Source organism: Accipiter gentilis, chromosome 26 (genome assembly GCF_929443795.1).
Source record: "Accipiter gentilis chromosome 26, bAccGen1.1, whole genome shotgun sequence".
In the NCBI taxonomy this organism is placed as follows: Eukaryota; Metazoa; Chordata; class Aves; order Accipitriformes; family Accipitridae; genus Astur; species Astur gentilis.
In genome coordinates, this window is record NC_064905.1 from 22,521,038 (window position 1) to 22,581,985 (window position 60,948).

General features: G+C 46.8%; 2 protein-coding genes across 9 annotated transcripts; both read right to left on the reverse strand.

The window, feature by feature from the left end:
* Window positions 1-26,485: 26,485 nt before the first annotated feature.
* On the reverse strand, window positions 26,486-49,811 carry PRELID2 (PRELI domain containing 2). Of its 8 annotated transcripts, XM_049830047.1 has the most exons (8): window positions 49,506-49,640; window positions 48,684-48,812; window positions 46,472-46,667; window positions 41,753-41,810; window positions 39,570-39,643; window positions 37,820-37,980; window positions 33,428-33,533; window positions 28,510-32,170 (listed from the first exon to the last, which is right to left on the reverse strand). In XM_049830047.1, the coding sequence occupies exons 3-8, from the start codon at window positions 46,595-46,597 to the stop codon at window positions 31,943-31,945; spliced, it is 753 nt and encodes a 250-aa protein (XP_049686004.1). In that variant the 5' UTR covers window positions 46,598-46,667; window positions 48,684-48,812; window positions 49,506-49,640; the 3' UTR covers window positions 28,510-31,942. The 8 variants fall into 8 exon arrangements, with proteins under 8 accessions (XP_049686010.1, XP_049686003.1, XP_049686004.1 ...); XM_049830053.1 differs by lacking the exons at window positions 28,510-32,170; window positions 46,472-46,667; window positions 48,684-48,812; window positions 49,506-49,640 and adding exons at window positions 26,486-27,361; window positions 27,805-27,870; window positions 49,710-49,811; XM_049830046.1 differs by lacking the exons at window positions 28,510-32,170; window positions 46,472-46,667; window positions 48,684-48,812; window positions 49,506-49,640 and adding exons at window positions 26,486-27,361; window positions 27,805-27,870; window positions 43,705-44,961.
* Window positions 49,812-51,612: 1,801 nt separating this feature from the next.
* On the reverse strand, window positions 51,613-57,533 carry GRXCR2 (glutaredoxin and cysteine rich domain containing 2). The gene is made up of 3 exons (XM_049830054.1): window positions 57,107-57,533; window positions 54,240-54,455; window positions 51,613-52,394 (listed from the first exon to the last, which is right to left on the reverse strand). The coding sequence occupies exons 1-3, from the start codon at window positions 57,449-57,451 to the stop codon at window positions 52,215-52,217; spliced, it is 741 nt and encodes a 246-aa protein (XP_049686011.1). The 5' UTR covers window positions 57,452-57,533; the 3' UTR covers window positions 51,613-52,214.
* Window positions 57,534-60,948: the final 3,415 nt, after the last annotated feature.

The window sequence follows — 60,948 nt, forward strand, 5'->3', positions numbered from 1 at the left end:
ATTGTATAGCGTTCTGCTGCACACATCCCAGCCATAACTCCGTCACCTCATTCAGCTCTGACCTGCTTTGTGGACAAAGCTAGAAGGGAATCAATCTTTCTGTCCTACCACCCGAGGGCTTCAACCTGCATTCACAATATCCCAGCTGATTCTCATTGATGCCACACTATTTACTCACAGTTTCCGGGCTGCTTTTTACATCTGTTCTCTTACTGAGAACAGTAAGCAGCTTACATGACATTGCCAGAGAAAAGCTTGTACTAAAGGGCAATCATACTGAAAAGCAGAAAACATGCCTTAAACTGAAAAATTGATCATAACTTTATTCAGCTGTTTTGTTTGAAGGCGGAGTTGTATTCTGGTATTTCAAAATTACTCAAAAAATGTCCAGACGTATTCACAAACACAGACAAATTCATCCAAAATGAAAGAACAGAAACTGCAGCTCTTCAAGTCAAAAGGGGTATTTTTTTGAATACTCTGAAGAGCGGCATACCTTTATAGTAGATGGAATAACAAACTCCAGTAGAAGTGATTTTATACCTCTGGTTTGTGGATGATGGTATGAATACTCATGAAACATTCGATGAACTGTACAATGTACCATGAACATCAGCAGAACTAATTGTGCCAGTAATTAAAGGTGTGTTTTATTGCACCTACATCAGAGAAACTTCACTGCCAGTGATCATGCTGTGATAGGACACTACTGCCCGCAGAAGATGGTGCAACCACACAGCACCAAGAAGCATCAGAGATTTTTATATTCATCATCATTGCTGCACATTAAAGCTGTCAGGCCCAATACTATTAAAATTAGTAAAGCCCTACAAGATACTCTTGAAATCTCCATGCTGCCACATTCATTTGAAAATCACCTAAATTGGATATTGCATTTCAGAATAGAAATAGATCTGAAATCCTTCGAGTACATTACTAGGTATTCGGGTTCTCTGTTGTTGTGGTTTCAGCCCAGCCGGCAACAAAGCACCACAAAGCCGCTCACTCACCCCCCCACCACCACTCCCCCCGCCATGGCAGGATGAGGAGAAAATATAAAGAAACGCTCGTGGGTCAAGACAAGGACAGGGAGGGATCACTCCCCACTTATGGTCACGGGCAGAAGACAGGCTCAACTTGGGGAAGAAACAAAATCAATTTAATTCGCAACCAATCAAACCAAACCAAGGCTGTGAGGAAGTAACGCCCGACCCAAGAGCAGCTTCCCCCCAGCCCTCCCGCCTCAGCCCCGCTCCCGCTTCTCTCCACCTCCTCCCCGCGGTGGCGCAGGGGGACAGGGAATGGCGGTTGGGGTCAGCTCACCACACGTTGTCTCTGCCGCTTCTTCCTCCTCAGGGGGAGGACTCCTCACTCGTCCCCTGCTCCGCCGAGGGGTCCGTCCCTCCCGCGGGAGGCAGCCCTTCCCCAACTTCTCCAGCGCGGGTCCTTTCTGCGGGCCGATCTTCAGTCACAGACTGCTCCAGCGCGGGCTTTCCCGGGGAGGCCCGGCCATCGTGGGGGGCCTCCCGGGCATCTTGGGGGGCCTCCCCTCCTCCGGCGCGCCTCCTCCCCTCCTTCTTCACCAGCCTCGGTATCCGCACGGGGCTTTCACATTCCCATCTCCTCCCCCACTGCAGGTTTCCCCTTAAATCTGTTCTCCCGCAGGTGTTACCACTGTCGCTGAGGGGCTCGGCCTGGGCCAGAGGAGGGTCTGACTTGGAGCCGGGGAAGCTTCCAGCAGCTTCTCACAGGAGCCACCCCTGGCAGCTCCCCCCCCCCCCCCCCCCCAAAAAAAAAAACAAAACCCACCACACAAACCCAAAACATCTGTCCAGCAAGAAAGGCTTTCCATGGGGAAGCATTATCTTACACCTACTCAGATGTGTAATTTACTTAAAGCCATGCAACTGGATGATAGGTAAGCCTTGTACCAGGAGCTGTCTTAATGATGTTAGTGTTCAAATTCCCAAGGAAGAGAAATGTTTCCAAGAAAAATGCTAATAGGAGCTCATGACCCACCAGCTACTCAAAAATTAAAGAGATTTTATAAATGGACTACTTGAAAAATAATTTTTAGAAATAATCAGACCTCTTAAGTCCTTCACATTCTTTCACTCACAAAGAACCCAAAACTGTCCCTGGGTCATGACACTTGCAGAACACCAAGCAGAGCAAACCCACAAGTTTCAGCCTTACTTGATGCATGCAGTTCTGATTTCAGATGCAATTGACTGATTGCTCAGCTTCAGCTGCTGCAAACAAACCAGCAGCTTGCAGAGAGACCAAGGAAGTCAGTTCAGAAATATCTCAGGTCACTCAACCAAACTGAACAGCCCTTTCTGGAATGGAGTAGCTGATTAAAGTGGCCACCAGTAGCTCAAGAGTGCAGTGTCAGGACTCTCACATATTAAACCAGCAGTTCAGTCCACAACAGGATAATCAACTGATAGCCACAACGCATAACCAGCTTCATACATAAGAAAATAAGAAAGTATGTATGTAGCAGAAGCAATTTAAAGAAACTCAGATAAGTAATAGGCTAAGATACTCTTTCATGGCTTGTTTAAATTTTGCGAGTACTTTTGTACCATAACTGCATCGGGTCACATTTAGCAATAGAAAGTAGACTGGCTTATACTCAAAATGCAGTATTTACATAACAAATCCAGTCCCCAAGACTTCCAGTTGTTTGCACCCAGGAGAAGAGATGTGAGGAAACCCGTATCTGTACCAGGTTCTGAAGACATGAAGAAATGCATGTCTAAATCAGTAAACAATAACAAAAGGAACCAAGATTGGCTTCCAAGGAGGAAACGAGCCCAATTTCCACTGGGAAAATGTTAATGTGCAGGCTGCTTAATTGAAATGAAGAGATACCCTCCTGATTTTCTCCATCTAAACAACTGGCATTTTGCCTCAAAAGCACACATTCTGGAAAGCTGCTGACATATTCTTAGAGGCATATCAATTTGTGCGGCATAGATGGCATTCAAAGATGAGGCTTTTCTGTAAGCAACGTAGCAAAGACACCAACAGAGCAAAGCTCACATGAAAACTATTTGGAGAACACAGCTTGTACTACATATTGCAAGGGGAACGATGATACACCAAGGTCTGTGGCAGTGGTGTATACGATACACACAAAGGCTGTGTTGTATACCGTATAGGAAAATGTAAGCTCTTGTTTCCTGATCTTAGTGAAAAGAAAGGAAATATCCACACAGGTATGGCAGATTTCCACATTATGTTTCAACAGGTATTTTTTACTTCTCTACACCAGATCTCATCATTTGAAAAATGGGAGCAAGAATAAAGCAGAGTGCGGGAAGGTGGGAGCAGAGCCAGTCCTGCTCACCAGCCTCGTGCTCCTGCAGGCTCTGCTGCCTCTTCACCAGCCCATCATTCACCCATAAAGACCGAGTTAAGCTAAACCTGCTATCATGTGCTGTTGCTTTTAAAAGACACACAACAGCCTGGAAGGACGCTGCCGAGAGACCAGACTATGGGCTCTGAGGCAGGATAAGTCTCACCGTGCAAACAGTTTTGTTTCTAAATCTACATTATAAGGAAGCTCCCTCAAAAAATATCACAGAACACATGAGGCCAAAAGTAGCATCTTGACCACCTGCAGCTCTCCAGCGATTATGACAATTTGCAAAGATACCTTCTCTCTCACCATATGGACCCCAGGCACAGCTCCTTCCCCCGCACTCCCCAAACCCAGCCCCACGCCTTGGCAGGAGACGCAATGCAATTAGAGCCACAGGCTAGCAGCTGCTACGGTGTATGCTGCCCAGCACCCTGCCTGTCAGGAACGTACAGGAGATTAGAGCTCAAGAAAGGCTAACTTGTCGGTGGGATGAAGTTTGTATTAAGCTGTCCAGCAAGAAAACACCTGGCTTGCTTGAGCAATCTTCCCTTCCCACTCTGAGTAACAACGTACCACAACACACCAAGAGATTGTGAACTCAGCTAAAGCCTGTGCATGCCCTAATCCGTGCATAAGAAATTCAAAATCATGCTACTATCATTTGCATACTACAGGATAAAACAACCAGCATATGCCCCACTTTTAAAGTGTCAGGTATGGACCACAGGGAAAAATAAATAAATAAACACACACACACACCATGACCACCACATTCCTGTATGTGTTCCTGTGTCAATGCTAGTAGCTAAAAAAAAAACGAAACAAAAAGCTGAATTCATACTGTTAATAGCTGGGCTTGGTGGTTTTGGTTTTTTTGGCTGCTGTTTCTGAATAAAGTTCTAGGGGGATCTGAAGAGATACAGACAGGGATGACGAGCACAGCCACAGCAGAGCTCCAGCAAGTGCTCAGTGAAGCCCAGGATCCCCTGGCTTACAGGGAACTGCAGAAGGACAGATACGATGCAGCTGCATCAAATCACGCATGTCAGAGGAAGTAAATAGGGAATTCATTGATTGCTGTTTCTTATAATACAGGAATAAGGGGGCATGAAATGAAGTGGCAAGTAGGACATTAAACAAACAGATGGAGATCCTTTTAACACTGCACACAGATAAATTGCACAGAAGTGATAAAATAGATTTATGGAAACAATGACCATCACAGGCTAACTGGCATGACAACTCAGAGAGAAGTTCCAGCTCAGGAGCTCCTGAAACCACAGTTTTCCCATGCCAGAAGGCGATACTGAAAGCATCATGCTGCCCTCGCCTTGCCCAGCCATCCCTGAGACATCTCCCACGGCACGGCAGGACGGCGGCTCCAGCACCATTGCCCAGCGGGTGAGAGGACCTCCACCGCTTGTGCCTCATCTGCTCCGTCCTGGTCCACCCCAAGGGCCAGGAGAGAGACTTTATATCAGCGGTGTGGCACTTGTAGATATGCTGCAAATAGTAGTATCAGAGCAGAAAACAAAGATTTTGAAAAATCAGTATTTGCTGACCCCATGGCAGGAGATATGGATGGAAGTTTATTCATTTCTAGAAGAGCAGGAGACAGTCTAGAGATGGGACCGAAGTGGGAAGCAGCTGCCCAAGGACACGAGAGCCCCTCAGAAACAGCAGCAGGGGGAGCAAAGGGACAGACCAGATTGCAGCAGCAGACAGCCAAAAAAAAAGGAAAACCTGATTTCATTCGTATAGCTATATTCTAATTAGTACTTTGTGTTCAAGGCCAGGTTGGATAGGGCTTTGAGCAAGCTGATCTAGTGGAAGGTGTCCCTGCCCATGGCAGGGAGGTTGGAACAAGATGATCTGTAAGGTCCCCTCCAACCCAAACCATTCTACAATTCTGTGATTCACTTAATGGGCATAAAAGAAGTCACCGACTGGTTTTGCTTCATCTCCATGGGAAACACACATTCCCTCTTTGTTCACGCAGAGCTGATGGTGGACACGGCTGCTGGGATCCACAGCATCCCCCAGCCTCCCGGTGCCTGTGCAGGAAAAGACGCTCCCTTTCTGCATACCAGCCTGGCTAAGGGAAAACATTTACAGAAAGTTTACACCAAACCTGTTTTCCACTGGAAAATGTTACTGTAATAAAACCTCTTTTAAATAACCAATTGACAACATTTCATTAAACACTGTCAAAAGTGTCAAAACAAGGCATTTTAGTATTAGTTTTCAATTTCCACGTTTGTTGTTATTTTTAATGCAACACAGATTCAGCACATTAAATATTTTGATTGATCTTAGATTTTCAAAATTTCACTTAAATTCAGCATTTAAATTTAATGCCAAATACCAGGTTTCTGACCCTTGTTTGAGACCATTTTTGGAAGTGTACATGAGCTAGAAGTAACCAGAAATAGGACTTTTAGTAACACCTTCCCCTTTCCCTGCTTTGTACCATCTGTCCTTGCCACAACCTGCCCCACACTGCAAATCCTTGCCTTGTGCAGAGTCCATACTACCTTTAGACTGCCTATAGACCATTTTATAGCAGCTGAGACCTGAAGGCAGGGATTATTCCCATTTTAAAAGCAAACCAGGACCTGTAAGGTTACATTTTGAACAGCCATAAAACCAAGAATAAAAAAAACCCAAACCTATATTGCTATCCCAAACCTGTTCCCTGAGCTATGCAGGTAGACCACTTTGGTCACAGATCCCATGCAGATTTAAATCAAGCTTATTCTGTAATGAAGATTAATGGCTGCTTTAGTTATAGTGTGGCATTTAAAAAAAATAAAAAAAATCAAGGTCTTACTTTGAGAATGACCTCGAGAATTGCACTCTTGCAGCCTGCCCTAAATTAAAGGGTCTTTTTCAAGAGACTGTTTGCACGAATTAAAAGATCATTTGAAATATAAACCTTTCTTCCACATCACAAAAGTAAGGCAAAAAGAAATCATATTTTGTTCTTCCCTGGTAATTGCACGAGGGCTCAGTATTAACCTGGTCAATGAAATTCGATCAGCTGATCATCACAGGTAACGCTGAACAGACCAGGTCATTCTTTCTTAGGGACATTTTCCTACAAGTGAAACAAAGGAGCATTTATCCCATACACATTCCTTGCTCATGCACTTAAGGTCTCTCTGAAATTGCATGCTTAATGGGATTTTGAACGATCACCCGCTACTGCTGGAAATAACCCCCAGCTCACAGCCTTGCTTTTACAAAGCCTGTTCTTACAGGGTAAGCTGTGATCACTGGTCATTAACAAGGGATTTTATGGAAGTAAAATGGAAAACTGAAGATAGAAGAATTGCTATTTAATTCATGATCTTCTGGGCCCTCATTTACAGTGATATTAAACAGCAGAATAATCAGTTAATCATAGAATCATTTAGGTTGGAAAAGACCTTTAAGATCAAGTCCAACCATTAACCTAACGCTGCCAGGTCCACCACTAAACCATGTCCCTAAGTGCCACATCTACACGTCTTTTAAATACCTCCAGGGATGGTGACTCAACCACTTCCCTGGGCAGCCTGTTCCAATGCCTGGCAACCCTTTGGGTGAAGAAATTTCTCCTAATATCCAATCTAAACCTCCCCTGGCGCAACCTGAGGCCATTTCCTCTCATCCTATCGCTTGATGCTTGGGAGAAGAGACCGACCCCCACCTCGCTACACCCTCCTTTCAGGTAGTTGTAGACAGCGATGAGGTCTCCCCTCAGCCTCCTTTTCTCCAGACTAAACAACCCCAGTTCCCTCAGCCGCTCCTCAGAAGACTTGTGCTCCAGACCCTTCACCAGCTTCGTTGCCCTTCTCTGGACACGCTCCAGCACCTCCATGTCTTAGTTGGGATGAGGGGCCCAAAACTGAACACGGTATTGAGGTGCAGCCTCACCAGTGCCACGTACAAAGGGATGATCACTGCCCTAGTCCTGCTGGCAACACTATTTCTGATACAAGCCAGGATGCCGTTGGCCTTCTTGGCCACCTGGGCACACTGCTGGCTCATATCCAGCTGGCTGTTGACCAACACCCCCAGGTCCTTTTCCACTGGGCAGCTTTCCTTCCAGCCCCTCTTCCCCAAGCCTGTAGTGCTGCATGGGGTTGTTGTGACCCAAGTGCAGGACCCGACGCTGAGCCTTGTTGAACCTCATACAATTGGCCTCGGCCCATCCATCCAGCCTGTCCAGATCCCTCCATAGAGCCTTCCTGCCCTCCAGCAGATCAACACTCCCACCCAATCTTCCAATAAGGAAAAAAAAATTAATAATTTCAAAGTGATGGGAATTCTTCTTAAAAGAACTAAATCAAGAGTTCAATACAGTCTAAAGCAGCAACAAGTGCAGAGGAATCATAAGATGAAATCGCAAAAAAAGAAAAAAAAGGTCCTACTCAGAGTGGCAGAATTTTCTCCTGCCTCTGGAGATAAAAGTTCATGAATTATAGTCTAATCCACCAGAAGACACCCCCACTGCACGGCATTGCTCACTGGCTAGCACAGCATCCTCCCAGCAGAGCAGGCATCATCTGGAACCAGCTACACTTGAAATAAGAGAGAGCAAACAGGAGTAACGCCATGGTGCAAAGGTGCTTCTCCAAGCAATAGCACAGGATGACCACACTGGAGGAAATCTTCTAACAGTTGATGTGCCTTCAGTTGTATTATCTTGTCATCTGTCTCTGTTACCTCTGTTTGTCTCCTGTTAACTGTTATCCTGTATTTGTCTCTACCTGCGTCCAAGAGAGAAGGGGAAGGACCTGTTCTCACTGACAATGTCTCTGCTGCCTTCTCAATACAGCTCACGCTGCAGGCAGCATCGTACCAACAGGTACCAATGAAGTAGACAATCCCCACTGCAGGGACCAAAACCAACCATTCCAACTACACACCTGAGGAACCAAGCACAAAGAAGCTGGTTTTCACTGGGGCCTCAATTTATCTTTCATTGTTCACATACATGAAGAGCAGAAAAGCTGCTCTGGTCTGCATATCCTGCGCCCTGGCACAGCAACACATTCAGACGCTCTACACGAAGCTGGAGGCCAGAGGATGGAGGGGGCTGGGGGGAAGAACCCCCCAAAATATGTCAACATGAAGCTCATTGGCCTAGGCCACCAGTTTGTGGGGTCTTATGATTATGTGAGACTCACAGACACTAGGTTTCTTCCTCATACAGAATAAGGCCTGAAAACACGTGCCAGACATTACCCTTAAGCTCACACAGTTCAGAGGCTCCCATAGTATCGATACCCAGACACAAAATGAGTTTAAGGAGGCAAGATTCATGGCTTTTGAGCACACAATGGTAGCGGACCATCTTCTCTGATGCTGGCGTCCCCCCACAAGGAGCAGAGCTGCCAGACAGGAGCACGGCAGCATCTGGATGGCAAAACACAGACCAAGCTGGTCCTCATCACGCAACACAGAGGCACAGCTCATGTCTTCTTCAGTGCTGTTTTGAATTTTATTTTGATCAGAAAACATAGCAGCAAATAACTTATCAAGAAATTAGCATATTTTATTTTTTTAACCAAAGGAAGGAATATACTTGCTAAGGAAACAGATGCATTTTCCTTCTTCTCACTAGCGGTACAAAACACCAACAATTTATAATATGTTTAGGTGAGCACCATACAAAAAAATGAATGAATTTGCTCACACTGCAGGAGAGGTTTGCTGTTGTTTTCAGGTTGCAGGGCAGCTGGTGGTGGTAAGAATAAGCTATTCCCGGCTTGCTTTTAAGGTGCAATTCACCACCAATTTAACAGCTTAGACACTTGCTTTCAGAAAGATAATTATGGCTGTAGGTTTCATATTTACTGGTTTGCCAGCTGGGTGTTAGATGCCACGCTGGGAGGCAGCAAAAGGTAAAGCTGGGTTTGGCCTTTTTCAAATCCTTCCTTTGTTCACCTTTAGTTTATCTACAGTTCCAGCAAAACTGAAATCGCAAACAACACAGCAAAAGTGGTATTTCAGTGACATCTGAAAAAGGCATTTCAAATCATCCAGCAAATCCTGCAGCCTTCTCCAACTAAGGAAGGTGATAGCCCCCACACAGCTGGGGAGCTGCCACCAGTAATATTGGAGACCTGTGCTGCTCATGCTCCCGATTTCTTGAGTGAAAAAAATCATGCACAAGTGCTCTCCATTGCCATCAAATCAAGATTTAGCCCTATCTCCGAGCAACTAATGTCACTGGGGTTTGGCCTTGTTTCATTAAGTGAGAAGTGCTCCTTCTTCCTATCAATGTGATCGGAAGAGGAAGTTCTCAAACCTCATTTGTCTGAAAAAAAAAAGCACTAAACAGCAACTGCTGCATTCAGAGCACTGTCACTGTGTTAACGAATTACTTCTCACAGCAGGCTGAGAAGGGGATAAATAATCATCTATTGTACAACTGGAAGAAACATAGACACTGATGCTCAGGGACTTGCTCAGCACCAAACTGCAGAGCAGTTGGTACAACCAAGCGCAGCACAGGCTCACGTTTACCCACAACCCTTATTTCAGACTACAGCCCCGTTGCTGAGCCCTCAGCCCAGGACAGCTATCCTGCTTCCCAGGGTCAATCCAGCATTTGCCCATCCTTGCTCAGGAAGAGAGTGTGGCTCTTAGCAACCTTTTATTTTCCCCTCTTCTTCTTTTCCTGCTGTCTCCTGTAACTTTCTTTGCTTCTGCATTGGGTCAGACGGATCCCCCCAGATCTCCAGCATCCAGCAGTGCAGGCAGCCCCTGCCACGAGCGCTCAGCAGCCAGCAATGCTCGCTCTACCAAGAGGTCTGGATCTTCTCTCATTAAAAATCACCAACAAAACTCCCACGTCTCAGTGTCAGCAGTATCAGACTACTCTGACATTGAGTTTAAAGCTCTTCAGTGCTCAACATTGCGCACAGCTTTTCTGCGAAGTCATTTTTGACCCAGAAGGTGCTGCTTTATTTTTAACAGCTTGAAGGGTACAACCCACACACTGTCCTGCAAGAACCTGTTTTGAAGAAAGGTGTCAGTACCATGGGGATCAGCCATGGGCCACCTGCCCAGAGTTAGTGACAGTTGCCTCTGCCTTAAAGTTAAATTTCATACAAACAAGTGTGGGTCACCATCTTATTGATATTTAGATTTTAAAAATATCAGCTGCACAACTTTATATCCCCACCCGTGTCTGTCAGTATGGAACACCAGTTTAGTATCCTGTTGCATTACTCCCATGTTGCAGATTTACATCCTTCCTGTCAACTTCATCCTTCCAGTTTAAACTGGACACTGCTCTCCTCTACTTGTTGAAACCTTGCCCTGCGTTCTGCAGCTGGAAAGCTGCAGCCCTATGGCAGATGAAGGGATCCTGCTACTTTGACCATCAGTGTAAATGAAACAGAATTTCATTACCAGGCAACTACATTCTGTTTTTTTCTGTTCGTGGCATTTTAAGCTCCAAGAGGAGAATCTCACTGCAGTAATACAATAAAAATTATAAGCCCTGCTTTGATCTTTGGGGACATCAGAATATCACTACTGCATTGACACCAGCACAAGCTATACAATCATGCCTTTCTCCAGGGTCAGAAAAGGCACCCAGGATACATGAAACACTGCTGCTTTAATTAACATGATATTTTGTTTATGCTTTTTAAAATAGGGAGTTAGTGAACCTTGGATTATGAATGAAACACTGATGAGAAACTGGAGATGCAACAGTCTTGGGTTACAGTAGCTACTTGCCTGGCAAAGCCTTTAGCTGACCCATACTTTCTTCACCTATACATAACATCTATAACAGTGATCTCACAGGTAGGACTTAGGGTTTTGCTTTTTCCCTTCTTGCAGTCTTAGCTTAGATGGGGATACAGCCCCAGATTTCACAGCGTTTTCCAAAATGCCAACCAGCAACGTGCAGCTGAAGCTTCAGCCCAGCACAAGAGAGAGCCAGGCAGCCCCCGAGCGCTCGTGCGAGCGGCACCCCGTGGGGTCCGTGTCCTTCTGCCCAGAGACCACCCCGTGGGGTCCGTGTCCTTCTGCCCAGAGACCACCCTGCGGGGTCCGTGTCCTTCTGCCCAGAGACCACCCGAGCAACTCCGGTTATGGTAGGATGGTGGAACTCGCTTTTGGAAGTGAAGAAAGAGCAATTCCTCCCTACAGTTCGCAAGGCAAAAGCCTCATCCAGGAGGTTAATTCCTGATAAACCACTGGTAGGACAGACCCCGCAACATGAACCGGGCGGCAGTGGCTTCTGCCCCCAGAGGGGTGTCCCCAGGGAGCCCCACACCGGTGTGGGGGTCCCCTGCGTGGCCACGGGGGACATGCCAGTGCCGGGGGGGCTGCCCTGTGGAACCATTGCTGCAAGCATGAGCTGAATGGATGGGGGGGGTTGTTCCAGCTTCAGTGGTGACGCATGCCTACGGTTTTACTGCTCCGTGAATCTGGTACAATCATCAGCGTGCTCCCTGTGGCAAACAAATGTTAGCCCATACATAAAACCAGAGGTAAGTCACCAAATTCTTTTCCGCCAACCACTTAGACTTGGAAAGTGTCAGATGAAGCTTGCGGGCACCAGGCCACGTGTACTGTCTTGGGAACACAGGGAGACATACAGCAGCAAGCCGTCAACACTTGTAACCTCTCCACAAGGGATGGCTCCAAGTCTGGCTCAAACTCCAGGTCTGAGTGTTGAACAGAACAGAGGCAGCCAGCTGCTGCACTTGCAAGAAGCATTTCTCCCACAGGCGTGGGAGTACGAGAGTTTTTAGGTCACAGCCAGCTCCAGGTACTCACTTCACCGACTAACAAACTGCCATCCCAGCTGAGAAACGCCTGCGAGCACAAGGAGCCCGAGCACTAGCAAAGCAGCTGCAGGAAGAGGGGGTAGAGATCCCCTCCCCAGCCGAGGACATCACCCGCTCCCCACATATCCATCCTAAGATGAAGACTGCGGCTCTTGTGTCCGTGCCAGACAGTGCGTTATGTGGATCCATAATCTGAAAATGGCAAAGCAATAGAGGCTGCATCCACTGATGCTATCGAGGTGGGTAGAGCTACTGAGCCTCATGTAAATACATTATTGATTTTTTTTCTTCCTCCAGATGGTGCAATTCAGAAAAATTGTTTTTAAATTATGCCTTGCAGAAACACTGAGAAGTGCAGCTAATAACAGGCATATTTCAGGTGAACGGTGACCTCCTTTTCTTCCCCATCAAGCTAAAGCATCCAAAGCACTGCAAGCACTTTGTATAAATTACCTGCAGCCTATGAACTTGAACAGAAGGCACTCTAATTGGAACTACAGCACTGCAACCTCTTACCTACTGCTCGTTTATGTCTCCAGCAGGATTCAAAGATGGCTACAGAAAACAACTCAGATGAATTGCAATGTTCAGTATCATTCTTTTGCTTCCTTTAAAAGCCAAATAACAAAGTGCACCTAGGAAAAATTAATTTGACTGATGAGCCCAAACTATTTCTACTTTAAAATGTAGAGAGACTTGAGCAAACAAGGGGGAAAGCCAGCCAGGAGCCAAAAGCCACCACCTGACAGCTGCCTTTGGGGCAGACACCCAGCGCAGAGCAGAACCCACGAGACTCCGCTCCACCCAGCATCCCTCCACCCAGAGGGTTGCCAAACAGTGATCCTAATGAGCCATTAGTTGTAAGTTCTGACTTTTGTTACCAGAAAGTGGTTTAAAACCAACTTTTGGAAAATCCAACAGTGGAAAATCCTGTAAGGCCAAGGCTGCTGTGCTGTGTGGGGGTGCAGGGGATGGATGGTGTCCACCAGAATTGGAAATTTAAGAAAAAAAAAATAAATTGTATCAGCATTTCCACATTGTAAAACACTGAAGCATCTCTTCTGACCCTTCCCACCAAAAGTGATGGAAAGACCCCAACTCCTCCAGCAGAAGCCAGAATATGATTTTGCACAGCAAAACAAAGGTGACAGTGAAAACACACAAACTTCTTTCCCCCAGCCATCTGTTGCTTGTGAATTCATGTCAGACCAACCAGTGTAGCCAGTATTGCTGTTTTGCTACTAAAAGCCACTTGCAAGACACTTGACTCCTGGAGGATATTGAAATAGATCATAACAGATTTTGTGCTCAGTTTGCTTCTAATTTTTTATGGACCAGGAAAAAAAAAAATCTTCGTTTTTTGGCCAACTGAAATTTTCCCAAAGTGCATCACTTCTATCAAAAATGTTGACATTCAGCCAGAAAATAGGGACTCAAGGCCTCTTTTTTATCTTTATAACTGAAATTTTCCCAGAAGACAAGTGCCACTGGGGATACAGAACACCTCAGCATCCCAGCGACTCTAAGAAAGTTACAAGCACACAGTGACAGCTGGACACGGGGGGGGGGGGGGGGAGAATACATACATTTTTGATATGTATATAAAGAACACCTCATCTTCATTAAAGTAGTTCCCATATTTCAAGAGTCACCGTCTGAGATCACAGAGAAGTCTGTCTCCGTTCAGGCTCACACTCTCATCACCACCATAATCAAGACCCTCGCAAGTAAAACAGGTTTGAGATTTTCCCCAAAAAGTTTTGCTTGAAAGCAGCCAGGGTACCTGTGCTGCCTTCTCACAAAGCTCTCTGCCAGACCTACTTATAACAAAGCAACAGACTCTGCAGCTACAGTGATCCTTCGCTGTGTGAATGTGTGCGTAGAGCTGATCTTACAGAGGAAAACAAGTGGATTTCACGTACGCTCCTGGGTATATTTTAGCCAATTTCAAACCCAGGATACTTTACATATAAAAGCGTGTCTCTGTAAATCACCTCCTCTCAGAAATACTGACCAAATATTCTCATACCCAGCTCTCAGTAAGTCCAGGCTGGACCAGTTCAGGAAGGAGGAATGAACTTTAAAATTGCAGCTCCTTAACCAAAACATCCTCCACAAGCATCTCCACAGCACTGCGCTCTGATCAGCCAGCGCAGGTCCAAACTCACCTGGGGAATCAAAGCTTCGGCTGCAAACTCACCATCCTCTTCCTTTCTTCTAAGGACAGGCAGAAGCTAACGGGCCAGCCTCAGAAAAATTAAGACTTAACTTTTTGGCAGTTTTCCTAGTACTTGAAAAAAAATGCTGTAAAGTAGGTCACTGTACAATATGGAATTTCCCAGATATTTGCACCTTTTAGTAGAAAGCTGAACGCTGGAGGGGGTGATTTACCCTGTGGGTGAAAAACAGGCTCAGGGTCATCTTAAAACATGAAAGCCGGCTTCTGGTTGCTGGTGTGCTCGAGGAGCCCTTCCTGGTCCTGCAGCATCCCACCACGGCCGACACGCCACCCTTGCGTGCTGCATGAGGCTTAACCCCCCCCCCCGTAACGCTCCCCGACATAACCGCCCCTTCCCATCTAACAAGAGCTGGCACTTGTTGAGCATTTGGATAACGAGCTGGTACCTCGCTGTCCCGGCAGCGCGTCTGGCAAACCAAGGGGCAGGTACCCGCTCACGGCCCCGGGCTCCTGCTCTGCAGAGCACTTCTGCAGCAGCAGCAATGCAGCAGCAACGCAGCTCCCGGGAACCCTCTGCTCCGGGCAAAGGGGCTGCGCTCGCAGCTCTCCGCCTGCCTGCACAGCAAGGGCCACAGCCCGCGGGCGTTCCGATGGCGGGCACTGCCCACAGCACCAAAAAGCTTTAAAACCACCTAAAGACAGCTCGATCCGCGCCCCATCGGGCTGATCCTGCACCCGCAGAGCAGGACACCGCGTGCCAGCAGAACAACCGAGCTGGTGCACCGCAAGCCGTACCTGGCGGAGGTATTGGCAGCTCTTTCGCTGCTGCTGGGGCGTACCTGCTCGGAAGGAGGGTGGCAACGCAGGGAATAAAGACAAGCCCTTGAGCGACGACCCTCGCATCCAGTTCTGCCCCGGTGAGTGCCCTCCCCAGCCCCTCAGAGCAGATTCACTGCCCTTTATCCGAGCACAGAGGCGAGAGATGGCAACATCAGCCTTGCTGCTAAAGGAACGTTCAGGCGCTGGTGCCACGACCCCAGGGAGCACGAGGGGGCTCTGACACCCCGCACACCCAGGCAGGGACACGGAGCGGGGGAAGGCGTTGTTGGTGCGATGCAGGCGCTTGCAATGGTTGGTGGTTATAGCCCTAAATAACTCCCCACCAAACATCCCCAAACCTCTTCTCAGAGAGCTCTTAATGTCTATATTTATGACCCTGCTTCCTTTTTTTTTATAAACTAAGAGAAACTGCTGGCAGTGGGGTTTTGTAATATAACAATGACAAAAAAACTACATTAGGTCAAAGACTAAAGAAAAATTTAAATTAAATCCACTTTTGTTTTTTTTTTTTTCAAATAGCAATTGTTAGTAATTTGCTGCTGTACTTTTGAATACAATCGCAGTACTCTCTCCTGGTGGTTTCAACTCAGATGATGTGGTAGGAAGAACTTACCTGTACTTGAACACACTTTTCTGCCTGGTGGAAGAGTTTTAGTTGTGCCGGGTTATTATTAAGTACTACCCCAGTTTACTTTACATTTCCTCATAGTGAAGGGCAACTTGTGTGTCTCTGCATTGCCTGCAGAGAAAAGCAGCTGTAGCCTCACTCTTGACAGGTAGAGGGGAATTTACGGGGCATTCAGATTAAAATATATTATGTTTACTTGTTAACAAGATTTATTCTAGTATTTTGTTTTATTTATAGTGCACTGACTCAGAGCCTTGGCAGCCTTTACACAACAGTATTTATCTGACCAGTTTTAAATATTTAAAAACTCTTTTCAAAAGTGTTAAGGTGGCAAAAACTAAATAGGGGGAAAGAAAGCAAAGTTTGCTTATAAGCCTCATACAGAAAGTTTCTTTAAGTCAACTTTATTTTAAATAGGAATTGGGCTATTCAGGATTTCCCTCATCTCCAGAGTAACATTTTCCTTTATAATGTGTATTAGTGAGTAAATGCTGGGGGCGTACATACATTTTTGCTAAAGTCAGTCAGGGTGTGATTTGTAACAGCTATAAATTGCCCCCTTTAATAAAGGGCCTTAAAAGCTTGAACCTGACTAACTCCCACTGTAGAGAGCCGGCAGCTGTCCTGGCAGGTTGGTGGGAAATATCTTCTCGCAGGAGTATAACAACCTACTTTCAGCAGGGCCAGAGCTGTAACGCCACTTGTTTCTTCCATTCCTTTCCCCTCTGCCAGGACAGGGAGGGGGCGCAGCCCTTCTACCCCCCGAGGTGCATAACCTCCATCTTCGGGATCTCCCCAGGGCCTGGCGAAGACCACGCACAAGCACAGCCCACCTCAGAATTCGGCCATCCCCTTCGCCATGGAAAGCCAAAGAGCAGAGACTCCTAGCTGAGACGGTGACGGCGAGCAGAGACCCCCGACAGCACCCTCCTGCCAGGGCAGGATCAGGCCCCAGAGAGGGGCACAGGGCACCGGCCCCCCATTAGCCAGCAGCAGCCCACTGGTTAATTTAGAAGATTAAATAAAATCAGTGGGTGGCACGGAGTGATGCTCCCAAGTGCCTCTGTTGTAGCCATCAGCAGCACCCCAAGGCTACGCACCCACCCAGCACCGAGTGCTGCCCTGGGGCTGCGTACGGCGGGGAATGACACAAAATCCTCTTGTCTCCTCTCCTCTGGTCTCTGGACAGGTATGTCAGTGGGTAACCCCTAAACCAACTCCATCCGTGATAAACAGCTGCCCTTTCTTGAACCAGCTGCGGGAGCTACAACCACACTATACGTATAATTCTTTTGTAAATGAGATTCATTACTGTTTGATCGATTTTCTGTGCACAAATATTTGCAGAAGCTCTTTATCTTCTCAGAGCTGCATCTTTCTCCCCAAATGTTCAGCCAGTCTGCTTTTTTTCATATTAACCATAAAGAAAACGCTATAGGCTTAAAAAAGAAAAAACAACAAAGTGTAACAACATGAGAAGTGTTATTAACACAGCACGTGCACCTGGCGATGCCTCATTACGGACACTCTGTGCTCTACCCGCTAAGAAGGAAGTTTCGCATGAGATACCACATTACAGCTCCATTTGGCCCAAAGAAATTAGCAGTTGGGTCATTAAACCATTCGTTTGTGTCGGGGCTTGGGCTCAAAGCAAACATAAGACTTCAAAGCTGTGATACACAAGCCACATTGCTAGGAATTACGTTGGGAATTGGATTTCTGCCAGAGTGCATTTTTGAGGGCAAAACCTGAGGAATAGGTAAACTTATCACACCCCCCCACCCCCCCCACCCCCAGCTTGTCTAATACTCTGCTTGCCTAAGGGTGAAGTGGAGCTGTTACTGAAAAGCTTCACCAGCATCACCCCATGTGCGTTACAGGTGTCGGGGGTGTCTGAGGCTGGAGAAGTGCTGCACGCCGAGCTCCACGACTGCCTGTCCCCAACCTCAAAGCCCTTTTCTGTTGGCAAACAGCAAGAAAAGAAGAGTTACTATCCGGTCAGATGATGAAAACGGGCTGTGCACATCCCTGTAAATGCTTCTCCCCCTACCCCGTGATGTACAAGAATAGCAGGAAGTTGATCGGCTGGTATAGAGTAATGTAAGGATAATGTTACTTTTAACCATGAAAGAGCTTAATGCCACATCTCGCGATGGATGCTCCTGGCGACAGCCGAAACAGCCCCGGGGCAGGATCCCGGCTGCGCTGCCGGAGACCCATGCTTCAGCACACCCGTACCCACAAGCGTCCTGCCGATCACAATTATTACAGATAACATAAGGAGCCCAAATTAAAAACCCAATGTTACATAAAGACACAACTCAGGAAGAGTGTTTGTTCAGCTTTTAAAAAGAAATAACAACATAAAAAAATCTCTTTTGTATAAAAGTATGTTTTGCTCAATGCCCTGTTTTTGTAAGGCTACGCCACAACAGAACTGAGTCATCTTATGGCAGTATACCATCATTTCATCTAATTTTCCTAATATTCCCCCCCATCTGTTCCATCCCTGCAGGACAAATTCCCACCCTGAGAGTGAAGGGCAGAAAGAAATGCAATAGGTACAGATTATTATAATTTAAACTTAAAGTTAATCTTGTTATTTAAATGCCGCAGCCAGCAACAGGATGAAATAGCCAGGAAAAGGATGCGATCGTACCATGGCTGCCCTCAGGCAGGAATCGGCAGCAGTGCTGTGGTGAGGAAGCCCCAGGGCAGCCCTGGACAGGGGCAGGGGATGCCCAGCGAGCTCGGCCGTCCGCAGCGCGGGGGTCCTGCCACGGCACCCGGCTCCACCGCAGCCGCGGCCGCTGCAGTTCAGTCCTGCCCCTGGAGAAAATCGGCAGCGGGATTGCTCCAAAGGCATTTTTGCAGCTGGGAGGTGAACTGCTGCTGCATTACTGACCGCTGACTTGCTGGTTTGGTGCCGAGGCGGGACGTGAGGTGGGCGTCCGCAGTCCCTGCGGGGACGTGGCCCCAGGCAGGCTGGTGTCGGCACGTCGGGGAGGGCTGCAGGCTGGGGACAGGCTGGCAGGGTTCGGAAAGAGTTGGAAAAGACTGCCTGTACTCAAGGCCATCGATCTGTTTAACTACCAGAGCAGGCTAAAAAATTGCCTCGGCCATAACTAAGTACCGACAGACCGAACCTGGCGATGATGAGCCCTCCAGACCATGTACAAAGGTCCGACAGGAGCCGAGATCTGGAAGTGGAGGTGAAGAGCTTGCAGCAGCGAGGGGACTGGGTGCTGGAGCAGCAGGGTGGGCAGGGTGCTTTCCTCATCTCCAGATGCTTTAAATCACGGATTTTTTTCTAACATATATTCTCCAGCCCAGCCTGACCTTCTAGCAGGGAGTTGCTCAGCCCATGGTGCCGGGACGGTCCGACCCGATGCCCCCGCTCACTCTGCTCCCTCGGCCGTGGCCGCTGCAAAGCCCAGAGCTGGGGACAAGTGAAACGCATTTTTCATGATGGAAAATGAGATCTTTGGCCTTTTTTTTTTTTTTTTTTTAATAGATATATATGTCATTGGCTTGGCAATCATCACTTCTTTGCACTTGCACTGCCCTGGCTACCCTACCTTCAAATACAGCGGTTTGGTTTTTCTCCTGCTAATGGAGCCAACGCTCCCTGGATCCGCAGGTCCCTCCTCGGCCCCTGCCACCGGTAACACCGTGGCCACACAGCACGGACAGCTGCCCAAGGCGGACAGATGGACGGTGCGACACTGCACTGGGGGTACCAGCCCAGACCAATTTGCTTTGCTCACACCCTGCAGCGAAATTTACTCCTGTGTCCCTGGGAATCCGTTTGTTTTTCATCTTGTCATGGAACAGACCCAGCACCATCCCTCCAGCTGTCCAGCCTCCGTGGAAACCCATCGGCGAAGCCAGGACACGCAGGTTAAGCGTCCTTGCATCCGAGGCAGGGGAATAGATTTGTCCTTTCTGTTCTCCTTAATTTTTGAAGCAAACAATTTATCCCCGCTGCTGTGCCAGTCACCTTGGGCTGTCTATTAAATCTCCCAGTAACCTGAGGGAGGGCTGCAAAGGCGGTAGCAGGGTTTTCTGCAGCCTGCGGCATTAGTCAGCTCCACGTGTCACACGCTCACCCGAATGGACAAGGATCACCCTCCGCCTCGGGAGGTTAAAAGCTTTTCCATTAGCAACTTCGTTGGATGCATTTTGTAAAAAGATAAAGCACTATGAGAAAATAAAGCCTTGTAATTTACCTCTGCAAATAATTCAGGGCTGATAATGAGAACGAATCAATCAAGGCAGAGCAATTGGATTGCAAGGTCTTTCCGAGCGGTATCAATGGGAAAAGCATATAAAACCCTGGCACTTTAACGGTGTCTCTGCATCATCTGCAAAAGACCAAGACTGCCAAAAGGAGTCCAGCCTCCTCCTCTGGCTGGAGACTTGCTGATGTTTAAAACAAATGAGAATCGAAGCAAAAGTAAGTGAAAAATAGGCACAAAGGAATTCTACAGAGACATCAGAGAATACACCGCCAAAACAGAAAGTTTGTGCTCAGAGACCGAGTCCGTGCCTTGCAGGCACACCGCCTCCTAGCGAGTGGGAAACCAGCCGCCCGGCTCAGATCCGAGCAAGAGGGACTTGGGCAGAAACTGTGAACGAGGGCCAATACAGAACCCGAGAAAGCTTTTGTGGGGACGGGAGCCTGAAAGCATGAGAGCAGCTTCGCTGCGTCGAGTGGGTGGCAAGGGGCTGCCAGGGCCACGTGTCCTGCACCCCAGCAGCGGGCAGACCACTGGGCCCAGCCGCGGTCCCCGGCAAGGGCAGGGGCCAGGGACGGCCGGTTCGCTTGCCAGGACGATGGGGGAGTGACACCGAGCCCTCCTGTCCCTGGGGCTTCTTTGGTAACAGAACCCCAAAACTAAACCTCTGCAGCTTTACGGAAGATCTCGAGCATCTGCTTCCCAACAAAGGACCTGCCACCCCAGGGAGGAGGAGGAAGATGAGGAGGAGGAGGTGGGGATGCTCCGCAGGCTCTGGCCCCCCGGGAGCCGGCAGCCCAGCGGGTTCCCACGTGCCGCCTTCCCGCACCGAAAGCCAACCCGTCTTCCTAGAAGTCCAGCTGTAGCCTTCGGGTCCATAAACGCTTTCTCAAACCTGGCTTTGTGTAGTGGCCGGAGACCCCCGCGGGAGGAAGGCAATTCCTCCTGCCTCCCCACGCAGGTCACCCGGCAGCTCCGGGGCTGGAGGCAGCGGGCGCCTGGGGCTGGTCCGCGGTGGGAGCTGGCGGCTCCGCACCTGGAAACGTGCCTGCGCCTTTGAAGAACAAAACATCTGATCCCTGCGCAAAGCAGAGCCCGTTCCTGACATTTGGAACAATTTATATTTCACACAACTGGCATCTGGCAGTTTTAAAAAAAAAAATAAATAAAAAAAATCAGCGGAAATGTAGTGTCTCTTTCCCCAAAGACAGTGCTAGTGACCTAAGATTACAGTGATGTCCCTTCAAATGTCAGAAAGATTTACAACACTTTCTGTTTACAAGGCAACAGCGAATGTGGCAGTTTTTTCAATGCTCTGCTCTGAACTGCATCCTGCCTCCTGATGGCAATGTCCCTTTTCACAAGCCTTTCATAATTGATCTGGGGAGCAAACGAAATTATTTACTCTTTGAAAGAATCCAATCATGGGTATTCTTTATTTCCTTTGAAAATATAATGGGACTTTTTTTAAAAAGGAAAATACTGTCCACCACATACTCAGCACTTCTAAAACTTGATTTCTAAAGAATACAAAAGATCAGTGCCAGTCCGCCAAGACCATTTATCTAGGCACGTTGTTTCTTCAGCTAATGCAAACTAAAGCATAATGGCATCATGGATTTAGAGTGTTCTGAGTTTAATTGGCCTCTTATCTGTGCCTGGCTCTTGCCTGCCAGTGTTGCTGCTTTAGGCTCTCGCCCAAACCAGGTTTCCAGCCGGTAGCTAAGGCGAGTGGTTTATTCACTGGGAAAAACAAAACAAAACAAAACAAAACAAAGCAAAGCTTCGGTCAGGTTCAGCAAAAAGATTTTGACTGCATAAACAACCACAAGGCAAGATACTGAGAAACAGCAAATAAGCATAAAAGTGTTTTTTTTAAAAAAGGGAGCGTGACTGCAGGTGACCGCCTGCCCACGCAGGTGTCCTGGACCGAGCGGGTGATACGCCGGGCACCCATGGCCCCGTGCTCGGGGGCACAGGAGGGTCCGACCCAAACCCGGCGGCTCTGGGTTGCGCTGCGACCGCCCGGGCGCCTCCGTGTCCCGCTGCCCTCCCGTGCGCGCACCACGGGTGAGCGCACCGCACCGTACCGCACTGCACCGTACCTCACCGTACCCCTTCCCCTGCCCCTTCCCTCCCACCCCACTCTTGGCTCTTCCAGCCCAGCCAGAGCGGGCTCTCACCCCTGCCCCAGGCTCCCCTTACCAAATTCTCTCCTTGGTCTTCTCACACATTTTCCCTCTTCTCCTAAGCAGGATTCCCTAACAGAGCTTTAATGACCTGCTGCCTCCCAAACCTTCCCGTGGTTTAGGGCGCTGCTCAGCTGCTGGGCAGGAGAGGGTCAGAGCTTCAGCTGGAACCAGAGTTCACCCGGGAAAACGTCCCTCGTGCCGCAGACGAACGGCCGTGCCGCGTCCAGCACCAGCAGAGCAGGGGCTGCAGCGGGACATCAGGGGCTGCCCCATCTCCTCGAGAAAAGGGACTGTACGATGCAGAAAGGGAAATGCAGACAGCCAGCCTGGGCTCTGCCCATCTCTGCACCCCGGGGACTCGCCGTGCCAGAGTCCCAGCTGGGTGCCAAATATCACAGCTGGGGGAGGCTGCGAGTTCTGCACTGGGCTCCCTTCCCTGGAGAGCGAGCAGGCTTCCAGCTGCAAAGGTAACTAGAAGTGGTTTTCCCCAAGGCCCCGTTATCACTCCAAATAAGGCAACTGATTAATATTAAAGCAGATAAGTGCTCTAAATCTTGCCACTCTTACTGAAATGTTTGTCCCATTACTGAGACAAACATGAAACAGCATTCACAAAACAAGAAATAAACACAGCAAAAAATAAGGCGGCCCTGAAAGCTGGGAACAAAGAGTTTAAAACGGTGGGTTTGGATCACGGCAAACTATCATGAATTTAATTAATTTGTGTACTCAGAGCTCATCAGGATGGAAACAAGTGTCACGTCTGGGGAGGGCAAACTTCTAGATGTGCTTTACTTTGAACAGCGAAACTGCTGCCGCATCAGCGAGGCAGGGCTCCTGCAGCAGCGGCGCCCAGCCCTGGGACAGCACGTTTTGCCATCGCCACGTTGAACAACAACGCGGCCACAGGGATTCCTTATCCCCGTGCTGGTTCCTCCCTCCTGGTCTGGGTTTACTCCCCGCTTTTCTACTACTCGGTCCAACGCATGATCCAGACTCGTTTCTCACGGGGCGATTTTGTGTCAAGCTTTGCTTTCGCACCTTCGGTTCCTCTCTGCTCCCGACTCCCAGAGCTCCCCCTCCACCGCCACCGCCGGGCTTCAGCTTCCCCAGCCCGACAGTTTGCTTACCCACCCGCTGCCTTGCACGGCGGTCAAGTCATTTGCTCCGTTTTGCTGCTGCCCCAGGGGAAGTGGGAAGGCTGCTGGGTAACCAGTCCCATGGCATCACTGCACAAGATTGACTTCAGCTTCACATCTGCAATACACTGGGTTTCAGTTTTAAAAACAAACCAAAGCAGCCCATTAAATTCAGACACTGGTTTTGTTGCAGTTAAGTATCTATAGCAGAAACCTGTTCCTAGCAGTTTGATTTTCTGCTGTAATAAAACGTGCGCCATGGTGCTGGGTGAGCAGAGCTGTGCATGTCATGCCAAGGAAGGGTTCGGAAGCTCACAGGCTTTTTTCAGCTGATTCTCCCAAACCACAGCCAGGAGCCAGGGTGGGATGTTTAAGAGACCTGTGTGTATTTACACTAAATAGACGAGAAACGACGACTCATCAGCCGCTGGAGAAGGGAAACAGACAGCTGACAGAAAATGCAGCAGGGGACCAAGAGGCAGCTTTGACAGCAGGACAGCTCAGCCCTGGGAACGCGCCCCGGTGCCTGAAGCAGAGCAGACTTGTAGGTGACTGAAGTTGCTCGTGTGCTGCAGCATCAGGAGCGTGAGCACCATCTCAGCCCAGCCCTGCTGGGAGTTTGTTCCTTTTACCTGTTACCTCCTCAGATGCCCTACTGCCTTCAAAAGCCAGCGCCAGGTTCTCGGTCCCCCTCCTCTCCCTTCAGCTCCCACACACCATACTTGCGGGGCTTTGCCGTCTGCTTTCGCAGGCACAGCCGTGCCCGGCACCTGAGGGGTGACCAAGCCCCCACGTCCCCTCTTCAGCATCAACCCGTGCCCGGCCGGGCGGCTGGAGGCTCTCCCCGGGTGCCGGGGACTCGGCCGTCCAGGCACCGGCAGCCCGTCTTCAGGGGTCCAAAGCTCGCTGAAAGGCAGCCAGGTTTAGGCTCCCGAGGCACTCGAGAGGCTTTGAAAACTTTGCTCCATTAGGCTGATCACAGCCGGAAAAACCTGAAAAGACAACTGTCGATAAATGCAGCACATCAGGATGATTTAACTTCCTGCATATAACAAAGCGTTTTCATAAGGCTTTTCTAAAAGAGCCACAGAAAGTTCAGCACTGGGGTAGAATGAAACCCAGCAAGATGATAAACATCTCAAGATGAACAGGATGGACACATGACTGTTTTTATATGTATTCTAGAAACGGCTGACATCTGGCAGACAACATTCTTCTATCACAGATAAGAGTTCGACACTAGACAAAGAAGATGACCCTTTAATGGAAATGTTCATGGATGAGCTTTAATGGGACTCTGCAATACAACAATTAAGAGAATGAAATACTAATTTTCTTAATTTTTAGATTTAACTTTGCTACAATTAAACAAGTGTGTATTAACTAGTTTCATAAAACAATCTGAAAAACAGTATTGCCCTTCCATTCACCATCCTGTTATTTAGAAAAAGAGGCTGGCAGGACTTCTGGGAACACTGATTTCTAAAGGCCAACTTTGTCAACACTCCCACTGTCCAGGTCCCAGGAAGAATACTATGGGTAAGTCAAATCATCATTAAACCATCACAACTGCAGTCAGTGAACATTTTAAACATCTGAACAATTACCTCAAAGTTACAAACAGGGAGGTTTTTCTTTTTTTTTTTGAGCAATTCATGGATTCTCTTACTGCCTAGAGATCAGTGTAACAAGACACACTGTCTTACAGATGGTCTGAGAGGGGACATCAGATCTGGTCAGTTTATTTTCTGTATCTGAAAACATTTATCTTCATCTTGGTATGACAATGTACATCAGGAAGAAACAAACAGACATAGAGCAAAAAAAAAAAAAAAGGCAAGTTGTTTCTGAAAAAAGTTAGATGGGTGAAGTTAATTGCCCACTGGGATTGACCTGAATTTTCGATACTGTGCCACCGCACCCGCTCCCCAGAGAACGTGCCCATCACATCCCCGTGTCCCGGTCACTCACTTCGCAGCGCCTTGAGGGACTCCGTCCACCCTACCGACAAGAGCTCCTCAGACCTCCCTCTGACCAGGGGCTGCTCCCGGGGAAAAGCAGGAACGCCTTTCAGCAGCGGGATGACTTAAGCTCCAGCGGAGGACACAGCACCCGAAGATCTTCCAAACAAAAGCTACTTGCAGCTGCCGGTTTGTGGCTGGAGCAGGGTCGTTCCCTGCCCAGCAGGGCTGTTCTCCAGCAGACCTGGGCAGACCTGAGCCCCAGGGGACAAGCCCAGGAGGTCCGGCTGCCTCCAGTGTGGGCCAGGCGATTCCACCACCCTGACCTTACTCCCTGGCCTCACAAAAAGCACCTTGCTCCCAGGAGAATTCTTAACCCTTCTCTTTCTGGCACCTACCAGTAAGCAGACAGGCAACTCAGGCTTTGAAGAAGAGACTGGATTTTACTGAACTTTCATTATTCACACACTACTTCTACTTTGGGAGTGGGGGAGGACGCAAATGCTTCCCATCCTAATTCCAAAATCGAGTGATGCAAGAATAAAAATGCTAGTCCTAAAAATGTACATAGCAGTTCAAATAGAAGTAATGTGATAATTTCCTCAGGCACACAAAGCAGCAACTCAATAAAAATAAATATGCTAATGAAGGTATTTAGTCTTGGCCATTACATTTCATAAATATTTACTGTTTAGTACTCAGAGTCCAAATTCACAAGAATCAGTTAATAACCAAAATAAGAAAGATGAAGGAAAGTATTTTGTTCCACTAGGCCAATACAAAATACAGTCATTTCCTAAGGACCGTGCCATGGCTCTCTCATCACAAGGTATGGGCTAGCTGTAAACCTATAGCACCAGCCACAGAAGCAAAAGTTCATGAATTCACACTACTGGAGAGCTGGCGCGTGGCCATAGTCTGTGGTTGGGCTGTTTAGTAGTACGCTCATTTAGCTTCAGAATATGATAGTTGAGACCATTAAATATTGAAATAAGCAGGCCCGCAGCACTCAGGCATAGCATAAGGAAGAGTCCACCGAGAGTTTACATCACATTTGAGAAAATAAAACACAACCCACCCTGAAAAATGCAAAGCCGATCATTTTGCTTTAGGGCAATCAAATAACTGGTTCAAATCTCCACAAAGAACAAACACAGACTTTAATGGAGCTATTTGTAAAGTGTGGTATTACCCTAAATCAGTAAAGGGTATCAAAGACGGTTTTGTGCTTATCTGAATTTTAAATGAAAAGTTTAAAATAAAACTATCCTGATGCTGTGTGTGGAACAAAAGGAAGAGAAGCGTATGAGACACTCTTTGTCAGGAACTTTACTTGCACTTTATCAATTCCCCTCTGGGTTTCTTCTTCTTCTATTCAGAAGCAATACAAGAGAAATACTTTCTGAAAGAATTCAAATATATGCAAAACTTGTATTGAGGCATGTCTTCACAGCTGAAAATAATCGTGCTGGCAGGGGTATAATAACCAAATATTTCCAACACAGCAATCAGAAGTGGAAACAGTAACCCTACTCAGCTGCTACAGTTGAGCTTCTTTTCTGTAGAATGAAGCCTCTACCCCACAGAATCAAGCTGTGAAATAAACAGCGCATGGGGTGTGCTTGCACCTCCCTTGACAAGACACAAAGCAACTGGTTGACTAGGCAAGGGTGGCTTCACGGCAACAAGGGCTATTTTTGTTTTGTTGGTCTATGTTTCCTTACCGAATTCTCAGTCTCTAGAGATTATAGCACCAATTCACAGCAAGATGCTGTTTCCAAGCTTACACTTGTTCCTCCCTGATTTTCACGATCAACATTCCCTTAAGTAGTAGAATTCCTTAATCTTTTGTAAAAGATTTGCAGTCTGTGGTCTTCTTTTCTTCTAGCTGTGCATAGTAAATGCTTTTTCCTCAATAAAATGGTACCAGTAAAGTTCAGACAACAGCCATGGAATTCCAATGGCAATGAAGATATGCTGTTCCAAGGAAACTCTACACAAATACATTTCCTCCTGCAAAAGCAGAGAAAATAGATTTTAGAAGAAATTTATTAGGAGGTACTCAACAGCCATTTGCTCTTGTTCTGAAGCTAATTTAAGAGTTGACCAAATCTTCCCTCCACAGAAAACCCTTTTCAGTAAGAATTCTTAGATAGAACCAACGTCTTATTTTACTAGGACTATTGCACTCATGATATATTAACAGAGAGGAGAGGATAAAATACAGGATGCAGAAGTCATCTTCATCAACATACTATTCAGAAACTCTGGAGTAGTATTGAGCCTAACACTGCAGTAGATAATTATTTTTCTTCAAAGTTCCTCAAAAGTTACATGCTATTTGTAACGGACAAAAAACCCAACATTTATTTGTAGAAATACAAGGAGCACAATGTGCGATAGGTATCACAAACTCTGAACAATTTTTCTTATCTGTAAATGGATGTTGTACTTACAGCTGCTCATTGAGAGCACGATCACTCACACTGCTCCTGAAGAAGTGTCTCCATTATTTTAATACCCTGGAAAAAAAGCACAAATAAATGCCAGTTCTACGCACAACTTAAGTATTTCATACATTAGAAAGGGCACCCAGGAAAGCCTTAAAAAAAAGAAATTGCATTTTATGGTCCCACACTAACTCAGTGCGGTCCTCCCCACTGCCCGGGAGGCACAAGGAGCGCTTATGGCACAGGCTGCTCAGGGGGACCCCGGAGAGGACAAAGGACCCTTCGCAGCTTGCAACCTCTTCCAAGTCAAGGCTGCACGAAGCCAGGGCTCTTAATCAGGTCACACATTTTATTCCAGTTCTGCCACTGCTCTGCTTGGACCAAGCCAATTCTCATCCCTGCACCTGGGTATATCCCTCTTTAAAGCTGGCATACCGTCACTCGTGTTCTTCGCAAACAATTGGGTGTGCGAGGATGAAAGCTCCCCATAAAAGCCCCTGTGATTATTTCTATAATGAAGGAAAGTAATATTGAAATGAAGGGAAAAAATGTCATCAGAGGGCCACAAGGGTGAGTATTTCTTCTCCAGGACTGATCTGCGAAGGAAGGAGGAACTACCAAACAATGAACTATTAATAAAGCAAAATGCAGGTTCCAGCTAGGGGTTCTGTTTGTCCGGGGGGTTCACTGCAGACGAGCCCTGGGTGCCCAGGTGCAAACCACTGAACTACCCAGAGCAGGGCAGCGTCCGAAAAAGGGGGGGAAGCTTTCGACCAAGTGCTCTTCCCACATCAGGGCTACAGACTGCTCCACAGCCAGATGCTTCGCTCTTTTGAAATTCATTTAAGTTCAGGGTTCAGTACAAAGTGAGAGGAGCAGCTTCCTATTTGGTGAAAAGCAAAACCCACTCACTTTAGATAAGAAAATCTACAACATCCCTCCCTCTTCCACTTTTTGGCTCTGTGTACTGAAATTGTAGTAATTTGCCAACCCTACCTCTAATGTTTGGCCAGATCTAGTGGACTGAAGTAAGCTTGGAGCTTAGCTACAACTGTGTGGGGCTAAGGCTTACCCTAGCAAGCTCTCTGTTTGTCAAGATAAAAGAAAAAGGGTTTACTCAGTTTGAGTCACTGTGAGAGGAGGTAAAAAAAGACAATTAACTTTAACAAACAGGTCAAGATAATTTCTTTTCACATCTCTACAAAAAAAAGGACAAGGTATTTTATATCTATGAAGAACAGCTCATCTTCCATGCTTATTCTTTGTAGAAGGCAATAAGCTGCCTACCTTAGTCTATCAGTCTAAATTGGACATGCCACTGTTTACAGATTGAAGCACTAATTGACATAAGTGAAGACTCAGAGGTTTGCCTAGGGAATTTAAAAATGTTACTTATTGAATCAATTATGTTCACAGTGTGACAACTGCTTTTTCTTTTATTTGTCCTCATAGCACTGCAGACTTTTACACAAAATGGTGTTGAGAAAGAAAAGAGGAACTAGAGGGGACTCCATTAATTTAATAAAATATGAAAGGGTAGGTACAAGTCATTACCCAGTATCTCTTCAGCAACGAACAACTAAATCAAAGCCTAATCAATATATTCCTTTCAACTGAAGTTCAAACACTTAAATCTCAGTCCCAGGAGATCAGGCTCAAAGGCTCTAAATTTACACTGTTTAGAGTGCACTGATGCACTTGAAATGCAGAACAAAACATTGCCTACCCATTAAACTCTGCACCTCTACAGCTGTAGCTTAAAAGCTTCTCTGACAGACAAGCCATAGAAGAGTTTTATTTTTCAAAGGTGCAGGTACTCTGCTACTGTAAGAAGCTATCCTGCCATAAGTGTTTACGTACAGTCCCCATCGGTGTTAACACCCCAAGGCACTCGCAGGGACGGGAGCCCAGCAGATTCCCAGTTCAGGAACAGCTACGGGTGACTCCTCCAGCAAGTGTCACTTTGTCACCACAGCCAGTACACTGAAACCACAGAGGGCACACGGACCCAGCAGCGGGGTGACCGGATAACGAGGGAAATGCAAAATGGCGGTCTAAGGAGTTTCCAGCACCACAGACTCATTGAGCAGCCTACATGTGTATCTGGAATATCTGCCAGGGGCCAGACCGGCCTCCCAGCTGATAGGGACAGCGAGTATACATCACGTCTGTAACACACTCCACCACATCTTTACTGAACACTGTAAGTTTTAAGTAAGAGGTTAAGTGATGTACAGGAAAGTATAAATGGCCTGTTTGACGAAGGCAACACATACTGCAGTGCACACCTCATTTCCATTCCCGGTACAAAAGCAGGGTAACATTTTAACAGACTAGCAGAAAATTTTATGCTGTCTCTGAAAAGAGCACCTAATACTTTCAATTCGTTTTGTAACCATAACAAAACATTCTTCAGTTAGATATTTGTTATTTGAGCTCAGTTCCATCATTTAACAAACACTACATCATGGCCTTTAATTTCCATCTCCTTATATATTCAAGCCAAGCAAAAGGAACCTAAAAAAGAAACCAAGAAGTGAAAATGGCAGAAATGTTGCAACATTTAAGAGGCAACGGATAAAACACCTACCAACATAACAAAAGTTTCTTGCTACAAATGCTCCTTTATTGTGTGGCCTTAAAATCGCTCATAACTTTGTCATCTGTACTGCTTCACACTGGCAGAGATCATCAAAACTTTGACATGTACAAATGAATCAGGCCACTTTTTAAACAAGTTTTAAAAACTCACGCACACAAAGGCTGACTTTAGGGGCCACCACTACCCCTCCTGCGCTGGAAACTTCCCCCAGACTTTGCTTGCAGACTATGGAGCATCCTTTCCCCCCTCCAAAGGAACCCAGGCTCCCACCAATAGACCCAGAACAGGCCATGCTGGTAACTGGGATTTACCAGCATGTCTGCTCAGACTTTTGAATTATTCAGGAGGAAAGTTTTATTGGCAATAATGTGGGTTCACATCATTCATTAATACCTTTTCTGAACAGCTAATAAAAAACCAATCATAAATGCTGTAATTTCCACACAAATGCACTGACTTCTACAAACAAAAGCAGAGCAGGAGAACTTTATCTCCTATATTTTTGTTCAGAGTTGGAATAAAATAAAAGAAATGTAACAAACATGACGAGCCATAAAATGTCACCGTCATTGTGCTAGGCATTAAAAAACCCCTGCCCACAGGATAGGCTCATATCTTAGTTACAAAAATAATGATTAAAAAGATCAATGCCTTTGGTGTCCACGAATAGTTTCATGAATAGTAACTTTTCCCTCTCTTTCTGTAAAATAAAGGTATTTAATATGGACTGTGTGAATACAAGAGCTTTATTGCAGTCATTCACAAGATTTAATATTCATGCAGTATTTTCTCCTACTCTTCACGTAGCTCATCCCCTACTCCATTTCCTTGGCCCCCTCACATTGCTGCCTCCCACTGTTCCCTTACTCCCTTATCTCATCTGAGCCTCTCCAAACAGACGGATGGAGAAGTGCAGTGCTATCCGGATTGAGGAGATAAAGCAGGAATCATGGTTTGGCTTTGAAAGTAACATCCTTACGTATTCCAACCAATTATGCTAGGTGCAAGAAAAGCAATGCCTTCTTTGTCAGGCCATTAGGAAGGATGCAGATCAGGTACTGGAAGATAGGAAGTAAACGGAAGCCTGGAGAACATTTATCAAGCATTGTCATTCATGCAACATACATATTAAAACTTTAAATATCATCTTTGTATTGCCATTTATTACATCTGCGTAAAATGTGCCTCAAAACTACTCTGTGGCCAAGCCACAAAAGGAACCCTATCTAACAGCTTAGAAGAAATGAAATGCATAGATACAGCTGCTGCCTCAGGGAGATGGATGTTTTGGAGGTGGGAGGAAAAACCAGGCAAGACTGTACATTTATACCAGATCTGGTGCGCTTGTATTTTTCTTTTTCACAAATCTGCAGACATAGCCAAAATTGCTGAAGGATTTCTAATGCAACATTGTAGAGATACTGTGAGCTAGTCTGTTTTATCCGCTAGCTCTGCGCTGTCATAAGCCTGCAAGACGCGTTTCATTGCTCACGGTCATTGCTTACACTAGCATAGCTGTCTACTTCTCTCTTTTTTTTTATTTTAAAGCCACAACAAAAAGGTCTTATAGTTATTAAGAATATGCAAATGAATAAATGGCTGTGCCTTTTGAAATACAATTCCATCTGCAGTTCTTGGGGTGCAGATTCCAAAATCCGCTTCTGAAGGACGAATGAGAGGTTGGGGCTGTCGGCCCCTGCGCCAGCAGAGAGGAGAGTGTCCGAAGGGGCTGCGGGTGCTGCCCAGGCTCCACGCCCCAACACCCCCTGACTTCAGTAGGAGAAAAGACAGGACACTGCTAAGGCCACTCAAAAACCAAACCAAACAAACAAAAACAAAAAAAAAACAACAAATAAACACCCCAAAACCAACAAACTTCAACAGTATTAACCACTTGGTCCCTGTGAATAATTAAAGAATGGCATAAGGCATGATCTGAACTGTGGACATCTAAGTTCATCTGAAAAACAAATTTCTCCATTAGATAACTAAAAAATGATAAACAATGCTAAATATAGATTCATTACAGTCTTGCAGTACACAAGATTCATGAGCCCAGCCATGAAAATGCCATGTTTTCAGGCACATACATAGGCTTTCATTCATCTGAAACAAGATACAAACTGGAGGGGGGGAAAAAAAAGAAGAAAAAAAAAACCCGCAAAAAAACTCTCTTACTTTCTCATTAAAAAGGTTTAATTAAATATTCCTTCCTTCTCCTTCTTGCTCCTTTTTCAGCAGGTGTAAATTTTAAACAGTCTGCACAGTACAACGTGAATCCCCAAATCTCTTGAAGGCACAAACTTCCAGAGGACAAGACTTCCACGCAACTTCATTTCCCAGTAAACGCTTCAGGAGATGTTGCTGCTAAACCTAGTTTATCAATATGACATGACTCCCCGAAACGAAAGGCCTTTGAACACTAACTCCCTTGGGATGCTCTGCTGGATAGCTTTTATCCTCTTTCATAATTCTTACTGAAAGACAGAACTAGTGAAGTATACAGAACTGCTACAGGGAGATCGACTGTGGCTATTGTAAATACATCAAGCTGCCAAAAAAATTAAAAAATTTAGGAAAAAAAAAAATCCAACAGCACTGGAGAAAAATGTGTGACATGATATAAATTCGTGTTGACTACTTTTGACTATTTCAGTGTAAAGGTGCTATAGAACCACAAATTATTATTACAGTATTAGCTGGTACAATGAGGCATTAGGAAGAAGAACTGTTTCAATGCCTGGGGGAAATCAGGAATAAGAATGAATTACAGAAACTGATACAGTCATACATGCCGTGTTGTAAAGTGTATTTGAAATAAAACTATTAGCATAATAAAACTAAATCCATTTTTGTTCTGCTTATTCTCTGTAGACAAAAGAAAAGTTCAAATATTTTTTCAACAATTAAAAGATGTGAAGAATCCAGACTTAAAACATCAATTTAATTCTGAGCCCAGATGATCTGGTGATTTGAAAAAATTTAGAATACAATTCAGGGAAGAAATTCAAGCAATAAATTACTTACCTTCCTCACACCTTGCTTTAAAAACGATTGAGCAAAAGCTTCCAACACACAGTTGAGCAAGCCTGCCCCCGTAACCGATATTCTGCCTTTTTGTGTGAAGTCTGTCCTAAGAAACAGGAACATAACACCCTGTTATTTTTCTGTCTACTTAGTAAACATGAAGTGTAAACTCTACCTTAGAAAGTTAGTGTTTGATACTCAAGTAAGGTTTTCATCTCTCACATTCACATATTTGGTATGACAATCTCAAAAGCAAACGTAGCGAGATACAGGAACATCAGCGTAACGAGAGGTTTGTAACGACCATCGCCCGCGGTCAGTGCGGCTGAAGTCCAGCTGGGCTCTGCTTCAGCAAAGACACGCGCTCACTGGAGAAGCCCGAAGAGCAGCAACAGAGAGAGCGGTCTGGAGGGGACACAACAGCCGCCAACTGCAGACACAGTGAAATACGCCTGTACGATTTGAGAGCATCCTCGGGACGTCATCCCGGTCAAGCTAGACAGCGGCAGTGGTAACCGCGAGGAGAGGACTCCCCACTCCTCTCCCCACGGCACGCACGCGAACCCGGCACCACCGATGCCCTCGGCGGGCCACGACCCTTAATTATTTCTGTCAATGCAATTCGGCAAGAAGACAAACGCGCGGAGTTCAAGTGAAGGAGCTGGAGAACGTGAGCAGTTCCGCCCAACCACAGGATGGATGCCAGCAGTAAAAATCTACTGCTGAACTCAGCTGCTCTGGTTGGGATTTATTTATTCGTTTTGCAGTTTCACCATTGTAGGGACAAAAAAGGGAGGCTCAAGGAAAATATTGATCTCTGATTGATTTCCGTAGCACGCAGCTGGCAATGCCGCATCATTACAACACAGTCACAGGGAGAAGTCTATTAATGAGATCCAACTACTAAATTATTGACTAGTTAAGTACGGCAAATTTGGTCTAATTGTTTTCATGATGGGAGTTTAATTAAAGTGTCTTTAGTATAAGAAGTCTAGCAATATTCTTGTTCAGATAGCGTCAGGGAGAGTTTCCAAAGCCTGCACAGCTTTCAAAACTAAATTAAAAGTTACATCCAATGCAAGGCTCTTCAGAAGAGGGAGCTTCTGTATGGGAGATCTTTTTAATTCCCATCTCCAGCTGACAAGCACTGCTCATGTATCAGATGCATCTCACCACATCAGGCAGGCATCATCTCACCCTGCGCCCAGCATGCTGCAAGAGCCTGCAGCTCCCTTGGGCTGTATGAAATGAGGGAAAGCGCTGGGTAATAAAGGGAATCTGATGGCAATTGAGGGATACAGAATGAAAAAGCAAGGAAATGGTCCTGGTGGGGAGGGGGAAAGCAGGCAAATCAAAACACAAAGGGATGGCAAATGACACCAGAGACAAAATTCAAGCTACGCAGGGATTCTCCACTGTGGAAGACAGGTATAACCTGCCCAGACACATGGAAATTTGCCAGTGCACAACTTCAGAGCCTGCGGCTCTGCCTGTGGCCAGGCCTTGCCCACGGGGACTAACTGGCTTTCTTTGGACTTTAGACATCAAGACGAGATGCTTGTCTGTAACACCAATTAAATCATAGAAACCAAACAAAAAGTGTCATTAAGGAATTCAGCCAAGAGGATAACATAGGTGCTTTCTGGCCTCTGAATACACAGATATGCCCCATCATGCCTTTTACAATGGTTTATAATTTATTTATGGTAATGTTTGTTTGCTTCTAGATCTTTTAAGACACTTTTATGCTCCGCTTGGAAGCACCCACAATAATTCACTTTGCAAGAATATGTAGCAGTTGGCATCACCGCATTCACATTTATTTAGGACAAAATAACCACCTAACATTAAGAGGAAGAACTACACTGTGGTTAAATTGACTGTTTGGGACTAAGCAAGCACCATTTCAATTGCCCCAGTTCCATTAGGGACATCAGGAAGGCTGCAGCCTCCCCTCCCTGATCTGCGGTTCCCTAGCTGAAAATAATAAAGGATGTAACTGCCAATCTCAAACTGGGTAACCTAATCCATGTCCTATGGATGAGGTTCTGTTAAACGTCTAAGCCACCGGTCCCAGCAGGGACTGGATTCACGGTTTGATTTTCTACAGCATATTGGTCTACAAAGTAGCTGGGCTGAAGTCAGCACAGACAGTTACAACTTCATTTGACAGGGCTAGAAATATTCTGGATTCCCACCAGCATCCTCCCACCACGCGTGCCCGGGACCAGGCTGCAGCTCTCCAAAGCAGCAGCTCTGTCACTAACCCCACTGGCAAGAGATCTCCTTGCAGAGGCACAGAGCAGGGCTGCGGGGGCTGCGGCTGTAACGCACCCCCAGCAGAGCCCGCAGAGCAGCCTGCGCCCACCTCCCCAGCCACCAGCTCCCTGCTGGGTCGGGAGCAGGCAGCGCCCGGCGCGGAGCCCATCGCGCACCTGGGATGTGCGGGGAGAGGCGAAGGCAGTCGACCTGCTCGGGCGGCTGATCCGAGACGCAAGCCAGCAAAGTGGCACTCTGCTTTAATTTATCAGCATCCTTAACAATGTCGTGTTAAAGCTGATTAAACAAACAGCCCACTACAACACGCACACGGTGCCTGACTGAGGAGCAGAATTTCCTCATTCTCTTCACGCTTTTAGTGCCCTGAAGAGTTTCAGCAGGTTGCTATTGAAATCTGCCCAGCAGTGCTTAGTAGGGGAGAAAGACAAGTTTCTGTCTGCACTCAGGTTACCATCACTCCCATAATGTTGTTCTCTCTTTAGGGGCATAATGTACAGTTTTCCCACTAATGAGGATCACTTGAGTCTCCTCACTGTGTGTTTTCTTATTTCTCTCCAGTGCAACAGTATACTGCTAACGTTATGCCCTTTACATAACTCCTTCATCTATCCAAATGTGTCACTGTACATATACTACATGCAGCTGAAATTTCATGCCTGTTTTGCCAGCCAGCATTTGTTAGATCCGATTACCTCCATAAGGCTCCTGAGGAGTGACAGTGGTGTGCGCAGACACCCAGGTATCCTTGAACCTACCTGGCCAGGGCAGCACAGCTGAGGTCCGCAGGCTCCTGCAGCTACGTGTTGCAGCTGCTGACCTGCATCGGCACCCACGGTACATCCAGAGGCTTGAAAGCCTGTGTAAAGGAACCTGCTGAGGCTGCAGTCACACTCTGGCAGCCCAGCTACACCTCTGCCTTCCCAACTGCCACAGTATGCTTTAACGTAAGAGTGAGCAGTGGTGACATCAAGCGCGGACAACTCCCCTGCACAAGCCTGCAGGAGCAGAAGCAGCACACTGAGGACAGTGTCCTTCCCAAACTGGAACTGAAAAGCCTTGAAAACAGGGCATGAATGAGCGACCAGTTGCAGTAGTTAAGAGTTTCTACACCAACAGGACCAACACCTATTGTTGCAATGCAACTCTGATGCAGAAGTTGTCTCAGTAAGGACAGAGGGTCCCAGCAAACTTTTGAAACAAAACAGTTTAAAAAGCCAGAGGAACATGGCCTCAAACAGCAACTTGCCAGCATAGGGGTTTTCAAAAATGCCTAAGCCACAAAGAATTTAATTTCATCTGAAGTTGGTAGGGTTTTTTCTTAAGCATCCTTAGAGCTTTCTGAAGTCACATGGACCTTACTGGACAACCCTGCCACGCTTCCCAGGGAACATCATAAAGCAAAAGTAACGACTAATTACAAGAGACACCAGAACAAAGTAAGAATTAATGGGGGTGACATCACCTGGAAGCAAATCTTTTTTTAAGACAGTCACATTATTACATACCTGCTCATTTCAATGTTACAGGAATTAAAAATTCCACTCTGATCCTGCCATAAATGTGCATAAAGACATTTTGAGGCTCCACTCTGTACAAACACAAGTGCATGTTCTCCCAGGCAAAGTCCCACAACAGCTTACATCTCCAGGCACAGCAGGCCAAACACCGGAGAAAGAAAATTGTTTGGGAACAAGTACGCTCCATGCCAATGGCTGGCAAGCAGGAGGGAGCTGATAATTTTTAAACTGCTGTCCAAGCATCTGTTGGTAGACACAAGAGCAAAACGAACACTCTGGCTATGCCTGCTGTGCAGGAACAGCGGGGTAGCCTTCTATGACTGCAGAGCAGCGCACAGAAAATTAATTTCCAGCAATTATTTGTGCTCTGGCCAGAGAACCTAACCTCACATCTGAACAAGCCAGAGGAAAGCTACAGGACATCTAAGCTGCTGCTTCAAATGCATTCAAGACATACCAAAGAAATTATTATTCAGACCCCTCCCATTCCAGGCATTCAAAAGGCAACAGAAAACCTGTTTTCAGGGCCATGGGCCTGCAGTAGCAGCCCTGAGCTGGCACACGGGCACTGCTACACCCAGAGGCCAGCACTCACCAGTTTGGATTCTCCAAGCTCTCTCTGAAGACAGACTCCTCGCTCAGAGACGCATACTGTGTCCACGTAAGACAATGAGTTTTCATAGCCATATTTCTTTTCTGCATATTAAGCCAAGATTCCTCTTCCAAGTAGATGTCAGGCACTTTTAAGACACTGACCTGGGAAATAGAAGAATTATAGCTTTTTTTAAAAAAAAAAAAAAAAAAAAAAAAAAAAAAAAGAAGAAGGGGTAGAATCACTTCTCAGTATTTTCAAAGTTATCACTAGCCTCAGAGGACAGGACTGAGGATTCAGGAAGAAGGCACATCAGCTGTCGTTAGCCCAAATGAGAACACTCAACCTCCTCAGCAGCTACTAAAGGCCATGCAAACACTCCAAGATTTAGGCAAGTTGCTCAGTCCCCAGCTGGACTTCCAAGACCACTGCAGGCCAACTTACCTGCATCACTTCATGCTTCCTGTCTTGCTGCTGACAGCTAATTTATGACAACAAAGGACGAGGGAAGCACCTTCCAAACAGTTACATGCAAGGCAGCCAAACCCGCCAGCTAATCGGTGAGGGCAGGGGAAAGGCTTGCACCTCTGCAGGCTCCTGCTGCCAGGCACAGCAGCTGACGTCCTGCCCAGCTCCTTTCTCCCAGGAGGTCTCCTCCTCTGAGAGCCCACTTGTCAACCTGAGTGACCTTGATCTAGCAAGCGTGGGCCAAAGAAGGGATGAAAGGGATGAAAATCTCACCATCGGTTTATTTACATTCTGCCTGTATAGGGCAATGATATGTTCTCCTTGGCAGGTGAGGCTTGGAAGAGACAAACACATGTTTAGAGGCAAAAACATACAGAATCGTTAGCACCAGGAAGAGTACATGCACACTTTTAACCATGCAGGCTGTGGAACAGTACAGTTATTTAATCAGGCATGAATGTAAATGTACTTTTCTGTATACAGTCTATCTGCTCCAAGATACTCTGCAAAAAAAACAAATAATAAATTAAGGCTAATTCTCCTTCCATAACAAACTTGGAAGAAAGGACTGTCGCTAACAGAGACACAGGAGAGAGACACTAAGGGATTGCACAACCCAGGTCCTTACGTTTTCTACGGCCTTGTCTCATCTTCTTTATAGGGACTCTACGATGCCATATTTAAATTCCGACATGCTATAGGCACATTAAGTATTATTTTAAATCCCGCTGAATTCACTTACAGAATGGTTTAGTGAGAGATTACAGCCCAATGTGTTCAGGAGCCATGGATCAGACATCCAAAATACCTGAGCTCAGCTTAGAAATAATTACCCAGTGTTTATTACCAGCTGCCACCTTCTTGCTGAGATCCACAAGACTGGGCTTTTATAAAAATACCATCTATCACACAACAATCTGGGGCATTGACGGACAATAAGATTGTTATATTGGGGTGGGGGGAATGGCTTTACTTTCACTGTGGCCCAGGTAACATTTTAAAACATCTTTACTTTTTCCAGGTACAAAAGCTAAAAGCCCATCAGTGCGTGTAAAACAACCACCACCACCACCAGTTACATCTTAGCGTGCTCAAGACTACAATTTTGTCCATTCAAGTTAAATATAAAATCAGTTCCTAGGGAATTTTTTTCATTTAACTTCTCTTAAAAGTAACTTTTCTAATTTAAAAAGAAATCATTAGGAAATGTGATCCTTTTAAACAAGATAAACCACAGTGAAGCATTAAGGTTTTACAACTTGACTAAGTTTCTCTAAGTAGTTACCTTTCTTAAAATTTCAGGAATCACATTCTGGCACGTTGCAATTCTCCTCCGGTAAATAATCCCTGTAGACAAATCTGATGATAAAAGAAAATCAGAAGGGAAGAGTTACAGCAGCAAATATTACCTTTTTTTTTTAATAAAAACAAAGTAGTTGGAAGACTTCACAGCAAAGCAAATGTGCAAGCACAAATGCTGGCAAATTAACAGAGCATTGTGGGGAGGGGCCGGTTTTGGGGTTCTTTTAAGTATAACCCAGTACTTCTGCTGCTTTGCCCGACAGAAGGCTGTAAGTAAGACTGCTATGGGCATTTTGCACTTTGCCTCAGAAGGACGGCATCTGCATCCATCACTGCAATCCAGACCCCCCTTATCCAGCGTGTGGTACAAACATTTTACTGGCATTTATAGTGGTGCTGCTGGGTAGCAAAGCACCGCAGGCAGTGCTGGTGCCAGTGCCAGGCTGCGTGGGTGCACGCAGGACTCCCTCCTGCAGCCCGGGCAGGGTCTGGCAGGACCCACTGGAGAACTCTGCTCCTGGTGGCACTGGGTGGACGATGACTGGGGCAAGAGAAAAGCTCGGGCAACTCAGCTGCCAGACCAACATACTGACTTAAACTTTAGTTTATTTCTACCCCCACCCTACTTTATATTCTCAGGCTTATTTTCTGGGCAAACAAGCTGTGTATGAGATTTAAGAACATTCCTGTCTCATCACACGTTTATTTTTGTATTGAGTTGGACCCAGTGACAAGGACAAAACTATCTATTAGGAAACAAATTACAGTTATTTAGTGTCTCAAAAAAATGGTTGGCTTTTAGAATCACTTTGCCTTTTAATATTTAATGACCCGGATCAAGAACAGAACGCTACCGAATGAGAAGCCAACTGGCAGGCAGCCCAGGTTAAAGACTTCTCCGGGATAAAAGAGTACCTTCTCGAACAGTTGCATTTGGTGGGATCTGTGAAATGAAAACTTCATGGGGTTTGGTTTTCAGAACTCTAACAAACACATCATATTAATAACACGAAGCACCTCTGTGCAACACAGAGCAGGAAAGCATTCTCTGGAAAGAGTGGTTTACTGCATTTGAACAAAACAGCAACGGCAGCACTAATGCTTGGCTTTCTTGAATCTCTGGGCAACCTCACTAACAACTTGCTCAGAAAGAGAGCATGAGCCTGGAATTAAGAGCCACCATTAAACCCAAGCTGCAAGACAGAAGACATCTCTCTAAATGTATGATAAAGAATTTACAGACTAAAACTTTAAGGATTAAAGCATTTGGGACTAAAAATTTAAAGTCTGTAAATTCTTATTTCATCCCAAATGAGTATTTGATCACAGTTCCCATGTTAGGAAGAAAGGTAGTTACTTCCACACAAAGTCCTATGGTACTTGTTTCCCACATGGTGGCATAACTGTTTAATACATCCTCCGCACAGACACGTTACTTTAAGTGCTGAATTGCAAGCATTTCCTGCAAGCTCAGCAACTGGAAAACAAAAATCCACGTGGTATCAGCAGACCTGATCTGACAACTGTGCTCTGACCCAAGCAGATTTATTTTCCTGTCAATATGATTGGGAAATGGTAACATCTGATTTTTGGCATTTCAGGAATTCTGAATGATAAAGCAAGAGACTGAGGATCTGTGATCGTTTTCTCACTACCAGCATCCTACAAGGCCACCACGCAAGACTCCAATTCCTGGAACTACCTCCTCAACTGGGAAGTGAAACAGCAAGTGATCCCTCCGAAGGCAGGGACCATGAAAGCCAAGTAGTGCAATGCCTGTGGAGCGCCGGAGGCTCGATCCACACAGCTCACTGTGCTTCCTTCCAGGGGCCTTACTTCTGATCCATGCAGCACTGCAGATGGAAACCATCACAGAAACACTGAGGAACTGTACAACAAAAGAACGTACTACAGAGAAACCAGGCATAACGTGTCTCATGGCCTCGGAATAAGCTGAAAATTTAAATACTTGATGCAGTTAAAACACACGCTTTGTGGGGAGAGGGGGTAATATTTTCTTGGTCTTGCTTATAAAATGTTGAGCACACAGGGATCCCAGGCATGTCTGCAGTGCCCGGTTTCTACTGAAATACAACTATTACAGAATTAATTTTAAAGGTTATGAAAAATTTTAATTACCTCTGTAAGAGAAGTCAGGCAGCTTACCTGTTTTCTCTTCCACTGTCTCTACAGCCGTGACGTGTTTCTCCATGGGACTGGGATACTGGGAGGAAAATGCATAGGGTAAAGATTACCACTCCTCACATGGGTAAAAGAAAATAGCTAGCTGTCACCTGTCAAGTCAGAAGCAGTTTCATAGCTTCTCTCAACAGGTACGAGCTGCCTGATATTAACAATCTGCAGTCTCCATTCAAGTTAGCAGAAAGGAAGAATTTAGTAAGATTAGCTTAGTAAGATTAGAAAACAAACAGAAAACACACAATACGGCTATGAGAAAAATTGCTTGAAGGGGAGATGCTAACTTTTGCTGCAGCATACAGACATCCTCCACACACCCTCCATACCACAGAAACAAAGACACAAGCTCTTGACCCACATCACATTTCTCAAATGAGGACTAAGCAGAGCTTTCAGCAGCGTGGCAGCTCCACAGGCCAAAGCCCCGTGCACTGCACTCCGCAGAGAACAACGGCATCCCGAGCTTCTGCAGCAAGCAAGCTCCTTCTCACTGCCGCTAAGCACGTTCCGCCACACAACCTATTTCCTCAAGCAAAAAGCTGGAAAGGTACGGTGCAGCATCACCCGAATGCAGACTCTGGTACACAGCATTCCGCTGTCCTGCAAAAGCTGCTAGAAGAGTGTGACAGCGCAATGTCAATTCGGATTGCAGCGTGGGTCCAGCCTGGTGAGAGGGCACGCTCTTCTGCTCAGGGGCTGGCCTGCAGCAAGGATAAGGGATTGCTACTGCCTGTTCCTGCTCTGGGTAACCTCATTTTCCTTAGGCTGTACAGACAAGTCGTTTCAAGGCTGGAAGAAAGAGATTCTCATTCCAAGACCCCCACTGAAAAGGCATTCTGCCAAAATTGTATAGGTTGCCTGTAGGGCAACATCCTATATAAGAAATGTATGCACAAGAACAGGACTTCTAAGGATGAATAGTCTATTTTGGAACTTACAAAACTCCTCTGGCTAGAAATGAGACACAGAAGGCTACAACGACCTTACTCTCCATTGCAAAAAGTAATCAATGTTCACCTGAATAATGAACTCTAAATTGTAAAGCGCAAGATAATTTATTGAACTCAAATAATACACAAAAGTTACTGTAACCTCCATGCTAATACAAATGCCAGGCTGAAGAGATATTGACCACCGGATTGCATTAAACAAAGCATGAAGCTTTAGGAAAGGTGGGGCAATTGCATTTTAAGGCTAACTCTGCTTACGTAATGCAATTATGGTGTGCAATAATAGGTGCTCCAAAACCCCGATATAAAAGAAATCCTGGGTTCTAAACTAAAAAGGTCAACAACACCAGAACAGGCTGTTCCATAATCCAGCTCTACCCTTTTTTCTTGCTGCGGAATAAAAGTTGTTTTAAAAAGCACAGGGTTTTCAAGTCCTACTCTATACAGAAACTGGAGGCTCCTCCACGACGTGCTGCTTTGAAATGGCAGTAGTGGCATAATTACATTATCGATGTAACTTACACTCTGTAAGGCCCAATCGTGTGAAACAAAGAGCCATTTACATAAATCTTCCACTAAATAGCAGGCTCTATTACCCCAGTATTTAAACAGAAATAGACTCAATTTCCTACACAGCACAGTAAAAGAAATAACATTACAAGTCTACAAGCAAGTGTAATGGCTAGGAGAGCCTAACAGCCACAAAAATAGTGTTTCCAGCCAGCCACAGCCTCCTTGCAAGGCTTCCATTCCCCGGGGACGCCAAAGCTAACAGCAGCAGAGAACAAAGAGATCTCAGCCTGGCTGGTATTTCAGCCCTGCAGTAACTCAACCCCTGAACCCTCCTCCCCAGCACCACAGGCAGAGGAATCCCACCCCTGTCCGAAGGGCTCCCACTAGCCCAAGGGCTCCAGCCCTGCCCCGCGGTCTCCTTGCCCCGGGCCGCAGACGCGAACCGCCCCGTGTCACCTCTCCTGCTCCGCAAGGGCACGGGGCAGGCGCTGCCGTCCCTTCCAGCAACTCACACACCACACCGGCTCCAGCATCCTCACGCCCAACTCCTTGCGTTGGGCCGCAGGATGGAGCGAGGAGTGGCAACGTTTGGAATCGCCCCGAGAGAGGTGGCTGCGAACGCGCTGCTAATCCGCGGCCATGCCCAAATGCCGCAGCTCCCACCACGCGCGGTTTGGAGAACGCGACCGCCGGCTGCGCCACAACGGGCACCCCTGCACCGGGAGAGAGGACTCGGGGAGCCGAGACCGGGACGGGCTGACGACCGGCTCTCGCCATGCGGCCTCGGGCTACCGACCCCTCAGCCTGCGCCTGCAAACCAGCACCGCGCAGGCTGGCCAGGAGCGCAGCGCAGCCAGAATCCGGCCGGGGCGTCAAAGGGCAGCTTTCCCGCCTGCGGGACAGGCCAAGGAGCCGAAATGTCAGAGCTTCGGGGGCAGAAGCGGGATCCCGCAAGCCGTTCCCGCTCCCAGCTGCCGAGGAGGGAATGCCATCTTGTGGTGCAGGCTGCGAAGGCACGGCTGTGCGGGCAGCGGGGTGGGCGACGCTGGGGTGCTCTGCCTGTCCCCCCCACGCTGAGGCCGAGCAGAGCGGGGGTCGGTGGGCACTGCCCCGACCTGGTGTGTGCGGAGCTGCCGAAGGGTCCCCCCGGGAGGGGACCGGCACGACCCCCTCCTCATTCTGGCAATGCGTGAGCAGAGGAGACCCCGAGGCCCGCCTGCTTACTTGACGCAGGAACAAATCTCATCCCTCGCCCCGCTTGGGGACAATCTTGACGCCTTGTCTTCGTTTAGCCCTTCCCAGACCGCAGCCGACGCGTTTCCTACATCTCGGACTGCACCTGGGGAAGTGCAACTCTTATACTTTTAGGAAAAAGAAACAGTTATCCAGATGAAGCGTGCGCACTTTTCTTAAAAAAATTAAATCGTTCCAATGAGTTCCTGTAGTAAATTTCTCTCCAGATTGATTTGCTTATTTTGAAGACATTTCTCCTCCATCACACTAAGAGGACCCCAAACAAAGAGCCGACAACAGAAGCCACGAAGCTGACTTTGCCTTTAAGCTATCCACAGCTTTGAAATTACTTTTTTCTACCCTGACTGCTGGTCATGAGTGTTTTCTGAAGATGTCAGAGCCTGTTTTACAGATGCGGAGCTGCAAGCATGGTACCAGCAAACAGCAGTTTGGAAGCACTGAGAGCTCCGCACCCAGGAACCACTCGGCACCCCAGCATGGGGGGGTACCCGCGCAGTTAGGGGGTTACCCCTCATGTCACACCTACTGGAATTGAAGCACTCCATCCTCCACTTGCAAAAACCTGACAATTAAAATTAGATAAAGAATTCCTGTGCTTTCATTCAGTCTTCCTGCAAATGTATTGATTGTTTTCTACAAATAACAACAAGCAGAATTGATTTCATTAGTCATTACTCTGAAGCCAGGGAATTAAGACCCCCACATACCTTTCCTAACTGGAATGTGTACAATCATTCATCAAAAACAGCAGTTCCTAACCACAGTGATGTTTCTTAGAAGTTATTTGAGGGAAATAGCAGGGCTCTAAAAGCAGCACCGTGTTTAGCAGCAGAGTGAAATCACTGCAGGTTACACATGATTTGTATAAAAATGAAATATTTCAAAGCAATGAAGGGCTGGTGTTACATGCAAGATCAAACGGAGCCCACATAAATCAAAATGACAGCTTCAAAGACTTGTAAAAAATAATAATATTTAAATTCATAAATATTCTGATTCTTTCTTTTCTAACTGCAAGGAAATGAAGCAGTGATGCTGCAAAATCAGCTAAACCTTTGCAGATTCCTCTACTTTGTTATTGGTTTGGAAGTGTGGTGGTTGTGAATAAACGTAAATTAAAAAAAAAAAAGTCTAGCAAACACACTGCACAGATTACTTGCTGAGATAAAGATCGATAAATACAAAAGCCTTTCACACACAGATACGCTTATTTCAAATACAAAACAATTTGTTATACTTGAACTAAATGTTTGATCTACAGTTCCCGGGCTCACTTTAAAGCAACACCTGCACTAACCTAAAGGCCACCCCAGCAGAAACTGCTGTCCGTTCTAGCAGGCTCGGGCCCCGGGCACAGGGCAAGACTCCCCTTGGCTCCGCACCCCACAAAGGTCTAACCTGCCTGGCTTTCCTACAGCCTCAGTAAGGCAGCGGCTCTGCCTGGGGACCGGCCACGCGAGCCCAGGCACATCGAACGGGTATGACAGAAGTTAGCGCCCCTACTTCCAGCAGGATTCCTCACCTACATCGCAGCTGTCCGAAAGGTGTACTCGGTGAAAAGAAAGCAGCCCTTGCAGACCGCCATCCATCCGACCCACCCAAAACATCCCTCAAGGTCGCGCTCTGCCAGTGCCTGCCCTCCCACACTGACCACAGAGGGGCCGTTCTCTCTAGAAACACGTGGCAAAGGCAGAATATTTTCTAGCATATTTCTGAACCGACATACAAGAACATATACCCTAATATCTGATGTAGCATGCTGTCCCTCTGATTACCACCTATTTCTTACTGATTCTACGTAATGAAAGCAGACGACACACCTCTGCGGTAAGAGCACATTTCTAGAGAAGCTGGGTGCAATTCTGCTGCAGAATACAGGAATGTTTTAAACCTAACCCGAGAGATGCACAAGAGGGAGGGGAGGTCAAAAAAACCCCAACAAAACAACAAAAAAACCCCATACTGATACCTTCCACAGTCCGAGTGACTTCTTTGCTCCATCCTCAGAGATCATAAATTGCAGGTGGTACACAAAATGCCCCAGTCGAGGCAATAGGGGATTTCTGTTTGCCAAGAAATGTCTTGGCATAAACATGCCCTTGAAGAACCCCAACTGCTTTGGCTTTGGTCTCCTCTGAGAGCACAGCTGGTTGCACCTTCCCACCCTATTTTGTGACATAACAACATTCAAAGGTTCAACTTGCAGAGTCGCAACAGAAAGAACGAGAGCAGGAGCCCTGAAGTCAACTTTAACTATGGCATTTGAGTAACTACGGCAATTATTTTTTCAATCATAGTAAATTCCTGGTTAAAAGCATGTGATGCACTTTGCTGCAACATACAAATGAGGATTATTTTAACCTTTCTGCTCTGCGCTTCTGGCTGTCATAATTAGCCTCACTATTCACCTCCAACTGCCCTTCTCAAGTCATGTGGAAGTATACTACAGAATACAATTCCCATTTGCAATTCTACTCTGGTTCAAATCTTTCACAATGAAAAGCACTAACTCTGCTTCTCCTCTCACCTCCAATTGCCAAGCACTCAAGAAAATCGGCAAAAGCTGGCCCTGCCTTCTCTTTTCCAAGTTTGTTCAGTTTTCAAATGAGTATTTCGGAGCACATCCATTGGTTAGCCATAGTGTGGCAGTCTAAACTACATGGTTAGCAAATTTGACTGCCCAAGCTTGCCAAAGATACAGCTTGGGATTTCTGCAGCAGGGTGAGAGAAAAAAAAATATTTCCTTTTTTGCCCCCCACCCTTTTGGGTTTTTTTAAAGAAAACCTTAAATGCATCTTTGCACAGTTCTATTCTAGTGCAAAAAAAGAATAGCTGTAGATGGTTAACAGAAACAGAAGACTCCAGACTAAGCATCTTTGCCTGTATTTACTGTTCAAAGTTCTGGCACTTCGGCTTGTGAGGATATTTTCAGTCTTTCCCCTGTAAAAGAATTTCACATACATGACAGTTTCATTTTCAGTATGGGGCATGACACCACTACAGGAATCCAATTCCATTTTGTACTGAGCCATCAAACACCAGAAAAAAATTAGGCAGTCAGTTACATCTTTTAGAGATTCACGTATCTCATCAGTCATTTCCTCATGAGATGGACACTATAGACGAGAAGCTGACCACACTGAGACTGCACGCAGAAGCCTGGTAACTCCAGCAAGCTCAACGTCGTCTTTACAGGCTTTCAGCAAACAGGAAAAACTTGTTATTTCTCGGTAGAAGTGCAACGTATCGTCTTCCCCTCCTACCCTAACCCATAAAACCAATCCAGTTTTTAAGGATCTGACAATTTTTAATAAAAGGTTATTTAGCATGAGGCATTCTCTGCCTCCCAGCACCTGGGACGGCAGCAGCAGGAGCAAGGCTGCACACTGCAGGTCATCACGGCACTGCTGATGAATTGGAGTCGTTGGGACTGCCTTGGCTGCAAGCAAGTGCGCGGGGCTTTGCTCTGCCACCGCACCGGCCAGGGCTGCCTGGGGCATTCGCACCGCAGCAGAACGCCGGGCAGGTTCAGCCACAGGACGCGGCCCCACGCGTTCAGCCCAGTTCTGCTGTGCATCAGCCGCACAGCTGCCTGGGTGCCGGAGCTCGCTGGGCTTCTCTCAGGCGGACATGCTCCGGGTTCCTCTTGGCACTGCCTTTGTCAAAGACAGACCTCTACTAACAGGAGACGGAGAACTGGCAGCTGGCTAAGACAAAAAAAAAAATAAATAAAATCCTTCCTTGTGTTTTAAGCTGGTTGCATCAAGGATGAATTTAGCCCGAAGCCAACATTTGTTTAAACATCTTGTCCTGCTGAGAACATTCGCAAACCCATGGGGTTTTGTGCCAAGGAAATGCCCTGCGCTATACAGCTGCTTGCTTCTACCGTTAATGTTTAAACACAGGCGGCCAAAACAAATATAATGGAGCCTGCTCTATTCTTCACCTTGGTGTTCACAAAAACCAGCCACAGCTAGAGGGCAAAAGCCCAGCATCAGCTTGTAATAAAGATTTTAATTCATCCCTGTATCTGTGCTACTGTTCAAAGGAAAACACCAACAAAGAGGACAGTTTTGATGCACAGCTTGGAGCTTGGGTCTGAGAGACAACAGCGCTCAGAAGGAAAATTTAGCAGGACGCTGTTTTGCTAGGAGCAGATGCACCATGGAAACACTGTTTACCTGCCATTAACACAGCCTTCTGCCACCGCAAAACATCTTCACTTTAAAGCCTGCTTAAAAGTCTAATGATTGTTGCGCTACTAGGCCAAAAGCCGTACTGCGCCAAGCAGCGACGCAGGGGTTAGCATCCTGCAAGGACAGAAAACCAGAATTCATTTCCACCCATCCCATCTTTCCTTCCAACAGATCCCAGCCACCACGGCAGAGCCCCTGGAAGGGCAGGTGCTGCCGTCCCGGCCGCGCGCTCCCTGTGGGCCACGGGGCAGCCGTGCCGTGCCGTACCCACGGCGCAGAGACAGGCACACACTGCCCGTGGAGCAGAGCCCCGGGGCAGCCGCAGGACTCGGTGGCTTTGTTTACCCGCGTCCCCTCTCGCACCTTCCGCCCGCAGCACGCTCCCCAAGCAGGGGTTAGTGAGGCCGTGTTCTGGCCGCCGGCGTTCCACCTCAGCCACGGCCCTGCCCGCCCTGTTCCCCGCACCGGCCCCGGCCCCGCTGGGCAGCCGCCACGGGCGGGGCTGCCGGACCCAGCCCGGGCACCGCGGCGAGACCGGAGTCCGGCGACTCGGACGTGACCGACACGCAACCAACGCCTCGGGCACGGAAACGCGAGTTGTCACCTAAGCACGAAAACAGCTCTGATAAAGAGGACAACCAAGCCTTCGGCTGCGGGAGGGGCCCGCAGGCCCACAAGCCGCCCCCCCTTCCAGAGCCGGACCCTGCCTGTGCCCGGCCACGGCGGCCGGACAAAGGCGGCAGACAGGCGGGCGGCTTTCCGCGCTCCGGCGCGGCGTTACCCACGCCGGTTCCCTCTCCCACTGACACGAGATTTACGGTTTTCCACGCAGCCACCGCGCAAGCAGGACCGGAGACAGGCTGCCGAAGGGAGAACCGGGGCAGAGCCAGCGGTTAACGCAGGAACGAGCGGTTACGCTGAGGGGCTCCGGGGCGGGCGATCCCCGCGGCCGGGCCCCGCCGCCGCCGTGAGGCGCTCCTGCCCCGGCAGGGCGCGGGCCGGCCCGGTTACCTTGCGGAGGTAGCTGGCCACCACCTGCTCGAAGGGGTACCGGTACACGCGGTGCACCTCCACCGTCACCCCCATGGCGGCCCGCGGCCCTGCCCCGGCCCCGCTGCCCGCCCGCCCCGCCCCGCGGGCCCGCCGCGGGCCTGCCTCGCCCCGCCTCGCCACCATCTTGTGCGCGGCCGGCGGGGCCACCGCCCCGAGCCGAGCCGAGCCGGGCCCCGTCCCGCTGGAGGGGTTCTGCGGGCCAGCAGCCGGCGGCAGGCCGGGCCCCGGCACCGCTGGGCTCGGGGGGTGGCCGGCACCACCGCGGGTGCGGCCCCCGGCCCTCAGCCCTGCTCCCGCGGCGGCGGGCTGGGCGATGGCCCCGGGCGGATTCGTTCCTCTTCAGGCTGGTACCAGAGCCGGACCGGACGGGGGCTGCAGCCGGGTCACGCCTCACGCCTTCGCGCCCCGCCATGTGCCGCCGGCTGAGGCTGGTGAGGCGGGCGGGAGCCTGTGGCTGCAGTAGAAACAAAACCAGCGCCGTGGTAAAAGTAACCCACTGCCTCGACAGCGGCCTCACCGTGACACTTTAGGAAAGCCCACACCTCTTCTTCGTGCCAATAAGCGAGCATTTATTGGGTAATCCAAGTCAGAGTATTCCCAAAAATAAAATGAGCGCGTTTGAAGTGGAGGGGGAGCCGGTCCCCCCGGCGCTGCTCTGACCCCGTCGCTCCCAGCCCAGCTCTAACGATGCGCATGGACAAGGCTGGTGGTCCCCAGTCCGCTGAGGCTGGGCACCCGCCGGACCGCGGGCTAAGGGAAGAGCCGGGCTCCTTGCTGCAAGCATCGCCCCAGTGATGTGTCGGGATGGACGGGAATAGCTGACGCAGCCAGGAGGGGCAACAGTGGTTGAGAAACATCGTAATTACCGAAGAACAATAAATACTGATTTTATAAATGCATACTTGCATCTGGTTTTATTGTAAACATTATACTATCGGGCAACAATTTTGCCTGGTTGCTTTTTTCTTATCTTAAGATGGCGAACTTTTAAACAAGCCCCAAAAACTATGAGATCAAACAGGTCAAATAGGAGGGAGGAGATCCGCTTGACAACAATTTCTGATCTGTGAGGTCTTATCTGCCCTCAGTGAATACCCAAAGGACTACATTTTTTCATGTTGCAGATCCTGATACGATAAATGAAGCCAATCAAGTATTGGCTATAGATTTATGCACTTTTTTTGAAAAATAAACCCTCAGTACCCACTGAACAATTTCAGTAGGAGACATACGGAAGTCTGAGTGCTATACCGGCATTATTTCTAATCATTTAAGTATTGCAGAGAACTCTTACAACCTACCATAGGAAAATAGAAACTTGGCCATAAACTACCCTGTCTAGGCTTGCAACCCCATCATGAAGTACATGCGAGCAGTCTCTTAACTCATCAGAGTCTCGCAGGTAATATGCGAGTTAAGGCTGCATTAACATTACTCATGAATATAAAAGGTAATGGGTTAACGCTTTGGGGAAAAAACACCGTTTCCCCTGTTTGCCTCAACCTCTTGAAGCCCCTCTGTTCTGTGCCACCAGTGGCAGCCTGCAAGTATCCCACATCATTGCTTCACCTCAACTAATTAGAGTTTACCTTCTGCTTATTACAGCATGGGATTAATATTAAGCAACAGAAGTCCTGCTCACCACCAGCCTGATCCTGAAAAGTGCTGAGCATCGTAGAGAGGAATTTTAGTTCAGCACTTCCTTGTAAGTAGGCTAAAAACTTAGGAACATCTATTTATAATAATAAATTGTTGTACATTTTTTATAGCTCCAGGTTTGGGAAGGATTTTCAGTTTCTTCCCATAAATCAGACCCCAAAGGAATCACTGTGTCCACTAAAGCACATGTAAGAATCGGCAAAATCTTGGGGAAAAGCTTGTGACACTGCAGGGCAAGTACACAGTTAACTGCAAAAGACAGTGTAATTTTAAAATGTTCAGCAAGTTAAAACCTAGGGGAGGCACTGCTCCGCTGTTGTTTTACAAACAGACTTTACACCCTGACACGTTACCGACGTGCCCAAACTGCACCTACTTCTGCTGGTTTTAAGACTGTTACTGGAGTGTCTGGTGGGTCAGGACCTGGCTGTGCCAGGCACCACACACCTAACTGTGGGACAGTGGCAGCAAATTTAGGCTGGGTTCCAGTTGCCAGAGACATTTACGCAGGTGCTTAACTTCCGAATGCTGGTAATTTCCTCTAGCGTTGGGGGATATGTTCACCCTGCAGACCCTGGGGTCTGGGCTGATTCAAAAGTTAGACAGGTATATGTGGCAGAGAAGAGGGGCAGTCAGTAGCAGAGGTGCAGAATTCACATTTACGGCGAGAGGTGTATAACGTGCCTTTCCCATCTTTTAAAAACCTGTCATCGTAGCGAGGCTGCTTGAGGGTTAAATAATTCAAAGTTTTCAACCAAATATTGCTGTGGTGCTTGTAGCCTGCTGCAGAGATGGTGGTCCTGATCAGGCAGCACAGATCTGGCAGGGCTGCAGACCGCTTTCGTTACAAGCCGGACATCGGAGAGCCCTGTAGGACTCTCTGAATCTGTTTGCCAGCATTGAAAACTTGCTTCCATGGCACAGTGAGCAAGGAGTAGAGCCTGACCCTTTACACTGGGAACAACCGTGTTCAGCATCTCCTTCCTGAAAGAGACAGATCACAAAAAAAATCTGTCACTGGATATCAGACACCAAAGTCAGTAACATACTTGAAAGAGGGAAATACTGTCTTCTGGTCTTTTAAGTAATTGTTGCTCCTGACACGCCACTCTGTCAGTAATATTCAGTTCTCGACAGCAAGCTCTTCAAGAAAAAGGCTCCCATATATCTGGGGACAATTTGTGGATACTTCTAGAAAATGAGAAGTTAATGTGACTGGGCTTATAACACAATACTTTCAAATTCATCTTTCTCCTCCTGCAAAGGCCTGCATAGCTCCACCCATCTTCCTGTCGTTTCTTAACACATCCAGACAGCTCTGTATCCTCAGTTTTGAGCCATGCTTCATTTCCTCAAGCATTTCTCCTCACCCTCTCCCCCCCCGCCGAATCCCTCATCACCGACACGCACAGCTTCTTTCAAGCTGCGCCTTGTGCCTGCAACTCTCTCCCAGGGTGCCAGACAGCCTCTTTCAAATCCCATCTTAACATTCAGTGCTTCCACAGAGCCCAGAAATTATTAAATATCTGCATCAGGAAGAACGTAGCATGGCGTAGGTTCATTCTTTTGATGTCAGGTTCAGAGTCCTGCGTCATTGCTGTGCAGCAGTTCTACTTTACGTGGCACTACAGAATGAGGTTTTAACTAAGACATGGGGAGCTGGTGCCAGATATGCTTCGTATTGGTGCCTGCTTCTGAATTTGATAGTCCAAGTTAATTGACTTCTCAAAAGAATAATCTTCTTGTGGTTTGGTCATCTTTAAGTGAATGTTCATAACACCAGTGTATAGAATGTCAAGACTTATTCTAAAAAATTATAGGCTTATGACCTTCAGGTATTACTTTTTATTCCCAAACATCAAGGAGAACGGAAGTACTTTGCCAAGTTCTTCCAAGGTTAACAAATTTCTCTGGAACAATGCCTTACAGGAGCTGTTGTCCTTCTCTAAAGTGCGCTCCTCCAGCGAGGGCGACTGGAGGAAGGCAATCAATTACCTTATAGAGGTCCTTTTCAACATATATTCCCCCAAAGGCCAGAAGTGATTTTTTTGATGACACGGAAAGGCATCTGCCAGTAGATGAGATGAATCTTGGCTTTTCTGTTAAAGCCTTCTTTCTGAAAATCAAGTTTATTTCAAAACTGACAAAGGCCAAAATTCCTACTTAGTTTCTTAAGGCTGTTTTCAGTTTTCGTGGTGTCTTTGTGGAAGTGAGCCGTAAGCAAGGCTCATGATTGCAGAAGGACCAAGGTAACCTGCACTCAGCACAGGCCGGTCTCAGATCTGCAAAACTGTAACGCTTCGTATTTGCCCTGCGCGACAACATGATGTTTTGTGGGATCAAATTATGGTCAGACTAATTGGGATTCTGACCAACAAAGACTAACCCATGAGAAAACAAGTGGAAGGCACAATCTTATTTCAGCTGATATTAAAATTTTAGCCTCCAGCAGTCTCAACCACAGAGCAGCTGTGTTTAGCCTTGTCAGGCTGAAGAAACTCTGGCCTGCTCTTATTCCACTGGGAGACGCTGATGAAGGATGGACCTACGCCAAGCTACATCAACGTCAGTGATCTCCAGAGGAAGACTCAAGTGGGAGATGTGAGCATCTGGAAACAGAACAGCTGTCCCCAGAGCACAAACTGCAGTGCAGCACTGATCGGTTATCTCCTGAGTGGAAACGGGAACAAAATGATGCTTTTAATGCAAATTTAGTTAAGTGCTGATACAGACATAGATAGGGCTTGGGTGGGAATGCTCAGTGGTCCAACCAGGGCTGTAAGACCCAAAAGCCTTAGAGGAAAAGCAGCATTTTACATTTTCTCTTACCTGTACATACTGGTTGCAGGCAACCTTTTTTTCCCCATCTTTTTTATGTCCACCACCAAATCTTTCTTTCTTTTCCCGGTATATGAAGGCCCAGTCATTTATTCCCTCAGTCTGGATGATTCTTCTCATGAGCTCTTTCTGGTCCATTGGTGCACGGATGATTTTCAGGTTATTAGTGTAGATTATGATCTTGCCAAAATCTAGAATTGGGGAAGACTGTAGAAGGATCTTATCAGTGTCTTGCCTGTGTAAATTCAACTGTACAAACACTGATGATCCCTGGATTTCCAGAAGAACATCCCCTCTGCCCGGTCATCTGCCCAGCTGGCTCTGAAGCACAAGCCAGCTCCCCACCACCACCCAGAGGAGAACAGTGGTGGAGAGACGGCCCTAATGGGCTACGGGATCAGACCAAGACTTTGGGTCAAAGCTTGGGAGCCTCACTTTAATGTCATGTTCTGGATGGGGAAAGCTTTCTGGGATGTAAATTCTCATTCCAACCCATATGCAAGAAAAAAAGAAGGCACAATTCTAAGAGCAGTGGTGTTGACGTACACGGAAGAGCAACCAACCTCTGCACTGGAGACTGACCTACATTTCTTTGAAGGTTGAATAGTTGGAGGGTGGTGGGTGTGGAGAGGGGTTTTCATGTTTTTGGCCAGAGGTAGAAATTCCCCACGATGATGACCTATTCCGCAGCCTTTGACGGGTTTTTTCAGACTTAAAAGAAAGCTTTTCTATGTATTTTATTAACGCTGGCAAAAGGGTCAGATGATAAAAAAAAACCCTCATTATCTAATGCTAAATTGTGTTCCTGACAGTGAGGAGCCAGTCTAAATAATCGTCTCTGGGCACACTTGATTTTGTATTCTTTTCTAATGATTTTGAAGCTAATCTTGGTAGGGTCAAACCTTTCTCTGAAAGCAGCATTTTGCTTACCTGGTCCCTTTTTCCCCTCTGCACTAGGTATCATATAGCAGTTACCATAGCCCATTGTTTTACATGCTTCATATTTTGCTCTGTTTAAGTATCTGTGTTAAGAAGCAATGCAAAAGGAGATGTTCTCCTAGGAAAATACCCTGCCAGAGTCACATCAGGTGATGTGAGCTGGCTGATGGCTCTCCTGGCAGTTGGGCACCTGCTTCTCTATGGGGAGAAGCAGGGCATGGGGGGGGACGCAGGTGAGCACAAATCCTTACCATTTGCAGGAGGCTTTAAAAGCCTCGTGTTTGTTACACAGACACGCTGTCTCCCAATACCAAATGCGTGTTGATACAAAACAAAACCGGTACTGGATAGTGTCATTACTCAAGGTATTTATGGTTAGGGAAACTAGGGAATAGATATGAGCATTACCCAAGAATGCAGAACAAATTAATGGTATGGATAAGATCACATTAGTGCTCTGTCTTCAGGCAGGAGACATTCATCGTGGTTTGATATTTTCAGTTAAACTAGATGTCCAGTGTATCAACTAAATATAGTTCAAATATCAGCCATCTGGGTTTCCTACATGCAACTTTGATTAGCACCAAGAATTAATAGACTTTTAACGTATTCAAATCAAGGCCATAAAAAGCATTTTATACTTTTTAAAGCACTTCAGTCTCTTTAGTGTGCAAGTGCCAGAATGACATTCCTCATTTACCAAAGAGCACAACGGATGACGACACAACTTTCTGTATATTGCAGCGGCTGGCGTACTTGAGTGACCTCACATTTCTCTCTGGAGACACCCTCAATTCTTGACCTTTCTGCAAGCAGTTGGGGCACCACCACCAAGCAGGCGCTTGCAGGACTGGGGCGGCGTGCGAGGGAGGGACTGGACAACAGGCTGACTTGTTTGCTGACACTAACTGCTCGTTGTTCCGTCTGAACTGGATTGGAATGAGCCGTCTCCCAGGGAAAGGCCTGATAGGATTCAGCAAGCCAGCTTACCTCACACAGTCTTCCTTTATATCTTCTTTTCTCTGAGCAGGCTCACCTCAAGTTTTAGAAGTCTGCTGATTATATCAGTATAAGGTACTCCATTTAGAGTTTGCGTATCAGTGTGACGTGGCTGTGTTATCAATAGTGCCGATATGCCACCATTGTTATATGAAATGTTTAGTTGGTACATCTAGATTTGATAAAACCAAGTAGCAGTAAAAGATACATAAATCTAATTCAACAGGGTAAGAAAGTGAACATAATCCCTGTGTATTAATCAATTTAACAAATTACACATGTACTAGCTTTTTATTAGGACTAAAGAGACACCTCTATATCAATGGCATTAATTAAATGTTAACAAAATATCCAGTGAAACTAAGCTGGGATTTTCAAAGTAGCCGAAGGGGAATTCTGACTTGCCAGAGGATGCGGATGCCTCATTCGAAGGCTTGCTGGTACACTGCCGGTGGCACTAACCTTTTTGCCAGCTGAAGTCATGCAACTTTAATGCTTTAAGTATAGCTAATTAAGATAACATCCACCTTAACATTTGACTGCTTCAGATGCATTAGGACTACTACATATAGATATTGATATATACAGAAATGTTATACATCTTATGCTACAAAATGGACAGATGCAAATCAACCCAGTGAGAAGATGGAGCAGAGCTAGCAGATGCTGTTCACTTGCTGACTGCACTGCTGCAAAACATGTGCATCCTGCCATTTGCAGAGTAAGCAGAATACAGAATTTGTGGGATAAAGTCTGAAGACTTACAACCACCCTTTTAAAATCCTGGACTGACAAAACTGAGGTTTTTTTCTGAATGAGGTTCCAGTTTGAGATTCCTGTTACCGATATTACTGTAAAAATGTTTTAGTCTGAAGTTGGTTTCCAAAAAGCTTGGCAGCCCTAGGCTGGACACTACTTACCCTGCAATGACTGTCGCTTGACTGGTAGTCACTGAGGAGAAGCGAGTTACTGGTGAGACTGTATTTCTTGTCCTCTTTGAATATGCTGATCCGCTGGGCAGTCAGCTTGGCTGGCGAGTAAAACCTGTTTTCTGGCATTTCCCCGGCCCCACAGAAATGGTCCCCTGGCTCAAAGCTGTGGCGGAGAAAACGCCGAGAGTGCTCTTTGGCTGGGGGCTCGAGTTCCTGCCCATCTTCATAGACTTGTTTTAACACTCGCCCACTGTAAGCTGACGATATTTTGAACCTCACTTTGCGGGGTCTTCCCTCATGCCGCTGATTGAGTTTCTTCTGGTGCTCATCCATTATTAGGATTTCAAGCTGCAGGTCCTGGAGATTAACTCCAAGAGCTTTGGGTCCAAACGAAAACTCTCCCCAGCTTCCCCCAGCCACACAATGTATAATTCAAGGTTTCTAGTAGTTCCTCTCATCTTACAGCAAAACCGACACCACTTTATTAAATATTGATAGATATTCACAAAGAGAAAATATCGATGGTAGTGAAATGTAAGGCAGGTTGGTGAATGGTGGACAGGCTGGCTTACCACAAGAGGAAAGGAGTTAACTTGGGGAGGATAGGATTAAATAGGAAACTCTGCCCATGTTCTGAAACCATGGAAATGTTTCTGCTATGTGCTGTGATAAGAACTACCCCAAATACACCATCCTAGCAGCTTTTCACAATTTTCTGACAAGGTGAGAAGTTAAAAAGACAAGTTCACAGAAAAAGCAATCCAGCTTCACAAATAGCAAATGTGAATAATTCCTCTTCCATTCTTGTGCCGAAACCCTGAGAGTACAAAGCTCCATTTCATTTTAATCCAAATGTGTTCCTCTACAGGTTGGTGGAGATCTAATTAAGATTTTCTCTCTCTTTAGCTTCCAGTCCCTATTTGTAATTCTTGCTGCCTTTCAGGGCCTTTTGACCGTTCTGGGTTTGCTTTTCATTTTTAAAGGACAGTCACCTACTGAGAGCCACCAGAGGCCCAATCCTCTGCTCACTTGCAGTCCCTTGCATGTGCTCAAGGAGCACAGAAAGCACAGCTCTTCCGCTTCAGTCGTTTTCTCTCCGGGTAGGCAAAGCAGAGGTTTGCAGAGGTGCAGAGCAGAAGGGGATGGGGCCCCAGGTTATCCTGGAAAAGAAGAGACGGCAGCAGTAGGCAGGTCTCTGCTTGGCACAGCAGCAGCTCTGCAAGGTGCGGGTTACAGCCAGCCTCGCTCAGCATCTAACTGAGGGATTTTAATTCCTCGACAGTCGCACAAACCTTCATCCCGACTGCAACGAGCAATGACCCAAGTTACCTTCCCATGACAGCCTGTCGCTGGAAATCCCTGCTGGTTGCCCCCAAACTGATGCCTTACCGGCGTGTGCTTTGTCACTCTGTTAAAGTAGGGGTTTGCTCACTCACCCGTCCCCAGCTCTGCACTTCAGCCTTATCTTTCCTTTTGAGGGAAAAAATGAAGAGTATGTTTAGTACAAAATGCATCAACAGGGTAACTGCTGTCTGGTTTTAAACAACCTACTTGTATCAAGCACATGCAACAGGAGTTAAAATCTCTCTTCTTTCAAGTTTCAAGATTTCAGTAAATTTCCACTATTAAATGCAGTTTCACTGAATGGGACTTAAACTAAGCTTTCTGCCTACATCCTGCCAAGGCTATCTTCTTCAAAACCGACGCTTTTAAAGCTTAATAGTCTCAATAGATTAATTTATTATGTTTATTAAAAGTTTGTTCGTGAAATACTAGGATGACAGTTTAGAAGGCTGTATACTAATAATACTCAATACAGACCTTCCAACCAACCAAGCAGTCTTCATGTGCGAAAAGCAGTTTCTGTCGTGACAGACATCACTCTTGCAGGTTCCTTGGGCTGCTGGAAGCCTCATCGTAAGTACTCGTAAAACATGTATATTCCACCAAGAGTACATGCATGAACACGCCTGGGTAAACATACAGCCACAGATACGCCCTTTTCATTTCCAAAACACTATTATAATGTTCATGTCAGTCTCCCATCCTATCTCAAACAGGAGGATCTCACATTATATGAAAACTTCGATTTGCATGAATCAAACTCGGCTCCTACTGCATTTACTTGAGAAGCTTGATCCACCCCTTTCTCCTCTAAGTCCTGTGTGAATCAGGCCTCAGCATTACTGCTTTTTCAAAGGTACACCAGTGGGCTTAATTTGACACAAATCATGCTGTGTAAGATACCTTAATTGGAGTTCATTTTCTTTTGATTAAGGGAACAATCAAACAGGAAATTAAGTTCAAAGCAGCAATGAGAACACAGCATGAGCACCACCGCCACAATCTGTGCTTGCGAGACGAGCAAAGCGACTTCCCATCCTTACAGTTACTTACAGGTGCTGCCAAAACACAGCAAATCTACCCTGGCCCTGTAATTTTCACATTAGAACAATCCCATCCTCTGCAGCACTATCAGCTGGATTTCCTGTTCACGCGAACAGCTCGTGGCTGCCAGCACAGGGGCTGCAGTCAGGGTGAAATTCAGCCTCCTGCAGCGGCGTGAAGTCCTACAGACACATTCCCTGAGTAAACCCGAGGTTGGCATGCAGAGGCTGCTATTCGGGTTTGCCGCAGAGGGATTCCTCACTCAGATATGCGTGCACTTCTTTTTACATCCCTGTACAGATAAGTCTTGCAAAGACAAGACTTCTGAACAGCCTTTCTGCATTTCTTAGCTGTTCTGAACAGCTCAGGCCAACCTTTCCACATTAAATATCCCAAACAGGGACTTTCCAGGCAGTGTTTTATGAGGCTGCCTCCAAAGCCGAACCTGTCTCGCTCCAGCCAAGGAGCGTTACCGCGTGCTGGGTGCAGGCAGCACCGCTCCGAGCGAGTGCCGGGTAGCGGCGGGTGAAGGATGGATGGGCTGGAGGGAGCTTGACACCGCCTGCTACAGCCCTGCCAGCACAGCAGCATTCACACTGCTCTCGTCCATCAGCACGGGTTTGTTTCCCACAGCTAGCACCAGTCTTACTAAAAATACAACAATACTCATTTTGCATTCAACAGTGAAATCATTGTTTCATAATCTAGATCATCACTGCACTGTGTTTTACTTCAGACTCTGTTCCACTGTATTTTAACGACATCTGTCTTTCAAGCATGGGACCTCTCTTCACCCTCCTGCCCATGTCAGGCAATGTGAAGCGATTGTTGGAAGCGTGCTGCAGGCTTTGCAGAACAAAGAGAGACAGTCCTTGCCCTAAGGAGCGTAACATGTTGGTTTAGATCTATTGCAACAAAGTAGGGTATGTACAAAGAAGGACAGAAAGAAAAGCTGTAGTGAACTGGACTGTAACGCTTTGAAGGCATGTTTCCGCCTGCAAGTTTTGCTGAAAAATGTTTTGTTGTGTTTTGCTTCCTTAGAGCAAGCACTACAAATCCTCTTTCTCATGACAGCACAGGGTAGGCAATGAATCAGGATGGGGAAGAGCGTTAGGGTTTCAGCTGCAGCAATGCCCAAATGCTTCAGTCCTGCCCCACTGCTCACATTATTCTGAGCAAGCACAGCATCTTGAAGTAAGGTTGGTGGGTGACTGCCAGAGAAGAGACAAAAAAGGGGTCTTAGCCAGCATTAGGGGCCACAAAGAAGGGCTAGAGGTCACGGATAAGAGGGCAGGTCAGATATGAAGGAAGCAAAGGAGCAAGGTAGAGGCTTGAAAGCAAGGACACAAGCATTAAACTAGCTTCAGTGTGGGAGTAGCAAGCAGAAAGGTTCAGACAAGCAGGTCAAGAAGATAATTTGAGCCGATAATTTAAAGGAGTTG

What these genes read in the sequence shown, in the direction of transcription:
- GRXCR2 (XM_049830054.1), bottom strand. Translation starts at nt 57,451, where the DNA reads ATGGATGAGCACCAGAAGAAACTCAATCAGCGGCATGAGGGAAGACCC. An exon ending in CAAGCGACAGTCATTGCAGG is followed by an intron (nt 54,456 to 57,106) that starts GTAAGTAGTGTC and finishes ATCCTTCTACAG; the next exon opens with TCTTCCCCAATTCTAGATTT. An exon ending in CCTGCAACCAGTATGTACAG is followed by an intron (nt 52,395 to 54,239) that starts GTAAGAGAAAAT and finishes TGTCTCTTTCAG; the next exon opens with GAAGGAGATGCTGAACACGG.
- PRELID2 (XM_049830045.1), bottom strand. Translation starts at nt 46,681, where the DNA reads ATGTCACAAAATAGGGTGGGAAGGTGCAACCAGCTGTGCTCTCAGAGG. An exon ending in AGCTTGGAGAATCCAAACTG is followed by an intron (nt 33,534 to 37,819) that starts GTGAGTGCTGGC and finishes CCTGTTTCTTAG; the next exon opens with GACAGACTTCACACAAAAAG. An exon ending in TAAAGCAAGGTGTGAGGAAG is followed by an intron (nt 32,171 to 33,427) that starts GTAAGTAATTTA and finishes CTCCTACTGAAG; the next exon opens with TCAGGGGGTGTTGGGGCGTG.